This window comes from Mus caroli, unplaced genomic scaffold (genome assembly GCF_978045245.1).
Source record: "Mus caroli unplaced genomic scaffold, Mus_caroli_1 scaffold_14, whole genome shotgun sequence".
Lineage (NCBI taxonomy): Eukaryota > Metazoa > Chordata > Mammalia > Rodentia > Muridae > Mus > Mus caroli.
Window position 1 is genome coordinate 93465886 of NW_028227269.1, and position 72089 is coordinate 93537974.

Here is a 72089-nt window from a genome sequence, read left to right on the forward strand (position 1 = left end):
TCAAAACTTCAATATCACATTGTTATACAAAATCCGTCACTAGCATTTGCTATGACATAACATATAAATAAATGTGTGTCCCGGACTGGCCTCAAACTCCTGCCTCTCCCTCCTTCAGCAAATCCTACCAGGATCCAGCTCAGGGGGGAGGTTCTGAGGCCTGATACTGTTACTGATGGCTATGGTGTGCTTATAAACAGGAGCATGGCATGGCTGCCCTTTGAGAGGCCCAAAGGGCAGTTGAAAGAGTCAGATATAGATACTTACACCCAACCAATGGACAGAAGCTGGGGACCCCTGTGGTTGAATTGGGAAAGGGCTGGAAGAAACTGTGGAGCAGGGTGACCCCATAGGAAGACCAGCAGTCTCAATTAACCTGGACCCCTGAGATCTCTCAGACACTGAGCCATCAACCAGGCAGCATACACCAGCTGATATGAGGCCCTGACACATATGTAGCAGAGGACTGCCTGACTTGGCATCAGTGAGAGAGGATGCACCTAACCCTCCCTCTAGAGAGACTTGGGGCCTCAGGCAATAGGAAGACCTGGTTGGGTGGGTAGGGAATTGGGGAATTCCTCTTGGAGATGGGAGAGAGTGAGTAGGATAGGGAGTGGTTGGAGGAAAGACCAGGAGGGGGATAACACTGGACTGTAAAAAAAAATAATTAAATAATAAAAGTACATATATACATACATACTACATACATACATACATGTATTTTTTTCTCTTCAGGAATATAGCAAGTCATGGGTTTTTTGTTTTTTTGTTTTTTGGTTTTTGGTTTTTGGGGTTTTTTTTTGCCTTATTTTCTTTCTTAAACTCTTTAATTTTTTTATTGCATAGCCATTTTTCTCATTTTATTCAACATTGGTAATGAGTCAGTTTTGAAGACAAAACTGCTAAAAATGAGGTCCAATCATCACAGCTCATCTGTTGTTTCTCAAGACCTTTCTCTTTTACAAGAGAATTGTTTCCTTTTTTATGATTACTATGATATTGGGTTACTGCAATGTCAAATTGAACTCTAACCTAAATTCTTAATTTTTCTAATATTCATCCCTTTATAAGTATCAGTTCCAAAATCAAAGAAATATAATTTCGAATAATCATTTCATTTTCTTATCTTGAAAAAAATCACTGGACTTCTCAAAATATGCTTTATCCAGATCAGTCAAACTGTGAAGCCAATGTCTATTCCAAATTTCTATGCAGATATTTGGATATGGTAAGATGCATGTAAAAAGCTTATTGGTGTCTCAAATGTAGTGCAGTTTTGAAAACAGAGAAGGTGAGGTACCTAGTTTGTGGGTAATTGAAGCAAGGACATCATTGTTGAGCGCAGTGCAAGAGGAATAGCAAAACAGCTTTAGAACATACAAAATGTGGCCTTCCGGTTAGGGCAACCAAGAAGGGTCTACCTAGGAGAAGCCGAAGCCCAGGACTCATGTCCTGGGGACTTCATGCTATAGGGAGTTTTGCTCTGCTTGTTGCCTTCACAGCTGTCTTCATCTAAGAATTGTATGAAAACTCTAAAGGGGATTTCCAGTCCCTAACTGGGCAGTATCTCTGGCCCTCACAATAATAGTGCTTGATCATTTTCAGGCGTTGCTCCTGGAACAGATTAATGATTCAATCACCACCCTTAGAAAGAATTTAGAAATGCAGATCATTTGTAATGACCAACACCCTCAGAAAGAATTTGGAGAAGCAGACTGTTAGTGAGGTTAAGATAGTCTTGTTAGTGGCTCTATTGTAAAAAATCTTAGAGAACAATTTGAAGTTCAGAAAAACACACTCTTAATTTTTAAACTAGGGATTGTTTGTAAAGGTCAGGGAACAAGGAACAATGACAACCTAATGGCAGTGACTAAAGTAACTCTTTGTTGAAGCAGGACTGGTGATCAAGGTGACAATTAAGTTCTTGTACCCATTTTGCCTTTAGCTTCCTGTTGTGACAATAAAAATTACTGATGAGCAGTGTGCATTCTGAGGATCTAAAGTAGAAATGACTTTTAATGGCCTTTATATAAAGATTTAGATTTCTGACTCCTTTTAACATTTTTATAAGATTACTTTTTAAGATAAATACTAAAATAATTGATTCTTTCTCTGTAACCACAAATTGTTGCCTGCCATTAAGGAAAAACAGGCTAAGAAAATGACCTTGCTTGTTTACATTTTGTGAATGAATAACAAGTTATGAATGTATTTGGGTTCTTGGGAATATTTTGTTATTGCTGCCTTTATTTTCTTCACCCATACTACATGTTTCTTCACATGAGGGTATTCGGGAACATGGTTTTCTACACATTCTTATTGGGATACATCATTTAACGAAAAATAAGATGTAACCACATTGTGATTTCTGAACACCTTAAATGATTTTGCGGGGATATATAAGCTATGGGAGAAAAAACAAAGTTGTTGGAATCTGCTTGTTGGAGTTTGCTTCATACACCAAATGTGTATATATAAATATATATATGTGTAATGTTGGTCAGAGCTTTGCTCTATCCACTCAAAGTTCAAGTATTATGTATGTATGTATGTATGTGTATGCATGTGTATGTATGAACTTAGCTTATCGTGCTTTATCTAGTCTGTGATTGTGTGTGTCTCTGTGTGTCTGTGTGTGTGTGTGTGTGTGTGTGTGTGTATGTGTGAGAGAGAGAGAGAGAGAGAGAGAGAGAGAGAGAGAGAGAGATATTTCCTCTATCCCCTTTTCTTTTTCCATTCTTGCCAAACCCCAAGGAATTCAGAGTTCAGAGTATTTTTCACCACTCACAGGGGTGCAGGCCCCATTGGATCAAGCTTTATTCCCTCAGAGAAAAGTTTGGCTCTCTGGCTTCTCTCTCTCTCTCTCTCTCTCTCTCTCTCTCTCTCTCTCTCTCTCTCTCTCTCTCTCTTTCTCTCTCTCTCTTGTCTCTTGCCCTCTTGTTCCCCCTCTCTTCCCATTCCCTTCTCCCCTCTTTCCATGTGGTCATGGCAGATCTCTACTTCTCTACTCGTTTCCTCTCTCTGCCTTTATCTCTACCCCTACCACCCTCTTAACTCCCCTCCCCATGCCCTGAATAAACAAACTCTATTCTATACAAAAAAAGTCTGATGTTTATAACAGCCTTGAAAACTTTTACATAGTCTGTTCATAGTGTATTAAAAAAAAGAATTGAGAAGGAGGAACAAAATAAATGTTTCAAAACAAGAAAGTATATGAATGCCTACTGTGACCTCAATAACCACTCTGTAGCAGTTTATTGGTTTATGTGTACCTTCCTAATTTAACCTTCACTTCATGTATTTCTACAACCAAAGTGAACTACTATCTCCCTCAGTACATAGATTTATTTCTACAGCCAAATCAAATTTTAAACAATGACAAGGGAAGACCTGCTTGTCTTCCACGTGAGTAAACATGCCAGAGATGAATAAATGCCAGGAAAAGGCAGACACAAGAAAAATAACCGATGAAGTCTCATTATTGAGCACTTTCTAACGTAAGTCACAGAGGTAGTTGAATAAAGGGTAGTGTAATTCTTCTGAAAAAGGAGGCAGAAATCTTGTACCCTTTTTTGTCGGCATGGAAATTGAGTCTCAGAATGTGCAGAGGAAAGATTCAGCACTTCAGTAAGAGAGTTTTACTTTCTTTTTTTTTTATTACATATTTTCCTCAATTACATTTCCAATGCTATCCCAAAAGTCCCCCATACCGCCCCCCACTTCCCTACCCTCCCATTCCCATTCTTTTGGCCCTGGCATTCCCCTATATTGGGGCATATAAAGTTTGCAAGTCCAATGGGCCTCTCTTTCCAGTGATGGCCGACTAGGCCATCTTTCCATACATATGCAGCTAGAGACAAGAGCTCCGGGGTACTGGTTAGTTCATCATGTTGTTCCAACTATAGGGTTGCAGATCCCTTTAGCTCCTTGGGTACTTTCTCTAGCTTCTCCATTGGGAGCCCTGTGATACATCCAATAGCTGACTGTGAGCATCCACTCCTGTGTTTGCTAGGCCCCTGCATAGTCTCACAAGAGACAGCTATCTTTGGGTCCTTTCAGCAAAATCTTGCTAGTGTATGCAATGGTGTCAGCGTTTAGAAGCTGATTATGGGATGGATCCCTGGATACGGCAGTCTCTAGATGGTCCATCCTTTCATCACAGCTCCAAACTTTGTCTCTGTAACTCCTTCCATGGGTGTTTTGTTCCCAATTCTAAGAAGGGGCACAGTGTCCACACTTTGGTCTTCATTCTTCTTGAGTTTCATGCGTTTAGCAAATTGTATCTTATATCTTGGGTATCCTAAGTTTTGGGCTAATATCCACTTATCAGTGAATACATATTGTGTGAGTTCCTTTGTGATTGTGTTACCTCACTCAAGATGATGCCCTCCAGGTCCATCCATTTGGCTAGGAATTTCATAAATTCATTCTTGAGTTTTACTTTCAATCTAAATTAGCAAGAAACCATGCCAATGATGGCCGTTAAGTCCTCCCTAAGCAAAGGATATTCCCTTTGATCAAACAACATGGTATATGCACTTTCCCAATCACTTTGTAATCGTATATTACCTTAACATCTGCAATGTAATCTACAAAGGATTAAGATTCAAAAATAAAAGAAATCATTTCACAAGGCATGGGAGTTCATAAAATATTCAGGGGAAGTAATTTAGGTGCCATGTTAATGGGAAGTGTTTCAAAGTCTGCAAGTTCTATATTGACTGGTGAATATTTCTATACTTTAAAATTTTCCAAAAAGATGACATGTTATTTTTTTTACTTCTGGTAAAACTGCGGTGAAAACCAATGTTGCTTTTAACAGCAATGGTGTGGTTGACAAAGGCTGCCCTGACTCAATGTTCCTAAGTGTTCCTTCATAAGAAAAGAGGGAAAGTTGTGGGAATTAAGTTGAATGCATGTTTTAATGTTTCACTACAAATGAAAACAGAGGTCCTATTTTCTTTTAATCATCTAAAAGAATTTTTTCACAAAAACTCTGGACTATATTAACATCTTCAATCTTATGTAAATTAGAAGCTACTAAACATGAAAAGCATTAGTCTTCACTTATATTCCACAGTTGAATCAATGCAATTGATTTAAAGTTCAGAAGAATGTCACATTTCAGTAAAGGATATTGGCTTCTAAGTCTGATTTATCACTGTAAGCAAACACACCAGTTAGACAAAAATTCCCAGTAGAAACAAAAAGGCAAAACATACCATGCTAAAAATGACCTGACATTTCACCTTTCTTTAACCTGGATCCTGACCTATGGAGATAAGTAAGGTATACAAAACGGAATGTAATGCCGTTCACATGTTTGATTTACACTCAGTCACCATTCCTCCATAAATCTTCACACACACACACACACACACACACACACACACAAACCCTCATGCATGTGCTAGAACATATTCAATAACTTGCATAAACCAAGCTGAAGTTTCATTTGAGTCTGAAGAGGAATGTTTTGGCATCATGTTCAAAGGGACTCAGTTAATCACTCTTTCTGCTCCCCCACTGAGAAGGCTGGAGCTCTGCACTTACCTCACAGTGGAGAGAGCCACGTGGTCACATGCTATAAAGTCATCACTTTCCAAGGTCTTCAGATATATGGAGCAAAGGCCAAGAAGCAGCCTTACTGAAGGCTTCAACCTGGAAGTCAGTGGCAGCTAACCATTAATTTGGTTAGAAAGAAAATTTGGCTTACTGTCTCATTTCTCAAATAAAGTTCTCAGGAATTAAAACCCACTTTAATTAATGAAAAGGAACTCTGCCTACTTTGATTTATAGTGTGTTTTTTAAGAGATGCTATGGATTCCCTTAAGCAGGTACTGTTTCTGTGGTTTGACAAGTATCCAGAAATAGCTAGCAATAACGTGTTTTTCCCACTACCTTCAGTCCAGCTTCCTTTTCTAGCTCCGCTCCTTCTCTGTGCCCCAAGCCTGCAGCTACCAAGAACTAAAAGAAAGGATGAGCAAACCTTACTGAATTTTGCCACCTGACTATCTTAAAAAAATAGCTCTAATGTCAACAAGTATTGCTTCTACATATTCTATATAATTTAGAACCAGAAATTCAAGAGAGAACATTGAAGAAAGCATATCTCTTTGGAGCAAAAAAATTTATCTAGCACATTCACAAGAGCTATATTTATAGATGTGAATAGCTATATAGACACGTACTTACACATATTGTGTTCCTCCTTCAACTGATTTTTTTCAAGTTTTTGTTTCATTAATATTGATATTTATTGCTAAAATTTCCTACTTTTATTAATTAAGGTTAATATTTTTAATACTTTAAAGCACAAGCTGTTAAGGCTCCCACAAATTTCTCTAAGGTGAAAATAATGGAGGAAAGCAAATAAACCATTATGTTAAGTAATTCAGACATGGACAGGGACACACACACACACACACACAGAGACAGACAGACAGAGAAACAGAGACAGAGAGACAGAGACAGAGAAAGACAGAGAGACAGAGAGACAGAGTTGAGATTCCATCCAGGCAACTGTTCAAGTCCTGGTATTTGTTACAGCCATGCACAGTCGAGCCATTTAGATTTTTAACTGCACATTGAGTTTTCTTTCATTGCTGGCCAGTTCCCAAAGCCAAGTGGCAGGTGCAGCCTCGGGAATGCCACCTTCTAATAAAAGTATTGTAACATAACACGGAGACAATGGAGTTCTTTTCTGACATTCTTTGCTTTCCTTGACAGATTGCATTCCTAATAAGACAATGTCTCAAAGCTCAAACAGAATTGTATATGTTTATCATTCAAAGAAAAAAAACTGCTTATGTTAGCTTTGCTTGGGCAATGAACCCCACTGCTGGGTGACAGGAGTTAAGAAAGCAACTGCAGGCAGCCCCGCTTCCCACTCAGTCTGCTCAAGATTCAGGGAGGAGGGTTCATTCAGCATTCTTCCAAAAGGTGGGTTTTTGAACTCCTTCAGTGCTTCATAAAAGTGACATCTTAATTGCCTTATTACATGGGTTCTGTGGAAATTTCAGAAAGAGAAGATGGTTTCTGAGAGTAAAGAGGATTACAGCGAGTCAGTTCATTCAGTGTTTTGAGTGAGTTCAAAAGCAGAATAGTAAAACTGTACACTAAAGGAATCCAACAGAATGACAACTGGGTTCAACGCTGGGACTATGGGATCCAAGAATTTGGATTTAATGACCAGACCCTGGTATATCAGGGTTAAACTTCTCTGAAAAACTATACACAGTGTGGTTTTATGAGGCTCCTGTCAGGCTTTAACTTGGAAAAAAAAATAAATGTTCCACAGGACATAAATGAGGTGGACCAGTTGTCTAAGGAACAGATTTGCTTTTCAGGAAAACTATACTATCATACATATAGAAGAGTCAGTACGATCCTAAAATTCAAAGACAAGAATTTTATTTTCAGTTAAAACATATGGCTCTTAGAGGTCTGAGAAATGGTTCAATTACTATAAAAGGATACAAACCTGAGTTTAGATCCTTGAGCTTCACGTTCATTGAGAGATCTTGTCTCAGCCTTAAGTTGGAGAACTATTGAGGAAGACACTTAACATCAACTTCTAGCCTCCAAACCTACACACACACACACACAGACACACACACACACACACACACACACACACACACAGCACACACTGAATATAAAGACTTGAATTATTTCAGTTATATTTGGGAAAAGTCTCTCATTGGGGCTGGCCCAAGGGCATACATAGCAAGTTATTCAGCAATGATTGAATGAAAGGTGTATTTTACATTAATTCAGAAACATCTCAGCTCAGACCATACCCCTCTAAGGCCATTACATTTTTCTGCAATGAACCATTTTAAAACTTTGCCCATAGGAACTGAATGGGTTGTATTCATAGTGAAGTATAGCATTATTTCCTCGATCGCTTCTGTGAGCCACAGGCCCATAGTGACACCTTCTATTTTCAAAGGATAAGACAGAACTTAACCACAAGTTACAAGGAACTCTTGTAATAACCAATCCTTTAAGCATCTGCCCTGCAGCTGTTTATTATTTCGTAATCCTCAGATAAAACTAGCATCAGTGAGGTGACAGAGCACCTGCTGTCCTCCCAGACTTTATTATTGTATACTTCATTGATCCTTTCATCCCAGCAAAATAATTGGTTTTACATTTTTAGATGAAAAAAAATGTGAAGATCAGAGAAGCAAGTAAATAGCCCTAGGTTACTCAAATGGCAGGTGTAGAACCAAGATTTCAATCTGTCAGACACAAAAAGCTTCGAGTTTGCACTGTGAGACATTTGCTCTAGGATAGTACATGCATAGTACATTTCTTTGCCTAATTTAATAATTGCCATACCATTATATATAATTTAACCTCTATACCTGTGCTGAGGTATTTTTTGTTTAATTGAGCTCAATTGCCCTGAATTGAAGTCAGTGTTCAATAAATCAAGGATGGTTTTCAGACTGAATGAAAAAGAAAATTCTGCCAAATTGAACAACCCACGCTAAATCTTCTGGGCACTATGTTTACAATGCTGATTGAGTCTGCGAAGATTGAAGATTCCAGTAACAAGCTGTGATTAACTTGTAAAGAAGTATAAAGACACGTAGAAGATTTCTGTAACTATCAGAAACGTGACATATACAAAGTATGTTTGTATATTTTATATGCAACCTACAAAAAAATGTGTACATTTTGTATAAGCCATTTGATAGATGCTTCATTTTGCCACTCATTTCTCATTGGAATTGTTGCTATTTTATGTATCGATAAACACTTTCTTAAAAATGCACAAATGTAATAGGAATAAACAAGTCGATGACTACAAAGAAATGCAGCTGATCAAAGAATATGTGTATGAAGGAGTATGAAGGAGTATGATGGGTTCTCTGTGTGTGACATCTGGTAAACCTTAAATCCAGAATACCCTCTCTTTTTTGAGGATTTAAATTTGGAACATAGTGTGATTTTTAGCTACTTTTCTTAAACTTCTTGATCTGACAAACTAGGTTCTGTGTCCTATGACAACAGCTTTTCTCAAGAGATTTCTGGTACTTTCTGATTCTGGTTGGACTGGAAATACCACAAAAACAACTTTCCTTATGGTATTTTGGCACTTCGACCATCAGGACCAGATGGTGCACAGAAGTGCAGAGGAAGCCTTGGATATGAATAATGATACATTTTTAAAAATCATTCAGTCTTCTCTAACTTCATTGAATATTAGATAGTGGCTCTTGGCAATTTGTACTCTGCTCTGAACACATCGTCTAGATCCAGCAGTGCATACCTTGATAGCAGGAAATAAGTGGATAAAGACTTAGATTAATATACCCTATAGGGTCTGAATTCTTATTACAAACTGGCATTTGCAAGTTGTGGTTAATAGGAAAGAGAATAAAAGGTAATAGAGGATGTATTAAGTTTGGCAACCAAGCATGGACTATAGGAAGAAATACTTTCCTCAGTTCTTGTGACAATAACTGAGTGACTATGGGTAAGGATATTAATGTAATAGCAAGTGTATATCAAAGATGCTCTCTGTATATAACATACAGTTAATTCTGAAATGCCAAGAGAGAAACACAACATAGACCTTTACTGTGATGCATCATTTTTACACAAAGCAAACTGAACTTTTGTTGGATGTTACTGTTTGTTTTTATTTGTTTGGGGATTGTTTTAATCAACATTCCGAGGCTGTGAAGAGACACTGTGACCATGGCAACTGTTGAAAAGGAAAGCATTTAATTGGGGTTGCTTACAGTTTCAGAGGTTATGTCTATTGTCAGCATGGAAACAAACAAACAAACAAAAACAAAAACAAAAACAAAAACAAAAACAAAAACAAAAAAACAATCAGCAAACAGGCAGACAGGAGGTTCGAGAAGGAGCCAAGAGTTCTACATCCAAATGAGAAGGTAAGCAGGAAGAGAGCCACTGGGCCTGACTTAGACCCTTGAAACTACAAAACCCACTCTCAGGGAGCAAACTTACACCCACAAACTTACAACGTACTCCAATGATGCCATGCCTCTTAATCCTTTTAAACAGGGTGCCACTCCCTATGCGTTCAGACACATGAACCTGTGCGGCTTATTCAAACTAGTACATGAGTTCTGCTCATGGTTTTGACTCTGGAAATAAGGTTCCCCAAAGAATAAAACTCTTCAATGACTTATCCTCAGTGATTTTTTTTTGAATGAGTAGAGACAGCTAAGGTTAATATTACCTTCTGCTTGCATCTTACATGGGAAGGTTAAAAAGAAACAAAAGTAGTATAGTGGTTGTGGAGCAAGACTTTTAAGTGCAACAAAAAATAAATATAAAACAGAAGGAAGAGGAGAAAAGAGAGGAAGAGGAGGACAACGACTACGATGACAACGACAGATATTCTGAAGTAAGGTTTTCTAAATGTATTTCCTTGAAATTTAACATAAATTAAAAGAGTTGCTGAAATTAAGCTTAGACATGATTCTGTCAGGTTCTTTACATAGAAAATGTATGTTGACAAAATGTAACAGAATGCTTTCCAAATACTGTTTTGTGCAGTGATATTTTCACAGGAATTACTTTGCATGCAATAAATACATGAATTTAAGGATTAAAAGTATAACCAACTATGAATGCTTGTAGACTGCTCTCCTATTTCACATTATGTATCATTTACCGATATATATGATAGAGGTTTTTTTTTTAAATATTTAGCAAGAGAGCATTGATAATTTTTATTTAAATCATGAGATATACAAGTTGCTTTGATGAAACATGACATAAAACCATACTTTAGGTTTACTTTAAGGATGTAAAATAATTTCATATAATCTGATAAAAGTACAGAGATGTCACAAATTCACTTACCCTGTTTATCAAGAATCAAGTAAACCAATTAATTCTACCTGCCAAATTATGTTATTATAGGTCAAATTTATTTATAATCAGTGTTTTATCCTTGATAGTTTATACTTGATATTGGATCCTTTGTTTATTTGTTTGTTTGTTTTTGTTTTATTTTGCTTTTTTTTTTTTCCAGACAGAGTTTCTTTGTGTAGTCCTGGCTGTCCTGGAACTCACTCTGCAGACCAGGCTGGCCTTGAACTCAGACATCTGCCTGCCTTTGCCTCCCAAGTGCTGAGATTAAAAGCACTGCCCAGCTTGATATTGGAGCTTAACAGTATTTTAATTACTTCCCACTGTCTCCTACAAAGATGGCATCTTAATTTTTTGACTTTATAACATGACAACGGAATAATGAAAATAAGAAGATGGAATGTTTTCTGGTGTAAACTGACAAGGATTTCTCACTGTAGTCTTTCCTGTGATTAAAGACAGAGTCAATGAAAAGAGAGTACAGTATGAGTAAAGATCTAAAAGGGAAACATCACTATGAAATTTTCCTATTGTCTTTGCATCATATGAAATTAACCAAGCAATATTCTTTTTTTTAATTTTTTTCTTCATTTTTTTATTAGATATTTAGCTCATTTACATTTCCAATGCTATACCACAAGTCCCCCATACCCACCCCCCCCACTCCCCTACCCACCCACTCCCCCTTTTTGGCCCTGGCATTCCCCTGTACTGGAGCATATAAAGTTTGCAAGTCCAATGGGCCTCTCTTTCCAGTGATGGCCTATTAGGCCATATTTTGATACATATGCAGCTAGAGACAAGAGCTCTGGGGTACTGGTTAGTTCATATTGTTGTTCCACCTATAGGGTTGCAGTTCCCTTTAGCTCCTTGGGTGCTTTCTCTAGCTCCTCCATTGGGGGCCTAATGGTCTAATGTACAAGAACTTATCCTGTTTGGTTTCCTGAATGTGAATAGAGTAGAAGTCCTTAATCTTACATGATGAAAATTTGACCCCACCTCTAATCCTGTTTTGATATAAAACTGTTTAAATGTGAATTCTTCGAAATGTGTTAAGCTGTTTGAGATTACCTCTAATAAAACTACTTGGCTGTCTTTAAGTTAACAGTTTTTTAAAGTGGAAAGTCCTATTATAGATTCATACTTAAAAAATTCTATTTCAAACAATATTTAGTTTAACAATGCAATTGTTTTTTTTTAGTTGAAAGCTTCTGAAAGAAAAAAAATCAAAAGAAAAAGTTAATATACTTTAATACCCCTTTTCAAAGAAGAAAATTTCACTATATGAGTATGACATGTATTTGATCCCTTATGAATATTCTCAAGTCATCTACATGTGTCTTCTGCATATGCATAATTTGAAAAGACAAAACTTTGGAGTCTCAATTGTGTAGAAATGAAATTTATAATAAACTGTTTCAAATATCTTAAATACACATTTGTATTGACATCAATGCTAGATAAAAGTTACAGGGAGGTCTATCTTGTTTACCAGAATACTTTACATTTACTCACTAAAAGCCAGACATTAAACTCCCTCATCAGAATGGTAATTAAAATATCTCTCAAGTCAGTGAAATGAATCAGTCTATAAGCACACAGGTTTTGCAAGCCTGATCATGTGCGTTTATTCCCTGTAATCCACCAAAGGATGAAAAGGGTAAACAACTCCTTAAGCTGTCTTCTGATCTCAGCACCAGACACTGAAACACAAACATAAATAAACAAACAAATAATAATTAAATGTATATTAAAATCTTAAACAAATATTTTAAAAATACTGTCTCCAGAAATTGCCAAATGACATCTGTAGAAAAAAAAAATAACTCTACTACTTGGGAACCTTGGTCTAAATGGTTATTTTCTTCAGACATGCATGTATGGAGAATTGATTATTGACCTCTGATAACAACACTTTATGTCTTTATTCACTCTTAAAATTTACAAAGAGGAAAGTTTTGGGCTGTTTGAGAGAGCAGGATGGCAATTGTTATTAAACCATCATTTGCTACAATCTAAAGTTCAATGCTTAAATTTATGAGTTCATTAATACACAGTAATCATTTTTCATGTAGCATCCATCCACACAGTAGATTCCTAAAAAAAAAAGTAGTTTTTCTTGAATAATAATATCTCCTTAATGAGTAATCCTGTGCCCTCTAGACCTGTGAGAAAGCATGTATATTTTAATGTGCATTATTTACATATACTTAAAATTATAAATAGATGAAAGTCAATTGTAAATACCCAATATGCAGTCAAATAGTCAACATAAGTTCAATAGTAAATAGCAGGTTTCTCAGAATTCCTTCAAAATACTTTGTGTCAAGACCTCCTGAACCTACTGATTTGTCTTTCAGCAGATTTTCTTGAAAGGGATACTAAAACTATTGCTCATACAACCTTAATGATTAAATACATTGTTTCACACATATATGTCTTATAAGCAGGATCATAATCAACTCTTGGTTAACAAACATTATATGCATACAGCCACACACACACACACATGCACATACACACACAAACACACAGTATATACTGTGGTATAAACAGAAAAGCTTAAAAACAATTTGCAAGATCACGTGCATTGATAACATTTGCTCCAATTGTACATTATTTAATCAAACTACCTATTTGTATGGGATGAGGTTTCTCATAATTTCCAGCATGAATCAACAAGGGTCTAGCCTTAAAAATTGTTTAGAATTTTAGTGTGAAGATTCTGACAGATAATTTTATGCTTGCATTTCCAATACTGAAAACAAAAGGACCATGCCAGCTGAGCCACAAGCCTCATGTGCTATCTCCAAAATAATCCACAAGGTGTTTAAACTGGAAGAAGCCACAGAGCTTCTATGGTCACTCTGTTGATTTAACCTAAATCTAGCATTTCGCGATAAAATACATATATTTGACAGCTGTGGTCATTTAAGCCACTCTGTGCCTTTGTTTTCTTTGTCTAATTTATGCATTTAAATGTTTTGCAAGCACAATGATTACTCTATCTCTGTTGGGTGACCAAACCCTGCAGGTTTTTTTTCTTCTTTTGCAGAAGGGCTGGCAGTATAGGGGGTGGGGAAGGTTGTGCTTCTAAGAGGTGAGAAGGGGTCTGTAACTATTTCTCCATCTGTTCTTTTGTGATTTACACAAATTCCATGCAGATAAAGAGGAGCTGCTACATCTGACACAACTCCCCCAACTCCACTCTAAACAAGCAGGCAAGGCCACCTGCTACTCTCTAACTTATGTTACATCAAAGGAGTCTGGATTATGCTTCCTCATTGGCTGACTGGGGGCCTTCCATGGCAAATGTCTGCTCTATTCTAGCAAAAGAAATAGCAGGCCCCAAACTACTGAAAGATCACATAAAGGATTGTAAAAGCCACGCAGGAAGAACAGGGAGACTGTCTGGGTTTTGTGTCTTTATGTTCTTTCCTGCTTTACATATTCCCTCCATTATTGTTGATGATTTAGTTACAGAAGCCATGCCTGTTCTGTCTTTCATATCATGTCAAAGGTATCACGGACTATAAAGTGATACTTACAAATGATAATGGGTGTTGCTCTTTCTTTTTGTCTGCTTTTGTTTCTCTGATATTCCAAACCAGGGAGTTTATTTTAAATTTTGCTTCCTTGTCACTATGCTTCTCCATGTTATTTTGTAGGTATTTTGGCCATATTTATGATAACCTACAAAGAGCCACAAGGCAGCTCAAGCAAATGTCAGTTCTGGACTTTACTTGTCATAATAAATTAATGAGCAATGCTACAAGGCTGCTACCTGCCCTGTTCCACAAACCAGGTCCCCATAAGCTTGGCAGAGGGCCTCATCCCAAAGTGTAGAAGTGACATAGGAGTCTACAACAAGGCTGAGTTATTTCATTTTGCTCTTTTACAAATTGATCAGTTATAGTAATTGTGGAGAGTGATGGTGACCTCTTTATTGTTGATATGGAATCAAGTTAGACATGCTTATAATACTCCTGGAATTCCAATTACAAATTTGCCAATCCCCATTGAAATTAAAATGGTGTAAGATGAGAATAATTTATTATATGTAATCACCCTTTCATGGTCACTCTCCTTACAATATTTATAAACCCAACTTCATTCCAATGACCTCTAAACAGGTGACTGATATTTCCACTCTGTGTTAAGTTCACCAAGATATAAAAGCACATGTACCTCTCTCCCATGGCTGGCGTGTCTTATCTATAGCTTGCAAATCATGGGACTGAGAATTAAGAATTAAGCTCTTTGAAAAATGGATATATGTGATGGGAAGGCTCTACAAAGTCATGCTATGATGTTAAACATTATCTACTCATTTCTAATACCCCATTTAAACCAATCTTCTGTAATTCCCTGACATTGAATGGTTGGGATCTTAATAGAAACATGTCAGTCTCTAGATGTTCCTGTCAATATCAAATCATTCAAGTCTCCAGAAGGAAAACAGCTATCTCTGTGTCACAGAGAGTCCTCTGAATTCCTCATCTGTTTCAGCTCCGGCAGTGTCTTCCCAGGGACGTATTCAGTTTAAAGACTGAAGGTAGCTGCAGAGACAGATGTCCTGAGATTTCCTGACTATGCAGTGTAGGAGCAAGTTACACAGTACCTGCTCTGTCACCCAGCAAACATGCATTTTTCGTAGAAGTTTATTTTTGTGTATCTTGGAAATCAAATGAGTCTGCATTTAAAGGAGAGGAAACAGTAGCAAGCAGCATCAAGAGACGCTCAAATCCAATAAGGAGAATTAAAACTATAAGAAAACAATTAAACACATTAATGAACTTCTCATTACTGGACTTGGAAGTAAGCTATATCATCGCCACCCTCAGGGGTAGTTGTGAAACAAGCCAGTGCTTGAACAAAAACAAAGTTCACAAGAGATGTTGTACATTCTGGAACTATGTATTTCCTTTTCATATTTGGGGAACTTAAAAATTGGCACTGGGAGAGCAAAGGTGTGACATATTCCTAGAAACAGCTTCATCTATAGATGATGTCAGAAGGTCAGAAAGAAAAGAGACAGGCTGGGAATGGAATCTAAATGCTTGGCACATCACAAGGAGACAGAGAGAGAACTGAGTATGCCAGTATGCCAAGTGCGTGAATTCCTGCCTTGTGAGCAAGCTGGAGCCATGGTGTGCTTGTTCTATGTGTCATAACTCTTTGAGTATATTAATGAGTTTTTAGTTTTCCATTTTGAATATCCAAAGACATCAGAAAATTAATTGGGAGAGGTTAAGATGTTTTACCTTCTCTTCTTTTCTAGTTAAAATTTGGATTATTCAAGTTTCTCTAAAATCGGAGGTTTTGCTTTTGAACCACATACTAAGCTATGGACCTAAAGGTCATGTGTTTCTCCTAGAAGAATGCGTCCTGCTTCTGAATGGATCTGGGGTTTGGCAGCAGAATCCTGCACCCCATGGAGATGGACTGCTTTCTGGAATGTCTGTTTACATGGTGATGTCCTGCACCTGGGACAGCACAGGGGTAGCCTGCACTGAAACAATGACCAAGGGACACACAGAAACTGAAGGAGGCCAGGGCTGACCCCAGCAGCAGTACTTGTCAAAAACACTTAAAAGACCTTGGTCACCTAAAATGCCCTCTGTTCTCTTTGAAGAAAGAAATGTTGTCACAACCCATCAGTCACAGAAACATCCTCTGGGAATTAGTATGTTTAATATGTCAACTGGTAATTAAGAGAAAACAAGATAGTAATATCCTTTGATCTTCCATGATGACCTGCCAAGAAATTATCCTCCTGACAATGCTCACACATGCTTGGTGCAACATTGCCTGTCATAGCAGAAGGATGAACTGTGCAAATAGCCATGAAACAATGCTGACTAAGTCCTAAAATCTCTGCAGAGGGAAGAAAACCATTGAAATAGGTGGGTAAGAACACTGCAGCTGCTTACAGCAAAATTATCTCCATGACAACTAATGTAAAAAATACATAAAATGTGAATTATATATATATATATATATACATATACATATACATATACATATACATATACATATACATATACATATACATATACATACATATACATAGAAATATATGTCTATGTTCACATATATAATGTGCATGCTGTGTAGATGAAGTGCAGTGAGTCAATGAAGACTATTAAAATGTGTAGATATATAAATGAAAATATATTGAAACAACATAATTATGAAAATATTTTAGATAATATGTGTGCATACATACACATATATATTTACACACACATGCACACATACACACACATATACACACACACACACACACATGAACTCTCTGGAGGGACCTAACACAAATTAATCCTTAGCCCTCTGACAACTTATAGTTTAGAACTTTTTAGAAATTTGATCATGACTGGCTATGAGCACATAATCAGAAAACTGCTCAAATATTCCCATAAGAATTGTCCTGTGACTCGCAGAGGCTAGTGGTGAGAAAAATTATACTACAAATGTCATCAAATTTTGTGTTGTACTCAGGAGTCTCTGGTGCACTTTTTGGTAATTTAGCCTCTAAATCTCAAAAGGCTGCAAAATGCTCAGAACTCAAGACACCTATTTCTTCTGAATTTTGCAGATAAAGTAAACTGCTAATTTCTTTTTTTTCTTCAGTTTTCCCAGTATAGCTATAAAGACTTAATTGTCTATGTTTATCTTTTCCCTTTCTTAAGAAAGGATTTCAATAGAACACCATTGTTACAAGAATATCATTGTTATAAGGATTTTGTGGAATAACACAATTCATATCACTATTTCTGGCCCAACTCAAACTACCAAATAAATAATGATAATCATCATTGTGAAGGACAGAATACTTACTCTCATGAATTAGACACGGTATAATCCACACATCTATGATGTGGCTCCAAACCATTATTTCAGCCAGTTGTCATGGGTAGCAGTAAAGTTGTACATGGTGCAGAACTCCCTTTCTTTCCTACCTCATCAAATGATGCATTATGCAAATATTGTTTCCTGACTCTTCTGCTAATATCTATTCCTCTGCTTCGTTGGTGGTGGTGAAAGTGATTGTTGTTGTTATTGTTCCATGCCAGGTCAAGGAAATTAACTATCAATCCTTGATATGATTTGTTTGTAGCACACCAACAAAAAGAGATTACAAATTTTCCACTTTGCTGAGTATCTTAGTTTGCTTTGTTCCAAAAACCAACACTGAATAATGAGGTTATGATATGCTTAGTAGAGGAACTATCAGGAAATGCCACTTTTATATCTGAGTTGCTACTGAGAACCTTCAAACCTCAACTCTACTACAGCTGCTCTTCCAAACCATATAGATCATGCCTTGGTTTCAATCTGTTACAAGCTGTGTAGGGAAATTTATCTTTCTGGACCCAATATTAGCATCATTTTTCTTTAAATTGTATCTGGAGACAGCTTATCTGCTGTTAGAGAAAATATACTAAGAGCGAAGAAAGTTGTTCACCTAGACTGGGGAAGCAGCCAGCATTTTTGAACTGTCCATGAGAGCCTGTGAACTCACACATGCCAACAAAATGTGGGGCTGCCTCAAGAGCTGTAGCTGGAGAACATTCTCATTCATGGGGTAACATTATCTTCTGATTGACAAGGTTCTAGTGGCGTAACACTTTCAACATCTTATCGGTTGTGTTTATTCCTTGTTTTCCTATATATTTAAGAATGACAAACCTTACATTTTGTATCTTCCTTTACTCTTTGAATTGGATGTTATGGAGAACAAAGTACCATGTAAACTAATACTTTGTAGCTTCAGCTCCTATAGATGCCTCAATTCCTGACCTCAGAGAAGGAAAGATGATAATCAAGTAAATAGCAGGAAGATAAGATATATGAGTGAATGAATGAATGTATGAATGAATGAATGGATATATGATCATTGTTTTCTAGTTATGTGAGCATTGGAAGCAAGAAATAAATTGGGACCTTTTAAGTCATGCTTTTTTCACCATGGGTGGACAACATGCATATAAACTACACAAACTGAAATTTCTTATTTTTTCTTCCAATTTGTCTAGTGGTTTTCATTCTGAATTTTTATCTCATCCCACAAAGAAAACACATATAAATTGTTTGCTTAAATATTTCAACTTACTCCAATGTATAATTGTTTATCCTGTAGTGCTGACTTTGCTCAAAATAAAACTGATGGTGAACAATTTAAAGAACTTCTAGCTGACATGAGTGAATATAAGTAATATATATGTGTATATAATATATATATATACATATATATATATATATATTGACATATACACATACACAGACATGCGTGTGTGTGTGTGTGTGTGTGTGTGTGCATTTGTGTGTATGTGTACACCCAAGTTAGCCATGACTGAGTTGGACACATTCCACTATGCCAGAAACTGGAGTACTTTGCTTACAACAGAGACTTTTCATATCTCAAATGACCTTAGTTCCATGGTAGGGCAATGAAAGTTCACAGTGACCAATGCCCGCACTTAATCAATAGCTTTAGGTCCTTTGTCTCATAAAATTGAAGAATGAGCTTCATGGTCAATGGCAGGTATGTTTAAGAGGAAGTCCTATTATATATAGAAAACTTATGAAAGGAGGACTTACTGCAGAGAGAAAAAATAGAATCCCTACATAGTAGAAGAATTACAGGAAAGATTAGATCACCTACGTGGAATAAATACGAGGGACCCAAGCACGGAGTTGCCATTGAGATATTTGTTCTAAAGGTTTTTATAGTACTTATGGCAAAAGGTAGAGAAAACCTGGAATCATTGATATTGTTATTAGATTATTCTTTGCACATTGTAGGCTGTGTCAATGCTATCCAAAACTCTGTACATGCCTCCTTGGCCCCCAATCAAAGAGATGATTTATTATTTACTATTTCCATGCTACTCTGTGAATAATAGGAAGAGTCACATGTGGAATCCCACATCCTGTTTTCATCTTTACCTAGCTAGTTAGCTGCTCATATTGACTCAACCCATTAGCTGCTGCCAACACTGCTTCTCAATGCCAGTCAAGAACTTAGCATGTATTACTTGTCTATGACCTTGATGCAGTCTGTTATCCATCAATTAAATCATGTTGCCTCTTTTTCTTATGCCCACAATAGTAGCTTGTGTTTCACCATGGATCTTTGTGAATGTTACACAGAGCTCACCATTATTTTAGATGAGAAATTTGTTGTAGTTTTCCTCAGTAATTTGATAGTTTGTTCCCTGTATATGGGTCAATCTTAAGTGGTCTAGTTTCTGGAAGAGGTAGAGAATCATGTAGAAGCCATTCTTACTTAATATGTGGATGAGAACCAGTATCGTTCATGTGTCCTTCAGCTGGTTTTTTTATGTTAATTTTTATTAGATATTTTCTTAATTTACATTTCAAATGCTATCCCCTTTCCTAGTTTCCTCTCTGAAAGTCTCCTATACCCTCCCCCTGTCCTGCTCCTCAACCCACCCACTCCTGCTTCCGGGCCCTAGCATTCCTCTGTACTGGGGCATATAATCTTCACAAGACCAAGGGCCTCTCCTCCCATTGATGACCAACTAGGCCATCCTCTGCTACCTATGCAACTAGAGACACAAGTTATGGGGGGTACTGGTTAGTTCATATTGTTGTTCCTCCTATAGGGCTGCAAACTCCTTTAGCTCCTTGGGTACATTCTCTAGCTCCTAAACTATTCTCAACAATAAAAGAAACTCAGTGGAAAATTGGACATAGTACGACCAGAAGATCCAGCAATTCCTGTCCTGGGCATATACCCAGAAGATGTTCCAACTTGTAAAAAGGACACATGCTCCACTATGCTCATAGCAGCCTTATTTATAATAGCCAGAAGCTGGAAAGAACCCAGATGTCCATCAACACAGGAATGGATACAGAAAATGTGGTACATTTACACAATAGAGTACTACTCAGCAATTAAAAACAATGAATTCACGAAATTCTTTTTTTAGATATTTTCTTAATTTACATTTCAAATGCTTCTTCAAAGCCCCCTCTACCCTCCTCCCCCCATGCCCTGCTCTCCAACCCACCCACTCCCACTTCCTGGTCCTGACATTCCCCTGTACTGGGGCATATCAAGTGGATGGATCTGGAGGATATCATCCTGAATGAGGTAACCCAATCACAAAAGAACACACATGATATGCACTCACTGATAAGTGGATATTAGCCCAGAAACTTAGAATATCCAAGTTACAATTTGCAAAACACATGAAACTCAAGAAGGAAGACCAAAGTGTGGATACTTCATTCCTTCTTAGAATGGGGAAAAATATCCATGGAAGGACTTACAGAGACAAAGTTCAGAGCTGAGACTGAAGGAAGGGCCATCCAGAGATTGCCCCACCCGGTGATCCATCCCATATACAACCCTCAAACCCAGACACTATTGCATATGCCAGCAAGATTTTGCTGAAAGGACCCTGATATAATTCTCACTTGTGAGGCTATGCCAGTTCCTGGCAAATACAGAAGTGAATGCTCACAGTCATCTATAGGATGGAACACAGGGCCCCCAATGGAGGAGCTACAGAAAGTACCCAAGGAGCTGAAGGGGTCTGCAGCCCTATAAGAAGAACAGCAATATGAATCAACCAGTACTCCTCAGAGCTGTGTCTCTAGTTGCATATGTAGCAGAGGATGGTCTAGTCGGCCATCAATGAGAGAAGAAGCCCTTGGTATTGTGAAGATCATATGCCCCAGTACAGGGGAATGCCAGGACCAGGAATCGGGAGTTGGTGGGTTGGGGAACAGGGCAGGGGTAGGGCATAGGGAGCTTTGGGGATAGCATTTGAAATGTAAAGGAAGAAAATATCTTAAAAAAAAAAAGAAGAACCTCCCAGGTATTTCTACACAGCCTGACAGATCCTGGCTTTGTTTTCTTAAAGCTGTGTCCTTTCTCTCTTTCTCTTATCTTGTTAGCTTCACTCTCTTATATCCAGCTGTAAATCCTTTATTTATCTTCCTCAGTGTACCATCTCTCTCTATTTTACACTAACATTCCTTGTAGCTCTAGCATCTTTGTTTCCCTCTGTCAATGAAATTGTCTCTCTGAGAAGCAGTGAAAATTCAGAGAAAATAGAAGTAAGAATTTGGGGTTTCTATATATCCAAATGATCTGAAGTTCTTGGCAGGTTGCTATACCAATCACTAACCCTACGTGTTTAACACTCAGCCTGGTATTGGCTCCATAGTGTCCATAGTAGTGTATTTGAGAATATAGTTAGGGCAGGGAAATGATAAAAGGCCTGTGAGGACATAAAATCAACACATTGCTCCTCCGAGGATGAATGTGGGTAGGAATGCTCACCTGGTTGCTGTGGTAATTTCTAAACCACAATAAATAAATAAATAAATAAATAAATAAATAAATAAATAAAAATGAACTGCTCTTCAATAGTACTTTTTAAAAAGAAGTACCCAAAGTCCATTCTAGGAAATTGTGCATGTCATGATAGAGATCCGTCTTCTCTATCAGCATAAATAGCTTAGCTCTTCCTGAACTAGGGAGTTCCAGCTTCTCGACCAGGTGAGATGCAATTTCAACCCATCCCTAAGTCAACACTTGAGTTTTTTTACTTTCCCAGACATCTTTTCTAGTGTTTATTGTCCCACATTTTGGGGGAAAGAATAAATGATTATTCACTAGATATTTGTAGAGTAACTGTAGGCATCTTCCTCAAAATGAGGACATTTGCCCTTTGTTGTGTGAGTTATGAATTTGGAACCGAATTAGATTAAAAATTGGGTAAGAAATGGCAAATTTTATCCAGACAGCTGTGTGAGTATACTTGGCAACTCTTGATTTCTTCTGTTACACAACGGCAATAAAACTCAACTGGAAGGTTGTAACTTGTTAAATATTAGTACAGCTCTCCAAGGGCAACCCTTCTGTCATAGGGACCTGTTTCTCATTGCAGTAATTTAATCTTCCTTTCTTCTGATATTAAGAATGGAATAGCCACCTGGTTCCTGCCATTTAGAAAACCCTTCCTTCCCACTTGTGACAACAAACCTCATGTCATGACTGTGCTTCTTTCCTTATTTCAACTTACAAAAGAAATTGATTAAGTAGTTTCTTAAATATGTTTTTAGCTAATGCACTACTTTTTACCTCAGGGGAAGAAATATCTTCTGGAATTTTATGTGTATCTTGGCGGACGTGTCTCAAGTTTCAGTTATTTCTGAATCTTCTGATTCTGACTTCATTTTAAACCTGTACTTTGGTAGGTTCTAGGCTTGTAAGAGAGAGGGAGAGAGAGAGAGAGAGAGAGAGAGAGAGAGACAGAGACAGAGACAGAGACAGAGACAGAGACAGAGACAGAGACAGAGAGAATGAGAGAATGAGAGAATGAGAGAATGAGAGAATGAGAGAATGAGAGAATGAGAGAGAGAATGAGAGAGAGAGAATGAGAGAGGGAATGAGAGAGAGAGAATGAGAGAGAGAGAATTAGAGAGAAAGAATGAGAGAGAAAATGAGAGAGGGAGAATGAGAGAGAGAATAAGAGAGAGAATGAGAGAGAGAATGAGAGAGAGAGACAGAGAGAGAGAGACAGAGAGAGAGAGAGGCTAATTGAATCCTTTCCTTCTAGAACCTTCATCTAGTGAAGGTGACAGATATTCAATAATTGCTCCTAAAAAAGTAAGTTGCTTAGAAAGGACATTGCAGAAGGAAAATCTAAGAAAAAATGACAATATCTAATAGAGAATCTAGTTCGCTTTGGAGAGTCGTGGAACTCTTCCCAAGAAAATTCATGTTTGAATTTAGCCAGTCAAGAAGTAACTACTGATAACCTATTTATTTTATTTTAAAATGTATGTGTATATATTCTTGTGTTCATGTATGTGTGCTTCTCTCTGTGTGTGTATGTGCGCGCGCACACGTGCACAGATTGGCAAAAATGTGGAGGCCAATCAATTCTGATATGTTTCCGTTATTTGTGTAAGGAGACCATCACCAAGATCAAACCTTGACTAAGAGATGGTGAAATGTTTTTGTTATAATATTGAATCTCCAGTTATTCCAGAAACTATAAGCTGAGTTTTCTCATGACAGCATGCTCTCCTTTGTCCAGCTTTTATTTTCTAAGAATTCTACATCACAGAACCTTCATGATCTACTCTTAAGCTGTACCTTATAGTAGCTGGAAAATAATGAATGTAACTTGTCACTCTATTCATGTATAAACACATTCCTCCTAAACCTAAAAAATGGAGTTATTGGCCAGTGATATGTTAAGACTCATCACTGGCCATCAGATAATCAGCATTAAATGCATAATTTTATGGGCCAACTTTAATATAACAAGTCACTTACTTGAAATGATATTCCAAAACAAGAAGAGGTCACCAGCCTAGAGGATATGGCAATATTTAAAGTTTACGTTTCTAAGTTTTTAGCATACAGGTTTAACATTACTGTCCTATGTTTTAATTTTTTAAATCAAATCTATTATCTGAAAGCTTTGAAACAAAAAGTACCAAGCATTAAAAGTTAACCACGTTTAAGTTTACGTATCTCAATGAGCTTCCAGACAATTAAATTTAGATTTTTCACTTTCATTATCAAATACACACTTACCCACATATCCTATGCCAAAATGAGAATCTATGACATAATTGGAACTAAAAACAATTAGATTTATATCCTAATTTGTAATTATGATTATTACCTGCATTCAGTCTTTTCTTATATCTGCTAGCCTAACATTTTTCTTATTTTATGTTCTACATATTATGTGGTAACAACCTGTCCATGTGTTCACATATATACATATATTACTGGCTGCTTTTCCCATATGAGGGAGACCATGTATGACTTTTTTCCTTTGATAGTCTATGACCTACCTTAATATTATATATTCTGCATCTATCCATTCTCCTATATCTCACTAGGAGTAGTATTGTTCATAACTATTCCAAAATCTGATTCTGAAGGTTTCTTTAGTAGATTTACTTCTGTAACTTAAATTTTCTAAAAGAGAAGCCTATGGTAAAGGAATGTTGTCCTTCTACTAAATTCTGAAATAAAAACACTATAAGTACTACGGCATTAGTCTCCTCATGCTACTATAACAAATATGCATCAAACTTGGTGTCTATAATACAAGCGGCTCCCCCTCCAACACACACACACACATACACACACACACACACACACACGCACACGCACACGCACACGCACACGCACACGCACACGCACACACACACACACACACAATTCTTGAGGTTACAGAATCAATACTAAGGGGCCAACAGATGTATTGTCCTGTAATGGTTCTGATTCTGATTCACATCGTTTTCTCTGCCAACATGAGCTCACATGACAATGTACTCTATGCATCCTTTCAATAGGATGAATGCTATCCATGAAGAATCCATTCTTATGGCCCTGTTCCCTAAATAAATATACCCATGTCAACCTCATCAACTTGGGGAAAGAGCATAGGTAGTGGGGACATTATATCTATAGATGAAAGGAAGCATAAAATTTGATTCCAGGTATCTTCCTAGGAATGGAAGTGACTGCTAAATTCTATGGGTACCATCTTTAGGAAAACTACACAAATCACATCAGAACAAAGAGTCCTGAAGAACAAAGGACAAATAATGTACTAGTCACCTCAAAGATTTTATTAGATCAAGTTTTCCTCATAAACTTTGATGTCCCCTTCCTCCTTTATTACCCAATGCACACAGACAACATTTGTGTGAACTCTGAACTGCATCCCACTGCCACTCACATCGCAGGGGCCAAAGTTGTAATGTGAATTGTTTCAATGTGCCTGGAACTGATGGATTTTCTGAGTTGAGATATTTACTCTAAAAGCTATGTGTGTCTTGTCACCCCAGGACAGGGATTCTCAGGTGAGAGGTGAATAATATTTGGATCAGGATTATGGTTTCAGAAAGTTGGCTGGAGGTCACACTTTGGCCCTCTCCTCAGTGAAAAATGAAAATGAATGTGTCTGAAGAGCTATAGTAATACATAAGTCATACCTGAGATGGTATCTTAATTTTCTCTCAAAATTGATCCATCTATTTACCAATGTAGTGTTATTTATGGCACATATGTTTTTCTTTACTAAAATCCTGCTTTACTCTATCTAGAAAAGATTAATCCTTAGCCCTTGGTGTATTAACAACTTTTTTCACATCTCTCATCAACTAACAGGAACTTTTAAATTACTTTACCTAATTCATAAGAGATCTAGTTACCCTAGAAACTTATTTTTCATGGCCATTGGAAGATAAAATGGTAGCTTTTTGTGTCCTGCGGATTCAGCATTGTGCATTCCTTTTTGCAGTAAGAAATGTGTGGAAGTCTCAACAAATATACCTGGCATGCACCCTCTGCAGTATGAGCCTCAGCAGCACAGCAACGCCAACTATACATAGATCTTCTCCTTGAAGGACTGCAGCTCGCATTGCAGTTAGCTTTACTTGCTTGTAAATGAAGTCATTGGAAGGTCTCATGGCAGAGATCATATATGATTTGCAACATTTGGCACAACTTTTCTTCTGTTCTGGAAATACCTTACAAATGAGTTACGTTCTCGAGAGTGGTTTTTGCTTCCCAGGGCAGGAAGTAAGCTTACCTGGAATTTATAGAGGTGAGGAAGCCCAGAGGAGCAGCAACCTACATCAATTTCCCATGGGGTACTTCACATGAATGCTACTAATCTTAATTAGAAGTATGGATTTTTCTTTTCCCCTTCTTTACACATGTTATTTGTTAAGAAAGTAAGCAGAATCAGGGCTATGTAATTAAGGAAAAGGCACAGGAACAGTTACTGCTAATTTTTCACTTGTCTACTTTCCAAACATTAGATACAAGTTTCACAGAATCATAATCAGCTTTATATTTTAAGAAGTAACATAAGCGATTTCCACAGTCCATGTTTTTCTACCCTCTATACTCTCTTTCTGGCTTGAAAAAATGAAACATTTGAAGTACAACAAAACAATTCTTTTAAGGGTAAAAATTACCTTAATGTTATATGTAAGCGATGAGGGGGATGTGTGTGTCTCACATTGAATTATCCTTCCAAAAACATATTTTGTAGTTCTATTCCCTGGGCTGATAGATGGAAGGAATAGGAAGCATATTAGATATAAAATTAGCTGTAAATATAATGAAGTTAAGTTAAGGTGAGATTAAAGAAAGACATACCCAAAATCAAGTGTTCTTTGTTTTCATAAAAAGATCATATAAACACAGGGACACAGAAATATACATAATGAATACCTTGCACAGAAGAAATAGACATTGGTCTGATCCCACAAGAAGTGAAGGAAAACTAGAGACCATCATAAGTACCTAAAGCTAGGAGTGGGGCACCCAAATAATCTCCCAAAAGTTCCAAGAAGCAGTGATGAATGCTGATTGATCAATTCTGGAATATTAGTCTCAAAAACCATGAAAATGTAAATTAATATCATGTGTGTGTGTGTGTGTGTGTGTGTGTGTGTGTGTGTGTGTGTGTGTGTGTGAGTGTTTTAATGGCAGCCCATAGCACCAAATCTAAGAACTATAGACCTAGTTACTGGTGATCAAGCTGCCACTGATTAGCTTTGAGTATTGGGATAAACCTTTCACCAATGCAGAACCTCATTCACCTCACTTGTATAGTGGCCAAGTGTTTGAAAAGAATAATATTTGCCATTCCCTGAAATCAACCCCCTCATAGTTGTATTTTTAACACAGAGACAAGGATATCTGAATATAACACCTCTCATCTTTGTTAGGAAAACTGACATCAGGTACTAATAAAAATGTGGATACAAAATTTGTGAACAAAACTATTGAGGTAGAATGCCTATCAGGGAAGGGAATTGGACTATTTTATTTATTGGTTTCATGGCATCTTGACCCCTTATTTATTTTTGATTGAATTAATGTACAAATGAAATACAAAAATGGTTCTTTGTGGTTACTATAGAATCAGCAACTCTTTCCAAGATGTCCTAGCAGTTGATAAAGTTGCTAGGCATCAGAATAAAAACTAATTTTATTAAGGATAAAGAACACTGTGTATATTGGTCAGATGATAAACTGCTTGACTCACATGTGGGCAGCCATGGGTTTGAGGAAAAACACCACATAACCAGGCAGTTGTGGTGCTATTGCTATCTGGAACACCTACACTTATGGGCATAAGCAGGAGAGAGGTGTGTGTGTGTGTGTGTGTGTGTGTGTGTGTGTGTGTGTGTATGTGTGTGTCTCCAGATGCATTGACTAGCTGCCCTACCTGTCTCAACCCCTTTGTCCAACACATTGAGGTTACAGGTGTGCACAAACACATCTGGCATTTTTATATGGGTCCTGAGGATCCCAACTGAGGTCTCCCAACTTTTGCAACAGGCATTCCTCAAGTTGGGAAAATCCATAGTACCTTATTTTCTTATAAATAATTATAAATATTTCGCATTCTTACTAAAGTTTCAGTAAACATATGCTTAATTTCTTATGAGGTAGGAGGTCAAATGCATAAAAAGTTTTTCCACTAAAATTGATAATGAAGGAATAAAATTACCTTGGAAATGTTCATTCCTCCTCCTTAGAAAACCTATTTTTTCCCTAAGCATATACTTACAGGTCTACAATCACTATTTCCTGGACACTTAAATGCCCAAGTGAAGACTGGAAAATCACAGAGTCTCAGCACAAATAAAATCAGAAACTATGTTCTCTTGTTATAAGAGAACATCAATATTTCACCAAGCAGGCTCTGCTTTTCTAGAGGGCACCAGATTTAAGATAGAAATCTATCCGCCTTTCATTATAGAGACAAAGGAGGAAATGTCAGGAAGTCCTGACTAAGGCTGAGAGCCACAATCAGTTCCATTGCCATATCCAAAAGATGCTTTGTGTTCTGGCCATCTCATTTTGGGTATCAACATCCAGCCCTAAGTCCCCTGAAAGACACCGAACTCGGCTCTACTGTAACCTATTCAGGAAGCCACTCAATATTTGCACTATGTTTGTAGAAATGCCAATGCTCTCCACAAATTCCATTCTGCAACTCCACAAGTGATTCCTTTACCTGCTGTTGATCTGGATGAACATTCTAGACAAAATGTTCCTCAGTAATCTCTGCCCATTTTCTAGATCATTGTCTTCTTTGTGAGTCATAGTACTATCATGAGTTGTGAATATTTCTCCTCATGCAGAATAACAAGCTGGCATAAAGTTTTCAGGGCAAAAAGAGCTGATGTTCTGCCTTGATTTCCCAAGTCTAACATTATGAGAAAGTCATTTCTGCTCTTGAGCTTTGAAAGAATTGAGTAATCTCTACAAAGAATTGAGGCACATCTGCTTAGCTAAAATATTCCATAATTGGGCCTGGTCTCGCTGCTCCAACTGAGGTATGAAGTTATTATAATAGGACTCCTGTTAACAACAAAATCAGCTGCCATTCTTCACTCTGAAGGTGACATCCGTGACGCTCTATCCTGCACTCAGCATCCGGAGGGAAGCACTGAGCACCAGTGGCCTGTGAAAGGCAGTAATGCCAGATCTCAATTTGCTTCTGAACTGCCCATCAGAGGTTTTACTTTAGAAAATGGTACCAAGAAAATCTGAAGAAAAAAGCCTATAATGTGTCCCAAAGAAACGCTGTATTATAGACCTGCCTTGCCAAGAAATCTATAATGACTCTCTGAGTCAACTTTATATCTGAATATTCTTACTTCTTACAACTGAAGACTGCTCTATTAACCAAGGACACTGATCTACCTGGAAAGTCCAAGATTCGTAGAGTAAAAAGGAAAAGAGAGAAGCCAAAGGGAGCAACAAAGTTTTCTTCACATCTTTGCTTTCTGTTATCAGTACCGAATTGTTTTCAAAACAATGCTTTAAAAAGAGAAATGCTTTTTAAAGTAGTAATGCTTTTTAAATGTAGTAAAAGTAGTAGTTGTGTTTTATAGGAGCCAGAGGAGAAGAAAGCATGTTTCCAAGTGTTATTGTGTATAAGACAGGAGCATAGGTCCTCACATCTTCTTTTATGCTAAAAAGGTGCACGTTTCCATATATTTTTTTAAGTCTTCAAGTAAACTTGATACTTGGTCTCATGATCCCACGTGATAGATGGATAAGTTGAGAAGCAGACAAACCAATTCTATTTTCAATAGCCAAAAGAAAAGCCACACGTAAATACTGTATACCTGCTCTAAGGTCCATGACCCTATAAATTTCCAAAGCAATGGAGCAATTGTGAGCACTTTGTTGTGCCTATGTTTCTTGTCATGACTACGTTTCTGCTTTCCCCCTCAATGTGTCAATAGCATAAAAATATAATTCTTCCATTTTAAATACGTTATTTTTCTTGGCTGATAATGAAAATCCGACACCTTCTTCTTAGGCCTGATTTTAGCAATATTTACATTATAAACTTTATATAAAATATTAACTTATCCCTTTTATGTCACTTTTGGAGAGTAAAGATCTTTGGTTAGTGATACACATGTTGGTGCTTTAGTAGTTTTATTGGAAGAGAAAACACTTGCGGGATTTTTATAAAATAATAAAAAAGGTATTATTGTCCAACTATGGGGGTTAAAACATCACCCCAGTTTCCATGTGTGCAAATGTAAACAAGATAAACTCTCAAACTTCACAGAGCAGAAAGTTCCCTGAAGGAACAAATACAAAAGAAATATGAAATTATTTCAGGGAGGAATAATGGACATAAGGTAGAAAATGATAAAGAATGCTTCCTCAGACATGACTAAAGAAGGTTATTCTTGGTATGTGGTATGAGAGCATATGTGCTAATGTATGTAAGCCCATACACTCCCCTACAGAACTTCTGAGAAGTTTCTAGATGTGTTCCTGTGTTGCTATCACTCTTTCCATTATTTGCTTCAACTATAGTCTCTGCCCTCCTTATGTTCACCCACCTAGAACCTGAATTATAGTCTCAAGTGGCCATGCCCTGCTATTTACATGGGTACTGGCAATCTAAACTCTGGTTCGTATGTTTGTACATTAAGTTCTCTTTCCTACTGAGCTATCTCTACAACCTAGAATGTCAATGTTAAACAAGCTCTGACCAGAGGGATGAAGGATGTGAAAAGTAAGACTTATGGCCTATTCCAGAGATTATCTTGAGTTTTCCTATGCAAGGGTATGAATGAGCAATGTGGTCTTGTTCACAGATGTCTGATGTTAAGGGAGAAATCATTAGAAAATGGAATGAAAAGGATAAACAAATTGCTAGGTACCTTCAGTGATGGGTTGTAGAGGTAGGGGAATTCTGAGGAGAAATGGGAAATGTCAGCCTTGAGGAAGGTGGTAGGAGAAGAGACAGGATAAGTTTCTATGAATATGTATGATTAGAAAGTTGAAGACAGAAGTAACATACTGAGAGGATGTGTTAGATAAAAGGACTGGGGCAAAGAATCTTTCTTTCTAGCTTTATAAATTTTCCTAAAGAAAATCATTTTCTCTTATAAATTTGCTGGAGAGCAATGCACTTAGCAAAAAATTAAAGCCTTAATTTCAAGGTTTTGTTAAGTCTCACAGGACGTAAGTTTGTTATTTGTTTGGCTTTAATTATTCATATATTGAACTGGCAGCACCAGTTACTAGGTCAGACAGAGATCACAGCACTTTAGTTTATTTATGCAATACCATCCTTCTGTCAATATTAAAAGACTGAATCTAAAAAATTTGTTGAGTGTGTGGGTTGGTGTTTCTGAGAAGCAGAGACACAGAAGTCCATTTTCAATGAAAAATCTGAAAGAAAAAACAAAACAACAACAACAACAACAACAAAAGTCAACCAACCAAACAAACAAAAAAATACCAAAAACACACACACTACTGGTTTTACAGAGTCTTCTAAAACTATCTCTCAGCTCATAGACAAAGAAATTTGAAGCTCTCTGGATAATGCCTTGCAAAGACTTTTACAAGCACATTTGGCTGATGCACATTTCATCTGGCCTGAGAAGTCAGCTTTGCTCTGTCTGTATTTACCCATGCCATTCAATCCCTTTATGTTGCCATAAACCACATGCGAATAAATCTGTGAGTGTCATTAAGTACCAAATTATTTCCCAAGGAAAATGGCCCTGACATATCTTATTTATCCTATTGGTGGAACCTAATATATTAAATATACACAAGTAAAACTTACCAGATTTTTCTCTCTCCTTCGAGTCTCACTGGCATCATTTATATATGGTTTCTTTTTTTACTTAAGACATTGATTTGTTTTTAAGACAAACAAGAAAAGGCATTGGTTTTGCTTTCCTGGTAACCTTTCACCTAGTTACTTCGTATTTTGTGTTATTTGCTACTTCGGCTGTATTTTTTTTTCCCAACTGTGTCTATTGTGCCTACACCTGTACATTCAGATTAAAGTAATAATCACAAAACCATTTACTCATCATGAAGGGCCTGGACACGTGAATGATTCCATTACTCACTGGATGGAAAGGAAGATGAACTACCATTTTATCTATCCCAACACAAGGTTAAATATAGGTGATTTTTAGCTTATGATGGCTCAGGGGAGAATGAAAAGGCAAAGCTCCATGGGCAAAATAAATCTTTCCTTACTTGTTGCTGGAAGGCAATTGTTCACAATGAAAATAAAAGTAATTATAATTTATTTATACCTATTTGGACAATAAACTTTAATCAAACTTCCCTCTTAATAGGTTTTCATTTCATCATCTTTACCTATACATGTATTTTAGTAGCAGTGACTATGCATGTGTTTATGTGTATGCGTGTGTGTGTTCATCTTATTTTCTCTTATGTTAAAACAAGTCATTAGTACTATTTGAAAGACATGCAAAGAAAAAGAATGGAGTCGCCATCATTTTCCTTTGGCTTCCATGAATAACCAACTGCTGATAGACTATTACATCTATCAGTCCTAAATGACACTTATACATCTGAGCAACACTAAGTTAATATTTTAAGTTGTATTTGTAAATGTGTGTGTTTATGTTTGTGTCTGTATGTGTACTGTTATATATGTGTAAAACAATAATGAATAAAAGACTAACTAGAGAATAAAAGACCATGGATTTGATAAGGGGGCGTAGGAGAAGTTGCAGGAAGGAGAGAGAAGGGCAAAAAAATGTAAATACGGTACTAATGTACAAAGTTCTCAAAAAACAGAAATAAAATATATGAAATAATTCTTTCCCTATACTTTGGATTATTTATAATATCATAAAAATAATCTTTTCACTGATTTTAATGTATAGTTGTGGAGCTCATCATACATTTTAATATATTAATTAAATAATTATTTTTATAGTATATATGTGTTTGTTCGCATGTATTTATTTAGACTATGTGCTTGCCTGGTGCTGCTCAGAGAAATTTGAAAGTGGATTCCCTGGAGCTGGCGTTCTAGTTTGTTGTTGGCTACCATGTGGGTTCTCTGGGTTCTAGGAACTAAATATGTCTCCTGTGCAATAGCAACCCTTATCCTTCACTATTCAGCAATCTCTACAGGTCCCAGCTTCTATGTCTAATTATTCTCTTTTAGGATTTCCAGTTTGGCCTGTAAATCTTTTTATGTACAAATGTCAACAAGTGGCTGTGCTCACAGATCCTACCAGAGAAAGGCCTTGTGTTTTTTCCTGGTTCTCATAGTGCTTTTTTCACTACACCTCCATACTGAATTACAATAAGTTGAAAGAACAGAAAAATCGCTGGACAAACTTTTTCCATGACAGAAAGCAAATTTTTCTTGGCTTATTTATCTATAACAACCTCTAAATTTCTTTCCTTTCCTTCCTTTCCTTTCCTTTCCTTTCCTTTCCTTTCCTTTCCTTTCCTTTCCTTTCCTTTCCTTTCCTTTCCTTTCCTTTCCTTTCCTTTCCTTTCCTTTCCTTTCCTTTCCTTTCCTTTCCTTTCCTTTCCTTTCCTTTCTTTCTTTCTTTCTTTCTTTCTTTCTTTCTTTCTTTCTTTCTTTCTTTCTTCCTCCCTTCCTTTCCTTCTTTCTTTCCTTTTTTCCTTCCTTCCTTCCTTCCTTCCTTCCTTCCTTCCTTCCTTCCTTCTTCCCTTCCCTTCCCTTCCCTTCCTTCTTCCCTTCCCTTCCCTTCCTTCTTCCCTTCCCTTCCCTTCCCTTCCCTTCCCTTCCCTTCCCTTCCCTTCCCTTCCCTTCCCTTCCCTTCCCTTCCCTTCCCTTCCCTTCCCTTCCCTTCCCTTCCCTTCCCTTCCCTTCCCTTCCCTTCCCTTCCCTTCCCTTCCCTTCCCTTCCCTTCCCTTCCCTTCCCTTCCCTTCCCTTCCCTTCCCTTCCCTTTCCTTCCTTCCTTTCTTCCTTCCTTCTTTCCTTCCTTCCTTCCTTCCTTCATTTCTATAAGAAGCACACAAGGTCCTTGTACTTACAGATAAGTACTAGTGGAACCAGGCATGTTAAATGTCCCGTGTTGTCTCTTCACAAAAAGCTGCTTCCCACCCAGAACACTGGAAATGGCAGTGGCTAATAGTCTAGGGTACCTCTGTGCTATCTCTGTGGCCAGGAGCTCCCACATGCTCCTGCAAACAACACCAGAGATGGTTGATAGCTCAGATGACTTCTGTGCTCTCTGTATGACAAAGACCACAGCAGATCCTCCCTTAAGCCCCTAAGACAACACATGTAGTCTACCTATAAAACCCATTATCATGGAAGAAATTACATGTCTTTTGAGAAGTGTTTCAGGGTAATTATGACTAACTGTGCCCATAGGATTGCATTACACTTGAATTTTTTCCCACTTTTTACTGTACTTAAGTATGCCTAAAATACCCTGCCCCGTGTCAGACTTTAGAAGTTTGAACCAATACCACATACTGAGTCTTGTTGACCAGTCTTCTTTCTTGCCTCTCATGGATTGTTATTTTGCCAGGTCTGGTGTTTTCAGAGACCCCCAAGCCATTCCCTCATTCATTCATTCATTCATTCAATTAATTCATTCATTTATTCTTTCTTTCCTGCTTTTTCATTTTTATTTTTGATAACCTATTTAGTTCAATGAATGCTGCCTACATACACATGGGTATGGAGACATCCACTGGAGAATGTGAAATCAATCAGTGGTTTCACGGTATACAGATGGATTCTTCTTCCATCGGGTACTAGCACCTGTCAATAACCCCTCTTCACAACCATCTTTAACAATTGTAGAGAGTGGAGTCCTATATATGATTCAAACTGCAAATCTATGCTTGGGATGATAACAAATCCTAGTAACTTTTGTTCCCTCACTTGTCAACATGCCTAGATGTGTCAGCTCTCCTAGAGCCCAAGTTCAGAAACGGAATGCATCACCGGATAAACGAAAATCAGTATCAGCGCAACAGTCTCTGATGAGTAAATAAACCAATTGACAGCTTTCCTACTTCCTTCTTTTTACTAAAAAGAGACTAGGTGAGGGTACTCATTCATAGGGAAGACAATGAGCATAAAATGTGGAGAAAAATTCTGCAGATATTTCTCAATAAGCATCTTCTGATCTTATGATATTGGAAACATTCAGTCCAATGCAAAGGACTCCAGACAGATAGTACAGAGATATAGTACTCATTGGTTTCAGAAACTATCAACACCAACAAACCAGAAATGCTTACACATTAACATAAAAACAGTAAAGACTAAGAGAATGTTTTTGGTAATAGAACTGATGATGTCTGTTGTCCGGCAATGAGTTTCCCACACTCAGTGATACAAGGCAAAGTATGTGGGGCTCTTCTGGGTGGCTGACTGAAAAAGGCTTCATTTGATCTGAGTTTAATTGATAGGTATTACAAACTTGGGAGAGGTAGTCCTAGAACAAAAGGAAGGCATTCAGATGGTAGAAGATACAACATATCATTTAAAATGCAAATAGAAATCATAATAAGAAGTCCTGGAACATTAGCCTAAGACCACCTAACAGTTTTCTGAATACTATTTGATTTTCATAGTAAGTAAAATTATTTAACTCTATTTTAAAGATTGTGTTGTACAAAGAATTTAAGTGGAGTGCCAAGGTCAGACACCTAATATGCTGGAAAACAAGAATTTAGATTTTGAACTATGATCATAAGGCTCACATTACTAATGTTACCTCCTTAGGGTCATCTTCAAACCATGCACAACAATAATGAAAGAAAATGAGTGGAAACAAAGAAGGGAATAAAGCCAAAACCTCAGCCTTAGAGAAAACAGAATGTCACAATTGAGGACCTGAGAAATTCAATTTTTAAAAAATAGCTAATTGTAAATTTATTTGATACCTTTATTTTTTTATTTATTAGGTATTTTCTTCATTTACATTTACGATGCTATCACAAAAGTCCCCTCTACCATTCCCCCACTCCCCTACCCACCCACTCTCACTTCTTGACCCTGGCGTTCCCCAGTACTGATACCTTTAATGGTAACAAATAGCTTTATTCAGATTTATACTATGCAATATGACAAATTCTTTTTTTAATTTAATTTTATTTGTAATTCACTTTTTACACTCCATATTCCATTCCCCACCCCTCCCCTTCAACCCTGTGACTGCTCCACACCCCAAACCTACTCTCCACCCTACCTCATCTCCACATGGATGCCCCCACTCCCACCCCACCCTACCTCTAAACTCCCTGGGGCCTCTAGTCTCCTTGAGGGTTAGGTGCTTCATCTCTGAATGAACACGGACCTGGAGGTCCTGTACTGTATGTGTGTTAGGGGCCTCATATCAGCTGATGTATGCTGTGGTGGTCCAGTGTTTGAGAGACCTCAGGGGTCCAGATTTATTGAGACTGGTGGGCCTCCTACAGAATTGCCCTCTCCTCAGCTTCTTTCTGCATCCCCTAATTTAACAACAGGGTTGGCTGCTTCTGTCTATTGGTTGGGTGCAAATAACTGCATCTGACTCTTTCAGCTGCTCGTTGGGTCTTTCAGATAGAAGGCAATATGACAAATTCTTAATGTCCTTGAGGCTCAGGGAAAACTAGCACATCTGATTTGTATTTTTAAAAAGTGAATTACTGGCAAGTAAGCCTGGGAAAGGACTGAAATTAGCTCATGTTGTGATCTAGAAGATAGCAATGAACAGACAACCCCTAGAGTTTCTAAAATGGCATGTCTTTGCTCAGCATTAAGTGCACAGTAAATATTACATAATAGTCTCAACTTTCAATCAGAAGTCCATCTCTGACCAGAAACACAATGACATAGCACAGACACATGGGAGATGTGTGCTTTTGTTTATTTTCCATACGTAGATAAACAATGGGATTTGTTATTCTGAGTGCTGTTTTCCTGGTGCTCTTTATATTTGTTGTTTAAACTAGACATAACCTTCCTACACCATATGCTTTTGATTTTATTAACTTTTTACCCATAAGCTTCTTAACTTCCCTATAGGTCCTTCTTGGATCAGAGAAAAGAACTGTTCAAACAAATCACTAACTCAGACATGCACCTTTTGTTAGATTATGTCTATAGTGTGTCATTGAACATTGGTCAGGAAATAGCTTGAAAGAATGAAGATAAGATAGAAAGTGAGCTACAGGAGATAGATTCCAGTAAGAAGTTCACAAAATCACTAGATCATTGATGGTGTGATGAAAGGATATTGAATCAAGAGGAAAGAACACTGTTCCCTTACTTTGGACCAATCACAGTGAGAAATGTTTTAGTCAAACTTACCATTTAATATTCCCCTAAATTCACAACTGCCTTAATTCTTCATACTGTTACCATGAAATGTCATAAACTGGGTAGCTAACACATATATATTCTTCAAAATGTGCTATCTCCTAATACTGTCAGCCTAGAAAGAAATCATTTAATCATGACTTTAGGGTCATGTAAACATTCCAGCCAACCTACAGTCAAGGGGCAACTTCTTGTCTCATTTAATAGATGACCAAAAAGAATAAGAATCAAAAATTCTTTTTCTGAATTACAAAGATCCAGAACTGTCAGTGCAGAGCAAATGTATAATTACACTGCATCCCCTGGCACTGGAAACAACAGAGTAGCCAAAATAAGCTCAGTTTCCTTGTCTCTTTAAACAGCTTCTCAGGATGACTTCTTCCTCATCCCACTCCGTATCATGTGTAACTCAAGTCCCGGATCTTTCCCAGATGCCATATGCTTCACTGGGGTTCCAATTTCCATGTCAAGATTTCTACTCAGTGTTTTGTTCCAGTTCCAAATTTTATTTGTCCAATGGATATCTACAGATCCCTATCATAGTTATATCTATTTTTGTATAATATTTATAAAATAATTAATCTTAGCCTTGGCAATTCTTTTCATAATTTAGTTAACTCTGCTAATGAATCTGACACTTTCTCAAATAATTTAGAGCCTGAAGATATTCATGTTGACATCAGTTTTATCTTTTATGTCTTAGACTTAGTGCTTGCTTAGATGAACTGCTAATAGGTTATGCTTATGTAATATCTACATACTACTTACTAAGCTGGCAATTGAAGACTATTATTTTGAGCATCCACATTCATTATTTCTTCTACAATTGGAACACAGAATATATTTCCATGAATATCTTTCCTTGCTGTTTGTCCTTAAGTGAAGCACACTGCTTTCACAATGTTGTAACATCATACAATGGATGAAATAGACGTTTAATTATCACCATGTATCTATGTTCTCTCTGGCTCTCTGTCTCTGTCTCTGTCTCTGTCTCTGTCTCTCTGTCTCTCTGTCTCTCTGTCTCTCTGTCTCTCTCTCTCTCTCTGTCTCTCTGTCTCTCTGTCTCTCTCTCTCTCTCTCTCTCTCTGTGTGTGTGTGTGTGTGTGTGTGTGTGTGTGTGTATCTGTATAAAATTGTGAGGGGGGAGAAAGAGAGAGAACAGTTACGGTGTTCAAGAACGTACTCTCCCTTTATCAATAAAGTTAACTGCTATTAGCACCAAAACCTAATAGCTCCCAAATATTAGTGGGTTAATTGGGCAGAGGTGTGTTTCCTGCCAACATTCTTTTCATTACGTGGCTTTGCTTTGTCCTTCTCATTCCCAGATCCAATGGAGCAGCTTTTGAGAACATAGCATTCCTCAGGCAAAAGGAACAGAGAACAGTGGGGTGATGTGAAGGCTCTGAAAGCTTTTTCTTGGAAATGGAGAACATTTTATTAGCCAAGTCTAGTCATTTGATGAAAGCTGACATAGTTAGCGTAGGACACATTTCTCACCATACACTGACCCATCCAGGAGAATTAGCAGATCTTTTTACTCTAATATCTCTTACTATACTTTCCTGTGTTCATCATAAAGGTGCCAATGACCAAGGAAGTATGGTGTCTCCTAGATGTTTTTCTTATTTTCCCATGCCAAACCACTTCCTAAACACAAAGCCTTTACAAGACCTATATCTTATCTTCATTTCTCACACTTTTTCTTGTGCTGACCTTTGTGTGCATTTGTACTACAAGTTCTGCTGAGACTGAATATCTATGGAATCCAACACTTAAAACATGGTCTGTGTTACAGTGTATGATAATATATGTTCACTGAATTCAGTTGACTTTATCTGGTGAGACAAAAAGGAGGAATGGAAATTTTTCATACTAAAGAAACATGCAAAACATCTTTTAAGCTTTTTTAGTGTAAATGAACCAGTGTTGGTTTCTTTTCCTCTTGAGCAAATATCATATGATACATAAGCCACGACAGTTTGAAGTCTTCCCTTGCCTAGTATCCAGAAGATAGAGCCACAGATATGATGGTAATTCAAATTGCTTATCCTCAAGCCACAATATTTGTATGCTACAAAACTTTGACTAACCTGAAAATGGCACTTGATGTTATAACATAAATGGCACTCTAGATTGCATCAGAGACCCCTGAGTTTATCTTGGTGTTCCACTATGATAATACATCTAACATGTAGTATGAAATGAAAAATTATGTTCTTTTCAGTCACTCAATGAATCCATGAGTGACTGGCTGGGTAAAGCAGTTTGTTCATAAAGGAGTATTTGGTAAGAATCTATAAGTATACTCAAAGATATGAAAGACAACTCAAAAATAGTGTAGCAAATATCAGAATTTTATAGGTTTCCATACCCAATGCTCAAAAAATGATTTTTTAAAGTATCCACAAACCTTAAAATATGTTATAATTTAATAGTAGTTCAAGAGCATACTAACCTTCTCCAGAAGAAAAATAGAGACCATAAATATAAGTGGATATTAGCCAAAAAGTAAAGGATACCTTTGATACATCCCCAAAGACCCTAAGAAGTTTAGCAACAAGGAAGGCTCAAATGAGGATGTTTTGATCCACTTAGAAGGGGGAACAAAATGATTACAGGGGACAGAGTGAGTAAGGGACCTTGGAGGGAGAGGGTAAGGGACAGGAAATAGGTGGCAGGATCAAGTATGAGGGGGTGACAGGACAGATGGCCAGGAGGATAAGTAGAAATAAGCAGCTGTGGGGTAGTGGGGAGGGAGAACTACAAAGTCCCAGAGGCCTGGGATGTAAGAGGATCCCAGGACTCAGTGGTGATAACCTAAACCAAAATCCCAACAATGAGGAAATAGAATCTAAACAGATACCTCCAGTAGATACACTGGGCCCCCAGTGTAGGGATGTGGATGACAACCTACCTTTAAAATTTTTTTTTCACCTAGAATTGTTCCTGTCAAAAATAAACGCAGGGATAAAAATGGACCAGAAACTGGAGGAAAGGCCATCCAGTGACTGGCGCAACTTGGGATCCATCACATAGGCAGGAACCAAACCCTGGCACTATTACTGATCCCATGTTCTGGTTGCAGACAGGAGCCTAGCATGGCTTTCCTCGAAGAAACTCTACCAGCAGCTAAGACAGAGGCAGATACTTACAGCCAATCATTGGCCTGAGGTCAGGAACCATGATGGAGGAGTTATGGCAAGGATTGAGTTGCTGAAGGGGATGGCAACTCCATGGGAAAACCAACAATCTCAACTAACCTGGACCCCTGGGAGCTCCTAGAGTCTATGCCATCAACCAAAGAGCAAACATTAGTTTGTCCATGGCCCTGGCACATATGTAGCAGAGAACTGACTTTTCTGACCTCAGTAGGAGATGTGCCTAATCCTGTAGAGAATTGATGCCCAGAAAAGGGGGATACTCGAGGGGGTGAGGTCGAGGTTGTTGGGGGGGGTGAAAGGTGGGTGAGAAACACCCTCTCAGAAGCAAAAGGGAGAGGGGATGGGGTGAAGAACTCTCTCAGGCGGGGACCGGGATGAAGGGCAACATTTTGAATGTAAATAAATATAAAATAATTTCATAAAAAATAAATATATAAACGAATGAACGTTAAAAAGAAACTATGACTATTAAAAGAGATATTTGTGACTATTAAAAAATATCTGGGGTTTCACTACATATTTTTTTGAAATTATATTTTTCATGATGGAAAAACCAACACACAGATAGACAGACAGACAGACAGACAAACAGACAGACAGACAGAAAAAGGGACATCCTGAAATAGTTTCAGTAGGTTCTTCTTCATGTAAGTGAACCTGAGAGGCATATAGGATGATTTCCATCCATTTCCCTGTGGATGTCTTTAACTTAGTAAAAGTTAATCATGTGTTCATTTTATGTCAGCATACACACCACCAGCTGGCTCAGTGTGAATGACCTAAGCCTATAAAGTCAGACATAACAGAGACCTTCTTATTTGGAGGGAACCCTTCATAGAAAGCAGATCACATGTAAGTTTTCAGTCACAAATATAAAAGCAGACAGTAATATGGCCTTGCCAAGCCCAAATTCACAAACACTGGGCCAAAATAGTAAGAAAAATGTTTCATTGTATACATAAAAGAAAAATCTGTTGATAGAAAATTCCTTGTCTGAAGTCTCTGTGCCTACTTAGAGTTCCAGTTTGCTTTTAAATCTCAATCTCTCATTTAAGAACCTTGTTCTAAGTCGGATATTTGGTTCAGGACAAAACAATATTATTAATGGCATGTATAACTTTAGCTTTATTCATTCAGCAATTTTCTTTGAATGATTAAAACCACAAAAACCACAAGTAAATTACTGGGGAAATATTTCTGCTTTATTGTATGCAACTGGTAAATTTTAAAAGCCCAAATGATAAAATTTTATCACTAAAAATTCTTGATTCAGAAAATGTCGACCTAGAAGCCACTTGTAGAATATTCAGTAAAATCTCCTTCCAGTATAAACATTAGCTAAATATGTCTAATCAGTTGATAACATTTGAATGTCTAAAATGGATTTTTTGGCCTGTATATAACTGTGATAGAGTCACATAAGAGAGAGCCTCAAATATGATAAGAACTGTTATTATAAAAGATAAACATATTGACCCATGATAAGAGAAAGGTAATATTCCTATTATTTTATTTCAAACTGTATTTAATCTTCATGAAGCTATTTTTGTATTAGGATTAGTTATTGAGACAACTGACACAAGTTGATCAAACATAGGGCATAGTCAACATTTGAAATCAAGCCAGCTTTAGAGAGGGTAAATTTTTTAGCTGCAATGTTGAATTTGTCTGCTTTTAATCTCTTAGTAAGTAAATAAGACTATTCATATTGCAGAATGCTGAAGCAACCATCATTGCAATATCATTCATAACTCAGAAACTGCTATTTTTTAATGAATATTTTATTTATTTACATTTCAAGTGTAATCTCCTTTTCTGGTTTCCCCTCAGCAAACTCCCTAACACATTTCCCCTCATCCTGCTCTCCACCCACCTACCCACTCCAGCCTCACTGCCCTAGCATTCCACTACACTGCTTCATAGGACCAAAGGCCTCCCCTCCCATTGATGCCAGATAAGGCCCCTTCAGCTCCTTCCATCCTTCCCTTAACTCTACCTTTATGGTCCCTGTGCTCACTCCGCATCTGTATTGGTCAGGATCTGACAGAGCCTCTCAGGAGATAGCTGTATCTGGCTCCCATCAGCAAACACTTCTTGACATCAGCAATAGTGTCTGGGTTTGGTGTCTGCATGTTAGATGGATCCCTAGGTGGGGCAGTCTCTGGACGGCCTTTCCTTCAGTCTCATCTCCACTCTTTGTCCCTGTATTTCCTTTAGACAGGAGCTATTCTAGGTGAAAATTTTGGAAATGAGTAGGTGTCCTCATCTCTCAAGCTGGGGTTCATGCCTAAACTTTAGGTATGGTCTTGACAAGTTCTCCCTCTTCTTTGTGGAATATTTTAGCTAATGTCATCCCCATGGGGTTCTAGGAAGCTCTTGCTTTCCTGGCATCTCGGACTTTCTGGTTGCTACCCCAGTTCCTCATTCTCCATTGCTACATACCTCTGTTCAATTTTCTGTCCCTCTGTACATCTCCTCCATCTCCTCCCATACCTGGTTCTTCTCCTCTTTTTTCCCTCTGCCTCTTCCTCCCAAATCCCTCCCACCCTCTACACCCCTTATTTTGTTCCTCTTCTAAGTAGACCTGAAGGATTCACTCTTTGGTCTTCCTTCCTCTTGAATTTCATGTGATCTGTGAGTTGTATTGTGAGTATTCCAAGCTCTTGGCCTAATATCCACTTATCAGTGAGTATATACCATGTGTGTTCTCTTGTGACTGAGTTACTGTATTCAGGGTGATATTTTCTAGATCCATTTGCCTGCGAATTTCATGAAGTCATTGTTTTTAATAGCTAAGTAGTATTCCATTGTGTAAATGTACCACATTTTCTATATCCACTCCTCTGTTGATGGACATCTCGGTTGTTTCCAGCTTCTGGCTATTATAAATATGGCTGCTATGAACATAGCTAAGCATGTATCCTTATTACATGTTCGAGCATCTTCTGGGTATATGCCCAGGAGTGGTATAGCTGAATCCTCAGGTAGTAGTACTATGTCCAATTTTCTGAGGAACCGACAGAGTGAATTCCAGAAACTGTTGTCAAATACACCCATGCGTGTTGGGGAGGAAAAAGAAATGAATTCATGGATACGAACATGCTTCTTCCTTTCATTATTAACTCATATATCACATATTTATTGATCACTTGCTTTGTACCAGCGGAGTATTTATTTCATCATCATGCTGCTTCAAAATTAATGGCTTCAAATCCTGATAATTCCTTTCCCTGCAGTTGTGGAGATCAAAAGCCTAAAATCAAGGTCCAGACAAGGTCACAAGCCTCCAGAAGACTCAGGAAGGAGTTCACAGCTTCTCCCTTCCCACCTTGGAGAAGCAGTTTCTTTTCCCTGGCTATTAGTCAATGCCTTCACAGTGCATCAGTGCATCAGTTCAACTGTGAGTCTCACTACCATTTTTTTCTTCTAATCTCACTTCTTCCTGATGATTCCCTCAATTACACAGCATAATTACCAATAATGTTCTCCTCTCTAGATTATTTTTATTTGTAAAAGGCCTTCCTATTTGCTACATAGGCCATGATATTATTCAACCTTTATCACTTCTTTGCACCCTCTCACTTGTGGTGATCACTGGTTGCAACCATCATACCTTTCCCATTTCTAGATTATTGGCTTAAAGACATCAAAAGTTTGCTGCCTTTAATACAACATGCTTTTGTGGAGGATTTAACATACTTTTATGTCTCAAGTGCAGAAATTTATGGACATTGTTGATAATATACATGAGAGGGGTGGTTCAAAAATCAAAAGATAAAGCATTGACATATTTATTAAACACTTATTAAATGATAAAGATGTTGGGAAACATAAGTTGATATTAAAACAAGTACTTGGGCAGCCACCAAGCCATCGGTGTTAATTCTCTTGGAACTACAGGAAGCTTTAATTACTGACATGAAAGTAAATAAAGATGATAATGAGAATAGTAGATTATTCAGAAAATAGGACCCACTAGGGCAAGGGGAATCTGCAAGTCATTATTTCCCCTTCATATCTGTTCTTCCAAATTTGTAAGTGAGAAAAACTTTCATAGAACAAAGGCTTTGAGTCTTAGAGAAAGTATCTTCATCATAGCTTTAATTTAGGATGCCACCCAGGGCACCTTGTGTGGCAGAGCTCTGAGGTCAAGTCATGATAACATGTTCACTTCCTGCAGCTCATCTCCCCACCTGTCCATGGCTAAAACCAAAAACATTTCTCAAATATCAATAGGTATTCTCCAACGTAACTGGTCAGAATAAAGCAGAAAAAGCATTAAAATCCAAATGGACCATGTAACTGTTTGTAGCTCCTTTCTGTCTAAAATTGTACACTCCTAGATAATATGGTGCTGAAAGCATCTGGGTGAGTTCCCCATAGTGTTTTAACGCCTGTTTACCTCTGACTTTCTTGACTTCCAATACAACTAGGTATCAATCCTCATTCCTACTCACTAAATGCCCCTTTTATAGCCCATGGTGGCATGTTTTAAAGCAAGTGCATCCCAGGAACAGCTCCTTATAGCCATATAGCTTGCTCACTCAAGGAACACCATGTGGAATCTTTGTAAACCATTCACAGAAATTGATTCCAAGCAGTTAATTCCATGGTTTGTGCCAATCAAGAGAAATTTTGAAATAGCAGAGAGGAACATGGGAGGGTATGTCAGATGGCTGGTAGCTAAAATTTGTTTTAAGAATTACAGATCAAATTTGATCCTGGATAAATATAAACAAAACATTATTATCCTTTAATCTTCTTTGTGCAGGAATTGATAAATTTATGATGGTGTAATGCCACGTGATTCACTTACACTTAAAATATTTGGAAGATTTTTTTTTTTAAGAAAGAGAAAATTGCTATTAAAAAGAACTTTTTGGCTTAAATATGTCTGAAAGCTCTCATGAGAAGATCCAGAAGGGAGGGAAAGAGTCCTTTCAAACCCTGTTGCCATATTTTACAAGCTGAGATGCAGAGCAGTCTGAAGTATACAGCAGGAGAGTCTAAAAGTCAGTGTTCCCGTTGCTATAAAATGTTTAAAGTCCTCATTTGAGAACAGGTTGCCAAGAAGTTGGTTCTGTTTTCCTAAAGTGCTGCTTTGAGGACACAGTTTGGTCTGCAATTTCCTACAACTTTCAGTATCTGGAGATGGCAATTGGCAGTGATCTAACATGAATCACCAGACTTTATTTCCATGCAAAGAATTCTTTCATTGATTTTTACTTAACAAAAAAATTACTCTCTTCCTGATAAATGTGGGGGACAAGGGAGCTTGTTATATTTTTTGGTAAGTTGTTGCTTTTCTTACACTGAATGGAAAATAAATTAAGAATTTTGTGTTTAGACTGAGCAATTTGCATCCATGGATTCATGTCTAATATTGTGATTCCATTCTAAGTGCATGGAAAATCTCATAGGGAAGGCCTTGGGAGTTCTCAGGCTAGAGGTTATTTTTTAATATAATGTTCCATGTTCATGGGGCACTAAAGCATGAACAGCAGATATTTGTTAATTTTGCAGTGTTCAAATACTGCATGCTTTACCGCAATGTACATCAGAATATCATGAGGTTACTTCATTGTTCCACAGTTTAATGGCCTCTGGATATAACACATCCATTTGGATATATCAATGTTATTGATGTTTAATGCCCTTTCATGGCCCTAAAACAAGTTTTAACATACAGAGAGTGCTTTTTAGGCTATGGAGTTAGCAATTTTAAAACTGCCAAAGTACCTTAATTTTTCCTCTAAAGTGGCCTTTGTAAGACAGGTGACTGAAGTTGCTGTTTTAGATTTTTTTTATTAATTTTTTTTTTTAGAAATCTGGTGAAATCATTAAAATATCTATACACTCAAGGACTAAGGAATTGCTATATTTTAGCTTAAAATAAAACAAATTCTTGATTTAGTTCATCTATTTAGAAGCTATTAATTTTTAAATGCACTAGAAAAATCATAGGAGTTAAAAATGTAGCTGGGTGGTGGTGTCTCATGCCTTTAATCCCAGCACTTGGGAGGCAGAGGCAGGCAGATTTTTGAGTTCAAGGTTAGCCTGATCTACAGAGTGAGTTCCAGGACAGCCAGGGCTACACAGAGAAACCTTGTCTCAAAAAAAAAAAAAAGTATCTTGTCCTGTTAAAAGAAACGTTGGATCCCTTTACATCACACTCTCCAACGTTGTCTTAATAGAAGCATGAGGCTGTCGGTTTCTCAACTTCTCCAGAAGAAGCCAGGAATAAGAAAACATGTCTACATGATAGAGGTACAGAGAATAACTTCTGTCACCAAATTTGTTTTCTGAAATCTTACTGGACTTTAAAAATGTATTAGAAAATGGCCTAGAGTCCTGACTCTGTGCACATTTTGTATTCTGCATACAAATAATGTTTGTTGGTTTGCAAATGCACATGAACACATATGAAAGACTGGTGGATCAGAATCAAGTATTTCAAAATGCACTCTTTCTAAAAATCAGTTATAAATCGTGTTGATTAATTGCACCAGTGCAATGATAAAGTCAGTTGAATGAGGCATTATTTCACATACAAAGATTTATGTTGTTCTTTATAAAGTGGCAAAGATGTGATGGGGTTGCTTCAGAGATCCTTTAGTGACAGTCCACATTTGACTGATGATGCCTTATGATTCAGGTCATGTGAGATCATTTCAAAGTCGTTGGTTCTCTGTTGTCTCTAATTTCAAATACAACTATATATTTCCATGAACAGATTGCTAGATAAATGATAGCAGGGAATTATACCCACACCAATAAAAACAGATTAATTTCCTATATGTTCAATATACATATCCTACTCAAAGAGAAGGCTGGATATGTAGCTCTGCTGGTAGAGTGCTTGGATAGCATTCATAAAAATTTGTGTATAATCCTGTTTCAGTAAATCTCCAACCCAATTATGCCCCAGAAAAGAAAACACAACTCAACTAATATGAATACAAGCTGTGTGCCTAGATTGGACAGATCTACCACTACACTACTATCTTCCCCATCTATGAGACCCCTTATAAGCTGTAGTTTCTCCAGACCTCATGCTTCTGCTCTGCTTTCCTTCTACCTCCTCTTCTGTAGTCCAAGTCCTCTCTCTCTGCCACACCTCCTTCTCTCTCCCAAATTTCAGCTCCACCTTCCCTTTTTCTGTCCAATCACCAGCTGTAGCCTTTATTTTACAAATTAAGGTGGGAAGAAGATTTACAGGAAATCACCTAAGTGCTGACTCATTCTTTGTTCAAAACCCCTACCAAGAGAACAGAATTAGCATCAAATTACAAATAGCCCCAGGGCTATCAGCAACACAAATGCAAGCACCATGTAAACACCAAGCATGGTGACACCAATATTCAGTCCAAGAACTTGGGAGAATCATAAGTTCAAAGTTATCCTCAGATACATAGTGAGTTCAAGGACAATCAGGGCTGCATGAGATGCTATTAAAGAAAACAAAGGAACAAACAACAAGAAAAAAATAAAGAAGACTTAGACGTTCAGCAAATCTTGGAGGGTGGGACCTTCCATGTGGTCTGAGAGTCACAGTACAGAGCCAAGAGAATATTTTCTAAATCCTCCAGTATTTAAAAGTGTTTAAGGTCTATCACTATTTTTCTCTCAATTGTTTTCCTCTTGAAATGAGAACACTTGTTTCTTGCTTACCACACCATTGTATTTTAAAAGCACACAGATTATCTGATTTATACGTTCTTAATCTGGAGATGAACTGTGCTCAGGATAGACCCACTTATCTGTTTCCCTATGATGTTTGAGTTAGGCCACACTTACATGAGAAGCTTCAACTTCAGATTTCTCATTTTATACCTGAACAAGTTAAGCCTTCTGAGGAGATTAGCATGGAATGAATGTAGTCTGCATGAATAAAGAACATGGATTTTTTTTTTCCCAAGAAAGAGTTTAGCATGATGAAATATCTGATATCCTCCTTTGTCAATTCACATGCTGAAATCTCAGTACTCAATGAGATGACTAGTGAATGAAAATACAGTCCTCCTTAATAAAACTATGAACCTTGTAACAGAGACTGAAGGAGTGTCTCTTCTGATTTCTACACTGGAAGACCACTGTAAAACGATGCCTATCCATAAGAAAGCAAACCATAGTAGTTTGTCTGGAATGTAACCTCCAGTCCTGTGTATGAAAGGCTTGCCCTCTAATGAGGCAGATACAACTAAGAGCAGGAGAGAAGTGTCAGAACTTTAAATATGTGGAGCTTACTGGAAGGGCTTCTGATCATTGATGCTATGAGCTTGGATTATGTGTCCTCAGACTCTTCTCTTTCTATTTTAGTACCTGGTCAAGGAGTAAGTGGATTCACTCCCTCATGTGCTTCTACTATGAAATACTCTATCTGTCACCTAACAGAAATATGGCCAGTTGACTATGGGCTGAAATTCCAGAGACACAGTTATGGTGGCAGCTGGGCCATAGTCTTCCCAGACATTGGAACTATGGAAAGCCAGCTTATTTTGTTGATAAGCTACATATTCATCATAATACACTGTAACAGTCTAAAGGGTCTCAAAAAGTAACACATAAAAGAGATGGCATAGTCACACACACCGAAAGGCAGTGCATCTAGTGAACATGGACCACATTCAGCTCTCCTGTCAGCCACACAGCTCTTTCCATTCTCTCTCAGAATAATTTCCTACACAGGCACCTCTCTGTGACTGCCTCTTCTTCTCTCCTGCTCTTAGTTGTATCCATTAGGGACCATAGCCACTGAACTCCTGTCAGTGTCAATGATCAGTTGGCTTTTTGTACTCAGAGATACAACAATATTCTGTCTAACTACATCCCTTACTTGAGTATCCCAATAAAATTATGACATTTGGTTAAAAGGTTGCATATCATTTACAAAAAAAAAAAAAAAAAAAAACCCATATCTGGAAGTACTTTGATTGCTGATTCAAATAGTAAATGTGATGCAGGATGTGATGTATGAATGTTCCATTTAGGGCTGAGTACATGAAAGCCTTTTTATTCTCTATAAACTATCAGTTTGAGGTCTCTGGGTTAATGTTGGCTACTGCAAGGAGAAACCACAATGATTAGAACTGAGAGATGGTTTCACCTATGAATATAAGTATAAGTCATTATGTATCATTTTAATAATGTGTCCATTTAGCAGAATAATAATACTGACTTATCTCCTAGGGCCTATGCCCTGCCTAGTAATGGTTTTGTTTTTGTTTTTGTTTGTTTTGTTTTTGTTTTTGTGTTGTTGTTGTTGTTGTTTGGCCACTATAACAATTCCAGTTATAGTTATACATGAGGCCTCCAATCAAATCAGACAATGATTGGTTAGTCCAATAATATTTGTGCTGATTATTGTAGCAGTGGGCATACATTACCCTCATAGTTGTTGGTATAACTTGCAGGATTCACAGCTGGGGGAGATTGAGAATTAATGTTCGTTCTAAATTATTGAATAATGGGGTCAAATCATGTTCAATATGTTAGAAGCTATCACAAATACTCTCGCGATGCTTTACAACCTACAAGAGAAGGAAGTAAGTCTAAACTCTCATGTTATTTGTGAATCAAGTTATCACCTAGAGATTCCAGTTGCCCTTAGCATTAACTAATATGCCCACCCAGTTATGAGCTGGAATATTCCCAATAAGAAACTGAAATGGAATGGTACTTTAGATGTAAAACCACCTTCTAAAATGTATATTAAATAATTACCAATGAAATCAATAGGAATTTAATAATTATCATTGATTTTTAAAATATGAAACTCCAAGTATATGTCTTTGTTCATTTAAGTTCATTTGTTGGGTTTGTGGTGGGAGCCAAAAAAACTTATTTGAGACATAGAAGCTTAAAAATGAAAGTTTGAATTTCTGAGTGTTTAAAATTAAAATCTGAACCATGTCCCTGAAGGGAGATTGGACATTTTTATAGGATGGGAAAACAAAGCAAGGGGGATCCGCATAAGCTGTTGCACTGACCATGTTTTGACACAAGGAGTTAAAAACAAGGACCTAATCCAGGTCCCTCGGTTTCAGGGTCCTTGAGTCAGTTTTTGCAGTCATGTCTGGTCCTGGAGTCTGACCTGGAATTTAGACTGATAAGGAACAAAGGAAGGGGAAAGCTGCCCAAAGTGGATTGAACCAGGAAACCAGGAATTAGGAAGGATAAGGAAACAGAGCAGAGGGCAAGCAGCACGTAGTGAATTAAGTAGAGAGTCAAGAAGCACGTTGATGACTAGTGTTGTTGAGACCAAGGTTTACATAGCAGGATAACATCATCTTCCCTCTTTACATCCTTTACTGTTTAACAGACAAACATGAAACATGAAAGAGGTCAGGAGATGGGTTCCAGGGAGTGGAAATAAGAATTCAGTTTCGAACCTCCTAGGAAGGTGGAACCTGTTCCTGAGATGGATGGCCGGACTCAGAAAACTACCTCCTAACACTTGGTCATACTAGAGTGGAATGCAATTTTATAAAACAGGTTGAACATAATCACAGCAATAATTCAGCTTTAGAAAGACACACACAATTGTGGGACTTGAACCGCCAGGCTATTGAAGGTGAAAGGCACACTCTACTACCTGAAACATTAGGTTCATCAAATTTATCTGGAACATTGTGTGGAACTCAAATATAATGTATTTCTACTTTGCTGGATTAATTTTGAAAGTGGTAATGGATAAATTTGCTTTCATGTGTTTTGACTCTTTAAGAAATTCCAACCCCTATGCATCATGAAACTGGTCATTCATTGTATGAGCTCTGCCCGTCTTTGCATATAACATGGCTTGTTTGATGCTTCTAGCAATTCTTCTTCAAGGTCCCTATAGATATAACCTCATATGTATTTTAAATAATTATCATTTTGTGTTAGATATTTGTGATAAACTAGAATTAGTATTGATGTTTCATCCCACAAAAGTTTCCATCATAGATATATTCATCATGGATTATGATTTTGCATACATCAAAATAACTCAAGTGTGAGCTTTATTTATTTAAAACGGTACTTTACCAACAGCAGTGACTTTTTTTTAGCTTTCTACAATATAAAATAGTTTTATGTCAATGAACTAATCAGACTAATATTCACAGTTTCTATATTAAGTGAATATGTAATTCCTTTTAATAAAGAAGTTGAAAATAATTCAACTTCTTTATTAAATAATTCAGTCTCAAGAGAACCCACATGGTATTCACTCACTGATAAGTGGAAATTAGCCCAAAAGCTTAGAATACTAAAGACACTATTAACAGACCACATGAAGCTCAAGAAGAAGAAAGACCAAAGTGTGGATGCTTCAGTCCTTCTTAGAAGGGGTAACAAAATACCCATTGGAGAAAATATGGAGACAAAGTGTGGAGCAGAGACTGAAGGAAAGGCCATCTAAAGAATGTCCTACCTGGGGATCCATCCCATATACAATCACACTATTGCAGATGCCAACAAGTGCTTGCTTACAGGAGTCTGATATAGCTGTCTCCTAAGAGGCTCTGCCAGTGCCTGACAAATATGGAGGAGGATGCTTGCAGCCAACCATTGGACTGAGCAGTGGGTCTCCAATGGAAGAGTTAGAGAAAGGACTGAAGGAGCTGAAGGGATTTGCAACCACATAAGAAGAACAACAATATTAACCTACCAGACTCCCCCAGAGCCCCAGGGACTAAACCACTGACCAAGGGTACTCATGGAGAGACCCATGGTTCCAGTTGTATATGTAGCAGAAGATGGCTTGGTCCTGTGAAGGCTAGATGCCCCAGTGTAGGGGGAATGCCAGGGTGAGGAGATAGGTGTGGGTAGTTGGGTAGGTGGAGCACCCATATCGAAGCAGGTGGAGGAAGTATGGGGTAGGTGGTTTCTGGAGGTGAAACTGGAATAGGGGAATAACATTTGAAATGTAAATAAAGAAAATGTCCAGTAAAAATAACTAACTAACTAGCTAACTAAACAAACAAACAAACAAATAAATAAATTATACGTAAAAACACAAAACAAAAATACAACAAAACAAAAACATAGCTGAGTTTAACTCCAAGGACCCATGTCGCGAAAGGAGATAACTTACTCCTGCAAGCTAGCATCTGATATTTACACTTGCGATAAGGTAAACACACACACACTAAAAAATATATAGTTAAAATTAAAATCCTCATATAGGTTATCACGTTTTTCTTATTCTTTTTTTGTTAATTTGAGGCATAATTTGCATGTCACTAACTAAAAAGCTTTCTAATAAGTTACAGTTCTGTTTCCACAAGTGTTAACTTCTAATTTAAGGTTGGAAACATGTCCAAAAAGCTAAGAATCTATTCTGTCCTTAATTCAGCCCATGTAAATATTATTTGAGATTATTAGCATTTTCTGTCCAAAATGTGACTGAGAAATGGCATTTTCATAAGGAGAGAGAATAAGCCTGTTCCCCTCCTTCTATGTCAAGACTTACTTTACTGGTGCTGTGTCTAAAATAAAGCTATGCCTCTGTTTATAAAAAAAAAAGAAGAAGAAGTTGAAAATAAAGAATGGAGCTCAGTTTAGAAATTGAGAAAGGAAAACCTAAGAGGAGAGTGTTGTATTATAAATGCCATGTCACATATAAGCAAAGACACACACACACACACACATGCACGCATACCCCAAAGCCTAAGTAGGAGACAGAAGATAAGGGTGGACACTTTTGCAGCAAACTCACGAATAGATGCCAACCTGATTCTGCTACTCAGCAACCACAAGACAATGGGCATTGCTGATTTAAACTTTTGGCACTTACCCTCCATGGTTTGAAAACAAATACGACAACCTCAAAAGCTTTTGTCAGTGGGCTTGGAGGAATTATACAATATATCGTTACATAATATACACATATATAACAAAAGCAGTGTATGCATGTGTGTGAGTGCCTGTGCCTGTGTGTCCACACTGAGGCCTCAAGGAGTGGGAAGACCTGGCAGGAGAGGGGTTGGGAAGACATCCTCTTGGAGACAGGGGGCAAGAAGCGTGGGGTGAGGAGCTGTGGGAGGGCAAACCAGGAGAGGGTTAATGACTGGACTGTTAAAAAAAATAAAAGTAATAAAAAATAATAATTTGATAGTGATCATCAAGGACCTTCTGTTTGTAGAACTCTAAGAAAAGAAAGTTGTACGTGAATTTGTCAGTCTTTTTCTTTGTATTGAAAATGGCATTAATTTGCAGAAACGCTTGCAGTCAGAAGCCTGGCACAATTGTCATATGAAAGGCTTCATCTAGCATCTGATGGAAACAGATGTAGAAACCTGGAGCCAAACATTAGGCAGAGCTCAGGGAGTCTTGTGAGAGTGGAGGAAGGACTGCGGGAGCCAGAAGAGTCAAAGAAACAAGAAGACCTACAGAGTTAACTAGCCTGGGTCGATGGAGGTTCACAGAGACTGATCTTCCTGTGAGTTCACCAACATTTGGAGCAGGGTCTGTCTCTGACTCAGACTCTTCTGCCTGCTTTGGATCCCATTCCCCTTGCTAGGCTACCTTGTTTGGCCTCAATGAGAGAGACTGTGCTTACTCCTGTGACTTGATGTGCCATCGTGGGTTGGTATTCGTGGGGTCCTCCTCTGCTTTAAGAAGAAGGAGAGAGGTAATGATGGCACAAGAATGTGATGACGGGACTGGGAAGGAGTGAGGCTGTGATCAGGATGTAAGTGAATGAATGAGTGAATGAATGAATGAATGAATGAATGAATGAAAAATGTTAAAAATATTGGTCAGATGCAATAAAAAGAGAGAAAATACTTCATAAGTCTATCTCTGTTCTTTTAATGAAAAGGGTTGTATTTGACTTGTCTGAGATGCAGTTGATCAAGCTAACAAAGAAGGCTGCAACTTATATTTCAAAATACTCTCCTATCAATATTACATTATTTCCTATAGACTCAGATTCACTTCTTCTGATAGAAAAAGAATGTCATTTAAAAGTAATATCAACAAATAAGTTGAAGGTAGAAGCATTGTTTTGAACTGGAATAAACCAGACTCTTACTTTTGATTCATTTTACAATAAGCCACATTCTTTTAAATTATTCTTTAAAATTTGTGTGTTTAAAAACTAGATTCTGGTATGCTTAAATGAAGCTGCTGTAAATGAATTTCTACGAAGGAGTTTGCAGTCTTAGATTTATCTCCAATGAGATGCACTTCAGATAATTATACTTATTTTTCTTGCCTTTAAAGGAAATGTGAGTCTTTCACTTCCTTTTTTATTTCATGATGTTAATGCTAACCACTACTGAGATACGCTGCATCCCATGCATGAGTATTAATAACGAAGACCATGGGTGTTCTAGACCTTTGAGCATGCTACACAGTTGAGACTGGTTTTTAATGAAAATCATGAAAAGTATTGTAACATTCTGTGTGATTTCAAAGAATTGAAGATAGAGTTAGGTCATATATTGCACAGCATAATGAACAAAAGAAATAAAACATAATATACTTTTAAGAGTATTGCTTTCATTAATTGTTATTACATTCACAAAATCTTATAAAATCTTAAGCTTTCTGCTCCAGTAGAAGAAAAACTAAGAGGAGCCAAATTTTTGATAAAATTATGGTTTTCCTACTTTTAGACCAAAGATATTGCATTTTTTGCAATTATCTTGATTGTATTATTTTCTTTTTCTAACTGAATATTTTGATTATAACTTAAAAGCTTTTCAGATTAGGCATATTTATTGGCATAGAATAGTATAATATGATCATGCCCTGAGAGCTAGAAGCAATTGTATGCTGTTTTTAATTCTTGTGCTTCGCCACTCAAATACTATATGTTATGCATTGCCCTTAAGACTGGGATTATAATGGTGACCAGACTGCATTCATCTATAAAGGTACTGATTATTAATCACATATACCTGAAAATCATACTTAGCTAAGAATCATATATGTGACCAACAAAAAGTAAGGGCACAGATATATTCTGAGAAATGGATGATCCATACATTATATTTTTGTTTCCTCTCTCCTATTTATTTTATATTTTGTTGAGTTGTTGACTTTTACTATCCTTCTCTTACATATTTAGAGGTAGAAAGGAGGAAATGAAGAATAGACCCAAATTAGATCAGAATTTTCTGCTGTAGAATACCATCCACTAGGTCTCCATAATCCTCCACACCGAACTGAAAGCTCATTGCTGCTTACAAGGCTCTGTAAGATGCTGGATCCACTTCCTTCTGGATTCACTTTTCCATATTTCTCATATTTGCTGTGTCCAATTTACTAAGGACCTTTTGTTCATAAGTCTGTTTACTCTCTTGTAATTTAATGGTCTTAAGCATAACCTCCAATTTCCATATTGCCCCATACTCTACTTCTGTCCTTTCTCAACCTTATGATAAATTCTCCATATTACACATCTTTGACCTCAGTATTCCAATTAATTATCTAATGTATTTTCACAGAATTTGAGTTTATCCTCCACTGTTCAACTCAAATTTGTTTCCCTTGGAATTTATTACTAAAGCCCAAACTTTGTATTTAGGAGCATTTGAACTGATGCTCAACTTCTTAACTCCACAGTGAAAGGCATCTGCTTGAATGCTTCATTAACATCTTGATCAAGGTTCTAGTCCCCACTCTGAGCTATGTGCATAGTATGTGATAGCACTCAGTATCTAGTTATAGAATGAAATTTGCAGGGATTTTTATGTTAAAGAATAACATTAACTATAATCTACTATATACAAAACAGTATATTTACTATATTCTTCATCACAATGCATAGTGAGCATCTATGTAATTATTTGTTGAATACATGGGCACATATAATGATTATGATTAAAATGCAAGCTTGGGACATAGCAGGTTGTGGGGACCCTCCAGAATGTATCAGAGACCTGGGAGGTGAGAAACCCTCAGGGCTCAAAGGGAGGGACCTTAGATGAAATACCCTATAGGGAGAGGGAACTTGTAGAGCCCACCTCTAGCAGAAAGACAGGGCATCAAGTGAGGGATGGGTTTGCCCTCCCACAGTCATATCTCTGACTGAAAGAACTGCAGGGATGAGCCTGAGGAAAAGAAGGTCCAGAGACAGGTCCAAGTGGGATCCAGCTCAAGGGAAGGTCCCAAGACCTGACACTATTACTGAAACTATGGAGTGCTCACAAAAAGGGACCTATCATGACTGCACTCTGGAAGACCCAACAAGCAGCTGAAAGAGTTAGAATCAGATATTTACACTCAACCAATGGACAAAAGCTGCTGACCCCTGAGGTTGAATTGGGGAAAAGCTGGAAGAAACTGAGGAGGGAGACCCTAAAGAGAGCCAGCAGTCTCAATTAACCTGGACCTCTGAGATCTCTCAGACACTGGAACACCAATCACTCAGCATACACCAGCTGATATGAGGCCTCCAGCACATATACAATAAAGGAATGCTGGATCTGGGTTCAGTCAGAGAAGATTCACCTAACCCTCAAAAGACTAAAGGCCTCAGAGAGTTTAGAGGTCTAGTGGGGTGGTGTGTGTGATGGGGACATCCTCATGGAGACAGGGGGTAGGGAGGGAGTACACGATGGGGAAAAGTCAGAGGGTGGATCATGAGGGGGATAAAATCTGGAGTGTAAAAACAAACAAAAAAGGATTAAATATAATTTTAAAAAAGAAACCCTGCCCCCCAAATAGAGTTCATTCTCAGTTATGTTTAATATGAATTTAATTTACTCTAATTTTTTGAGATTAGGATCTCAAAGTTTGCTTAATTCCTTTGTCCTTTTGATTCTGTTATATCCTATGTAAAGATTAGAGACTGTTCTAGAAGGTAGCCTAACCTTAGTGCATGCTCACTAATGACATCTGATGAAACAGTGTTTTGTAAGGGGTAGTGTTCGTTATCTACAGTGTAAAAACCGTATATTGTAAGAAGTCTACTTTAAAACTGAAGAAATTAGGATCCAGTTGAATTCAAGGGCATTAACGGGATTCTCACTTGTATCCTCTGGAGCTTGGTGACATGTTTGCTGCTTTGTGTGCTAGAGGCTGCAAAGCTTAGGCATCCGCAAACAGAAACAGGTAGCAAAGGGCTTGTCAATACAATGCTCATGTAAAATATAGGATATTAGGGTGGGAAGAAAGGTCAGCAGTTCAAGTAGTGTTTCACAAGTGTGAGAAATAGAGGTGACATACGCAGAAACCCATTTACAGAACTAGGGATTGGTGAAGCAGGGCACTGATGACTGATAGATGAGGGGAGTTCAGGTTTCCTTAGGGATGAGGGCCTAGGGATGCTCCAGTAAATAGTCTTCACCCCATAAATACATAAATGTCAGGAAATGAACACAGTGGTGTGTGTGTGTGTGTGTGTAAAGCACACGTGTTTGGAAGGAAAGGAAGGAAAAGTCAGTGAGGGTATAGGTCTCTGTTGTGTGACATGATTTCTGGGGAGATGGAAATAAACATCTATTAGCCCTCCATAAGGACCTGACAACAGACCAAGGGACAGATACCACCAAATCTAACTTAGTGGGTGAAACCATGATTTTTATTGGGACCTGGTTCAAGTGAATATGGGTGAGGGGCTCTTTACAGGTAAGAATTGACCCATGGTAGCTTCATCACCAAAGCCCATCCCAGCATGGGTGGGCTCACAAAATCTGGAAACATGTTATGTAGTGCACAACTTATAGGCAACTGTACAAAGTAGGCGAGTATCCTCTCCAGGTGGTTCCGTTGGCATAGCCTCTGACAGGCAACTCCTTTCTTTTGTTTCTTCTAGGCAGTTTTACTGATCTGTTTCTGCAGGTGGCTGGCTTTGTCTGTGGGATAACCTCAGCAATCTTTACTGTTTAAATACTCCAGGAAAAGGATGCGCCTGGTCGATCTGGTCCGTTTTAGGACATCCTAAAGATATTTTAGGTTGTTCATTTTATGTCTTAATGAACTTCCCTTAAAGATTAAATATCTCAATTATAAAGGAAACTGCTATACAACAACAGAGAGGAATCAGAGTATAAGAAATGGAAATGGATAAGAACAAAATGCATTATATAGGTTTATGAAATTCTCAAACAATAAAAATACACTATAAATGCTTATTTAATTTTCTAAAGTTTATTTTTTTGTTTTTTTTTGGGGGGTGGGGTGGGGTGGAAACAGGGTTTCTCTGTATAGCCCTGCCTGTCCTGGAACTCACTTTGTAGACCAAGTCGGCCTCAAACTCAGAAATCTGCCTGACTCTGCCTCCCAAGTGCTGGGATTAAAGGTGTGTGCCACCACGCCAGGCCATGTTGTTTTAAATAAAAAAATGTCAATTAAAATTAAGAAAATACAGCTATAGGTAAATATCCATAAGAGAAAATAATATTAAGAAGATCTCTCAATTTTAATTTACTAAATATTGAGACATATTCCTGAAAATAATTTAAAAATCCCCTCCAAATTGCAACTGTTCATTAGCAACATCCCTGACTGTTCAGACTCCTGGATAGAAATGTGTGAATTGGCTTTCATGCTTAGGAACACAATATCCACTCCTCAACCCTATGTATCATAGTAATTTAGATCTTCAAGTCATTTTATTTAAGAACTACATTTATAATGTCATAGTTACCACATACAATTCTTCTGCTGGATCTAAGAAAAAGAAATGAAGAATGTTCTGGGAAAAGTTGGCCACTTTGGTTGCATTTAAAAAATGTATGATTCATTGAAGGCAGTCAATTTTTCACATAAACAGGAATTTGGACGACATGGATTTGAACCCTTATTCCTTGTAGAGATCCAGACCAGTGAAGAAGTCACAGCAGATGTGGCACTTAGGTACTGAAGATACCCCAAAAGTAATAATAGAGTGTCTGCGTTCTCATCTTATTACATTAGTCAAATCAGATGGCATATGGAAATTACTGGCTACATTCTGCTCCAGCAGCACTAGCCACTGTCATTTTGTTGGATATGCAATTAGCTTTCCTGGTATGGAAGATGTTTTGTAACCAAATCACAATTATGTGAAGATGGGCATTAAAATGTTTCGTAGAACATGGTACTTGAGTTTAATTTATGTGGTAAATTAACAAAAAATGAACAAAAACAATAAACAAACTACACTGAGGTTCTTGGACAAGGGAGTTTGGAGTATTTCCCCCAGGGCATAAGGGAAAAATACAGCAGAAAACAGAAGATGAAACAGGACAGTTAGGGAAGGAAGACTGCTGGGAAGGGGGAAGGCGGGCACAAGTGGAAATTGAGTGAAAAGTTAATATTTGAGTTTGTCTACGAAGTTGCTTTTGTACAATGATCACATCTAGATAAAATGTATACCTAGGAGGAAAAGCTCTTAGTGTCTAGGAAGCAGTGCAAACTTTGATGCATTTCTAACAAAATTGGAATCTGTCCTTTTGCTTTCCCTCAGAAAGCAAAACTGAACTCTTGGTTCAGATCTATAAGGGAGTGCATTTGCTTATCTAGTTTTCTACTATATAAAGACTTGAAGTGGGATCTTCGTGCAGGATGGAGTTTTACTGCTAGAGGTCAATATTTCGAGAGCAAAGCCGAATGACAGCTAATGATCTAATAGGAAAGCAAAGAAGAGAGCCATTAAAATCAACTCTTATAATCACAAAGGAACTAAGCTGTGGTGATTTGGAGGAAGAGCAATTATCCATCCATACTCCTTTCTTCTTCATGCATCAGTGCATTGTAAACAACCTAATAACTGCTCCTTCAAATGATGGTTTGAGTCATCAAAAAACAAGTTATGTTCACTATGACTTTTAATGACACGGCAGTGTAAAAAGCACAGTGAAGGATACCATTAAAATAATTCCTATTTTCTACAAGGACTGTGTTGAATAGTTGCATAATTGTTGCTCATCTTTTCTGAGTTAAATTCATTTATTTATCACAGAAGCGTGATAGTCCATACCTAGTGAGCTATGGAAGATTATAAGCAATAATCATAAGTGTGCATAGTACTCAGTCTACCAATACAATCTGGTTGGTTAATGCCTGCTTCAATAGTGTTTGCATTAGTTATTTAAAATTAACTTATCTTCCTGGCTGGTTTTGTGTCAATTTGATTCAAGTTAGACATCAGAGAGGAAGGAGTCTCAATTGAAAAACTGCCTCCATGAGATCCAGCTGTAAAGCATTTTCTCAATCAGTTAACAATGGTGAAGAGCCCAGCACATTGTGGGTGGTGTAAACTCTGGACTTGAAGTCCTGGGTTTGATAAGAAAGCAGACTGTCAGTGTATGTTTGGAGGGAAGATGGCCAGCAGGAAAAAATTAAAACAGGCAAACTTGGGAGGTAGGAAGGGGGGGGGCTCTAGAATGTACCAGAGACCTGGGAGGTAAGAGTGACTCAGGACTCAAATGGAGGGATCTTAGATGAAATGCCTTACAGTGGGGAGAGTGACCTTGTAGAGACCACCAGTAGAAAGACAGAGGATCAAGGGGAGGGATGGGGTTGACATCCCACAGTCAAAAATCCTGGCCCAGAATTGTTCCTGTCTAAAAGAACTGCAGGGAAAAAAATGAAGAAGAGATTGAGGAAAAGGAGTTGTAGTGACAGACCCAAATTGGAATCCGTCTCAAGGTGAGGCTACAAGGCCTGACACTCTTACTGATGCTATGGTGTGCTTACAGAGAGGACCTTAGCATGGCTACCCTGAGAGGCTCAACAAGCGTCTGAAAGAGTCAGATGCTGATACTTACACCCAACCAATGGCCAGAAGCCAGGGAACCCTGTGGTTAAATTGGGAGAAAGCTGGAAGGAGGAGGGCGACCTCAAAGGAAGACCAGAAGTCTCAACTAACTTGGACCCCCGAGAACTCTCAGACACTGAGCCACCAACAAGACAGCATATAGCAGCTGATATGAAGCCCCTGACACATATACAATGGAAGACTGTGTGGTCTGGCCTCAATGAGAGAAGATTCACCTAACCCTCAAGAGACTTGAGGCCCCAGGGAATGGAAGGTCTGGTGGGGTTGGGTGGTGGAGGGAGTATATCCTCTTAGATATGGGGAAGGAGATATGGAATGAGGAACAGTCAGAGGGCAGACTGGAAGGGGGATAAAGATTGGACTGAAAAAAGAATAAATAATAATAATCACACAATAAGTTCAGAAAAATAACAGAAAAGAAACAGACTGAGCAAGCCATGGGGAACAAGTTAGTAAACAGCACCTCTCCATGGCCTCTGCATTAACTCCTGCCTTCAGGTTCCAGCTTTGCCTGGGTTCCTGTCCTGACTTTCTCCAATGAAAGTTTATGATCCGGAAGTGTAAGCAGAATAAACCCTTTCCTCCCCAACTTGCATTTTGGACATGGTGTTTCATTGAAGCAATAAAATGCTGCCTAAGACAGAGACAGATAGAGACAGAGACAGACACACAGAGAGACAGAGACATAAACAGAGAGACAGAGAGAGAGGCAAAGTAATGTACTAAGGTTTGGAATGTATCTATACCCAGCCTCTATTCACCAAAGCTTATCTTACCGCTTCTTACTAATATTGCCAAGATATTAATAAGTCAATATTCTAACAAATGAGTTTCTTGTGAAAATATGGTACAAGATGCCACATTGGTAAGGTGAGTCCATGGACTAAAATCAAACATATTTTTGGCTCAAAGATGATCTTCTATAGGTCAGAAAAAAAAAGTCAAATGTGAAAATATTCTACACATAATTCCAAGTTGTATATGCAAGAAATCAAAACTACTTAAAGATTTGGCAAGGGAATAGTGAGGTGGGGAGCAAACTGGGGAAAAAGAGACAAGATTGGAAGAAGGGAAAGAATATTGAGATTCTAAAGAAGTAATGAAAACAAGACACATAGTTTCCCAAAGCCAAAGCTGAAATTCCTTGTGTTACACCTAACCACATGATACTTCAAAATAGGACCTTGATATATGAGACACTGCAGACACAGGATGGTCTCTATGCTGTTCAGTTGCTGTTGTTGCTGTTGTTGTTGTTGTTGTTAATATAAGACAATACCTTCTAAAATAAAAGGACAAACTTGAAGGTTCAGATCATGATCACTTGGACTTGTTTGTTTGAGGCTGATGAAGAGGCAGTATATGACAGAGCAATCACACAGAGAGGAAAAACCTTTCTCTCAAAGCTATAGTATATGAAAAACACAGAGAGAAGAATCCTGCTATCCCCTGTGTAGACACATCTTCATTGACTCTAAACCTTCTGGTGGACACTACCTTCCAAATATTCTAATCTACTCAGATAGCACCATAGAGTCGAGATTGCATTTTGAACATGTGAGCTTTTAGGAAATATTCACTATCTAAATGATAGCAGTTTCTCTTATTTTTTCCCTCACTCTTCTTTCTTGCAGCAAATTATAAGATATATGAGACTGCTCCTATTCTGAAACTTTGATGAAGGAATTTGTCTTTATACCTGAAGAATGTGAAGATACTATGACACAAAGATTTAGAACAAGATGACCTCTTTAAATTCACTTCCATGTACTGTTACGACATCAGACCTTTTTTCTTCAAGTGTAATGCCACCTGTGACTGTTCTTTCATTCTTTAATGTATGAAATGGTATAGATTTCTTTGCTTCTTTCAATATTCACTTCTGATGTACCATCTAGCATCTAGCATCTGAACCACATATGAGGAAGTTGCATATATTCCTTTTTTGCCAATTTGTCTTTGGTAACAGAATCCTGAGACACAAACCAAATGATGGGTGAAAATAAAAATGCATTCTTCTACAGATTTGCCTATATAAGGTTTTGTGGATCATCCAGAGATGCATTGCAAAGGGACCTGAAGTTCCTATGGGTAAAATATATAAACACAAAAAGAAGCAGGCCACAGTGGCACATACCTCTAATCCCAACACCCACCCAAGAGGTGTAGGCAGGAAGATCTCCGTGGGTTTGACCGCATGGTCAAGGTTACAGAATGTTTCTTCTTGTTGAAGAAAAATAACTGATGTCCAGGATCCCTGTGGTTGAGTTAGAGAAAGGTAGGAAGGAGCTGAGAAAGAGGGTGACCCCAGAGGAAGGCCAGCAGTCTCAACTAAACCTGACCCATGAGATCTCTCAGAAACTAAGCCACCAACAAGGCAGCATACACTAGCTGGTATGAGCCCCCTGACACAGAGATAGCAGAGGACTGCCTGGTCTGGCCTCAGTGGGAGAAGATGTACTTAACCACTGAAAGACTTGAGGCCTCAAGGAGTTGGGAGACATGGCAGGGTGGCATGATGGTGGAGGAAACATCCATCCTATTGGAGACAGGGGGTAGAGCAATGGGATGGGGAACATGAGGGCAGACTGGGAAGGAGATAATGACTGGACTGTAAAAAAATAAAAGTAAGAATAAAAATGAAGGAAAAATGCAAAAGACAACAATAGTAACAACAAAAGACAAACACAGAGCAAACCCTGTGATATCTTCTTTCTAACCAATGAACCACATGTATCTACCTCACTGACAGTAGAAAGGACAGAAAGTGTATGTATCTGTTTCATAGTAGCTATCTCCATATTTTTTTTCTCTAAAGATTTGTTTTTCTCTCATTCCAACCTCTGGTTAAAATGTAAACCTCAGGGGGAAAAGTCTTAACACTCACTCTGTCTATGACATCCATTGAGTACCCAGCAGGTTTACTGAAGGAGCTTTTAGTGTAGCAAGCTGATCACCCTGAAGAAATTTACAACTCTCAAGGCAACAATAGTGCTAAGTGACCTGGAGAGCTCAAGCCCAGTCAGGAAAGTGAATTCCCAGTGAGGCAAACGAGCCCAGACTTACATTTCAGAACATGATGTTGTACTCATTTCCCAACTATCTTCTGTACATAAAATATTACACAGGTTAGAAAAAAATTTCTTGTGCTATCTTGTCAATAGTTGACACATTCTTCCTCTTACACTGTGAGCACCTATAGGGGGTGAGTGATTTATTTCATCTAACATTCCTGGGGTCATTTATACTTAATAACACACTGCTGCATTCCAGTAGAATAATTATGATAAAGTTTGATGAAAAACATAACAGAATAAATAAAACCAAAACCTAAGCAAATATAAATGCTTGGAAGAGAACCATTAGTCTCATTTTCAGCTAATATTTGCTGACATATTTTTTTAAAGATTATAAAGAAACTTTAAGATGATTGACATCAAAATATTTGAAATATAATAGGACATATGTTTATATCATTAAATTAAGCAATAATTAAGAGGAGAATGAACCATATATTTTATTTGAGAATGCTTATACTAATCCAAGACATTAAAATAACTTGGAGATCATACATGTTTGCACAAACAGCACATAGTCTCCTTTGGTTATAAATAATTCTCCAATTATAAACTACCTCTTAGTGTTTATACCCAGGAAAGCTCCTCAGAGGATACCTTTGTAAGAAGTAGATGGACGAAGAGGATGAGAAAACGAAGCAGAGGCATCATCAGAAGGAGTAGTAGGAGAAGGATGAGGAGGACCAGGAGGAGGAGGAGGAAGGAGGAGGAGGAGTAAGGAGAAGGAGAAGCAGAAGTAGGAGAAGCAGAGAAGCAGAAGCAGAAAGAGGAGGACGAGGAGGAGGCGGAGGAGGAGGAGGACGAGGAGAACGAGGACGAGGACGAGGTGAAGGAGAAGAGAAAGACCAAAAATTTCTTTCTCTTTTGATGGGTCAGACTGAAACAGTAAGATTTAAATGAGGTCAAGCCATGATCACCTATATAAGTGAATCCCTGTTTCAGAAAAATAAAGAAATAAATATTAGAATATTCAAGTAGCCACCACACCATCTCTCAGCATACTTCAGTGACAACACCACAATTTTGTTTCCTATATGTTTATAACTTTTCAGCACTGAAATATAAGCAAATCCCTCCCGTTTTTCAGACAATAGAAAAAGTAATCATATTTATTTGACACTCTCCATTTGACTTTTACTTCTTTATCACAATTCTATTTCCATGTTCACAATTTGGTTCAAAGTTATGCTTTAAGGAATAGGCTCTAGGATTGATGGGTCCTAAATCTGATCTCTTCACTCTATGATAGGCCTTGAGAATGTTGCTTTCTTTCTCTGGAATTCACTTTCTCACTTGTAACTCTGTTTCATGTGGGATTTCTCTTTCATGGGAATAGCGTAGATGTTATTTAAGGGAGTACACATGAATGACCAGATCTCAGCTTATATTTTGTTAATTATTTATATACAGACCTGTATTAGCTTTGAACACTTGCTTTAGCCATGTCCCTATCTCATGTTGTTTCACTGACCTAATAATATATAAGCAGATATATACTTCAAACATTGATGCATTCAACATAAAGCTGTATGATCAGGAAATAAGAAATAGTTACTGCTTAGGACACATGGTCATCATTTCAAGGACCATAGGCACATTTGGTCATTAGATAGATCTATTCTTTCAGTTATGCAGTGTTACCCAATAAACTGTTTTAAAGTACAAGGACAGTAGACAATATACACACTTATTCAAGATGGAGAGGTTTGGCACTCTTGGCCTGTCTGGTTAAGAACTTTGATTGGTGTAAGGTGTTCAGAATAGCCATACTCATATGTCTGGTGTTGGTGGAGCTATCATCTAGTTCCATCCTCAAGAAGACAAATCTCATGTATTACACATGACAAGACCCTTGCTGCAACTGAGAAAGAGCAGGAACTAAAGCTTCCCCAGGCTGAGAGACTCAAAAGCCACATCATACCAGTATGATTTCATTCATCAAAGCAAATCATAGGGCCAGACCAGACTCAAGAAGAAGAACAAGTGCTTCTGGGTGGGAACATGGCAGGGGAAATTAAATGAAAAGGAATGAGCCTACAGGGTAGGAAGAATTGAAACATCATTAATAACAGTCAGCAACAGTCCTATTTATTGGGATACTTTTTTATAAAATTAATTTTTGGAGCTAGGACAAAAGGATGGACCATCCAGAGACTGCCCCACCCAGGGGTCCATCCCATAATCAGCCACCAAACGCAGACACTAATGCATATGCCAGCAAGATTTTGCTGAAAGGATCCTGATATAGCTGTCTCTTGTGAGGTTATGCCAGTGTCTGGCAAATACAGAAGTGGATGCTCACAGTCATCTATAGGATGGTACACAGGGCCCATAATGGAGGAGCTAGAGAAAGTACCCAAGGTGCTGAAGGGGTCTGCAACTCTATAGGTGGAACAATATGAACTAATCAGTACCCCCAAAGCTTGTGTCTCTAGCGGCATATGTAGCAGAAGATGGCCTAGTCGGCCATCACTGGAAAGAGAGGCCCCTTGGTCTTGCAAACTTTATATGCCCCAGTACAGGGGAACACCAGGGCCATGAAGTGGGAGTGGGTGGGTAGGGGAGCAGGGCGGGGGAATGTATAGGGGAATTTTGGGATAGCATTTGAAATGTAAATGAAGAAAATATCTAATAAAAATTTTTAAAAATTAAAAAAATCTCAAAGCATAAAATCATAAAGGAAAACAACTACAGAAGAAGTTCAGTCATCACGATAATTGATATAGTGATGTAAATTTATTATTTTGACCATTTAACAATGTGTAGGAAGGTACCTAGTGGATATTAGAATTTCAGATTAGAATGTATAGTATAGTATTTTCAGAAATCTGTAGTGACGAGAATACGATTTTAGGTTATATTTCTACTGAAAACCAAAACCTTCTTGCATGAATATTATTGTCATCTGTTTCCTTTATCCATAATTACAAAAATCGCTAATTTTCATTCAGGGGATAGAAAAAATAATTCTCTTATAACAACAGGTTTTCTTCCTCTAAGACTGAGACCTTGTAATATCTAAGGACCCATGTGGAATATATTGAGTTAGATAGTATGCTTTGCTGCATCTGTGTATATGTTCTCTACTATATTAGTACATTAGGATATACAGTTAATTGTTCCACAACATGGAGCAAAATTTAACCCATTCAATAACAAAGCCAACAAGTCTCATACCCAGTTCTATACATCTTACATCTGGCCATATGAGGAAAGAATATTAAACTAACTGGATGTCCTCTGCTCTTGTGTGCATATTTTCTAGAAAAAAATGTATATCTTATATGTGATAAATGCTGTTGAAGGACCAAGAACATCAGAATAATCTTTAATTCTGTAAACACATAAGAGGTTCATGCCTGAGCAAATTGCTCCATACCGGGGAGATGCTAGATACGTATTTCTTGCATGAATAAAGATCTGCTATTGATGTCAGAGTGATAATAAAATTAAATTTTCATAAATCTTGTTGTGGCTCCATTTCCTTCTCTGTATAATATAATTAAATTTAGTTTTCTGTGTGATACCTTCTATAGCAATAAAAGTAAACAAGATAAAATACATTAAGTGCTAAAGTTCATCTGTGTAGAGGTGTTTTCATAAATACCTTGTGATTAAATATATTGTAAACATACTATCTAATGATATTTTGTGTACAGATAAATCTAAGGATATTATTTAAATTGGTGATATGAGCAGAATACTATTCATAATGCCAATTTTGTAATCACTGTTGAGTGTAAGGAAGCACCTGTTAAAATAGTAATTTTCTGTAATGCAGGTTCTGTGTTTACCATAAAATAGCAGCAGTTTGATCTTTGATAGAAGATGAAATTGGATTTTCATTTAAAGAGACAATAAATAGCAGTATGCTCAATTTCAGAAAATTCTCCTAGCTGACCTCATTCCTACACACTATTTCAGGAGGAGGATAACAGGAGACTTTATTATTAATCTGGCTTTCTTTTTCTTGTATGAAAGTAGAGCATATTTTCTTGTGTACTGTTTCACTGCTGAGTCTGTATTGTAGATAAAAGACTGACCACTTAGCAAGGTAAGTGGAGAAAGAATACACAAAAATAACCAACTCCAATTTCCTCTCAAGTACACAGTCAATCCCATCATTAAATTCAGATCTTATGGACCACTCTGTAGCTGTCTTTTTTTTTATTTCAATCTATATGGCTTCTTGTGGGTTTATGGCCTTTCCTTTGTCATCTAAATATCACCATTGATAATCTATTTAAAAATTAATAACACAGTGCACTGAAAATTTCCCTATTCTTCCCACTATTCCCACCATAGAACTTTCTCAATTTTGATTCAGTCTTCCTTTCTTCCTGTTATTTTCTTCCTAGTAAAACATTATAGATATATGGACAGGTAGGTAGTTGGGTAAGTGGGTGGATACATGGGTAAGTTAGTAGGGAAGTAGATAAAATTTAAAATAGATCATATACAGACAGCCTGACTGACCAACAGAAAGAAAGAAAGATAGATGATGATGATGAAGATAGGTAGATGATAGATAGATAGATAGATAGATAGATAGATAGATAGATAGATAGATAATAGATAGACAGATAGATAGATAGATAGATAGATAGATAGATAGATAGAGAATCAATAGGCAGAGATGCATGTGCAGCAGAAGATGTATAAATATAGTAAGCTGTAGAAATAAAATTGGCATACATACAAACACAAGACTATAAATGATTTTTTATGTGAGCTTCAGCAATTGTTGGACATACAATGACTTCTACTCTCTCTTTCACAATCTCCTCAGCAAATATTCTTGCATATTCAACCTATGGTGAAGTTTCCTGTGACATGCTAAAGCCTGTAACGATGCCTCACAATTCACCTCATCTGTCCTGGATCTCTTACAATGTTCACTCCTTAACTCCATTTGGTCATGACACTAGGCATATGAGGATGACAATGGTATTGTTCCTGTCCAGTGCCATTCTTTTCACTCTGGGGGTAGATTTACAAGATTTTAGGTATTTCCAGAATTTAGTTTCATTGAGGATTCCCTTTCTTCTCAAAATATCTTTATTCACATCAATGTCCCCTTTAGATTATGAACGCCATGTCTTCCTTTTAATGCTTTCTCTCTCTCTGTAACACACACACACACACACACACACACACACACCTCACAGTCAATAAACAATACAAGCAAACAAAACATAGGAAAAGATGGACTCTTGAGAGTTGTACAAGTGTTACCATTCAGATGTGAATATTTTCACTCACTGAAAGTATTCCTGTGAATATAACTAGTTTATTTCTAATTCCCACTGTCTATTCTTCTCATTCACTATGGTTTCTACCTTGTTTGCTACACAGAATGTCTCAGAGAATAAGCATCCTTCCTTAAATCCCTCCCACTTTATTTACTGACATACTGATCAGCCTGGTTTGTATTCATCTTGTTCTGTATTCCTCTCTATGCCCATATTTTATGTATATTTATTTAATGTTTCCAAACACAGTAGCCTCACTCTTTAAATTTTTCTTTGAGTTGATAATCTGATATAAGTCCTTAACTTTATTGCTTTCCTAATAACAGAAAGTCTCATATACATATACAAGTGCATATGCATAAAATCATATACATGTAAATATACATACATATACACATATACATCATATATAACCAAAAGTTCTTATATACTTCATATACATACATATATACACATGTACATACACATACCCACATATACATTTCTCTTTGGGACTTCTCATATTTACCTTAATATGAATCTCATAGAAAGAGAGACAGAAAAAGACAATGAAAGAGATTGAAATTAAAAGAAAACATGCACACCCACTTTTCAAAAGCAGTTGCAACAATCCATATGCTAGCTAGTGCAAAAAGCAAATAAATAAAGCAATATTTTTTGCAGAATTATGACAAAACACAATTTATGTTTGGCAGAGCCTGGACATTCTGCCATCTCTTGGAATGATTATCAACCAATCCTCAGTAACATAATGGTTTAAAAAGCTAAATAAATAATTTTCAAATTACTTTTTATGATGTTGAACATTGGCACAGTCATCTTACTCGTAATGAGGATCTTGGTTTCCACTGAGTTAGGCCAGACCTGAAAAATAGGTTCTATCCTGCTTTGCGTCACTGTGACAAAATATCTCACAGGCAAGAGTTTCTGCGTTTTGGGTTCCTGGTCATTTGAGATTGTTTTTCTACACTCTGTGTGCCTGTGGATCATCATGGATGCATGTAGTAGAGCAGACCTTTCCATCCATGATGGGAAGGAAAGAGAAAATGAGCACTGAGTTCAAAAGCCTATAACCTACTTGGGATCACCAAGCTTCACCTTTCAAAGTCTCAAACATCACCTAATAGCACCAATCCATTTTTGTGAGTTTTGAGGAAACACTTACCCGATGTAGGTGACAAACAAAGTGGGGAATGGCAATTTGTAAGAATAGAGGTTTCATGACAAACTTCAAGCTACCTCTTTCTGTCTTTGTCCATAAGGCATTCCTAAATGCAAACAAAAGCAGGGCTTCCTTCAGGACTGCTGGTAAGCTGGCTCATTGGTAGATCACTTGCTTGAAATGATACTTCATCCATCAGCTCTGTGAATAAATAAATCATTCCCAAATGCCAATATCTTATTATTGATAGCAACGTCTCTGCACTCTTCTCCCCACTGATTGGAAAGCACATAGGTCTTGACCATAAATTTGGAAACCATTCCACCATGGTATTGATTGTTTCACACAGCAGTGTCACTTTATTGACAATCCTGAAGAAGTTAGGTAGTCACATAGCTTTCCATGATTAAATTTCCCACATCTTTATATACTACGTGTGTGTTTAATCCTGTGTGTGGAGTGAAGGGATGTGGTAATTGTGTAGAGGTACACATGCATGTGGGTGTATGCCAGAGTACAAACTCAGGTGGTATTTGTCACGTATTGTCCACATATGATTTTGACACCAGGTCTCTCTTTGGCCTAGCATTAAGTAGGTGATGCTGGCCAGAAGATAAGTCTCAGGCATTCATCTGTCTCCATTTCCCACTGCTCAGAATGCAAGCTCCAAGCCTGCCATATTTTATGTAGATTCTGGGGACTGAACTAAGGTCTTTATGATAAAAAAAAAACTACTTTATTTATTGAGTCATTTCCTCATCGCAAATATAAATTCTTAGATGTATATATACTCAAAAGTGAATTTCTAAAAATTATATTACTGAGCTAAGTACAGATGGTATCAAGAATTGTATTTTAGAGCAGCAAAATGGTATCAATTGAAGTATTATAGAACTCTGAATGAAGCATACACATGGGTGCTACTATGCTGAAATTACCTCTTCAAGGAATACCCAGTAGCTTATATGCCCTGTTCACATTAGGGGAATGCTGATGTGATGGATATGAGCTTTCTTCTTGAACCCCGCAAATCTTCTAAGATGCAAAACTTGTTTCAAAATAAAGTTTTCAAACATGCTTCTAGAGCTGGTTTTATGTAATTATTGATATTATAAACACGGGCTCTCGTGATTGCTATATATTCATCATCTAACATACACATCAATTAAACTAAAGACTAGTGAATCCCCAGACCGGCCTGACACGTTTTAA